Source organism: Alnus glutinosa, chromosome 3, assembly GCF_958979055.1.
Source record: "Alnus glutinosa chromosome 3, dhAlnGlut1.1, whole genome shotgun sequence".
Taxonomy (NCBI): Eukaryota; Viridiplantae; Streptophyta; class Magnoliopsida; order Fagales; family Betulaceae; genus Alnus; species Alnus glutinosa.
Genome location: NC_084888.1, coordinates 22465489 through 22537577, shown reverse-complemented (window position 1 = coordinate 22537577; position 72089 = coordinate 22465489). Strand labels below are relative to the sequence as shown.

General features: G+C 38.9%; 1 protein-coding gene and 1 non-coding gene across 2 annotated transcripts; one reads left to right on the top strand and one right to left on the bottom strand.

Annotated features, from left to right (window-relative positions):
- Window positions 1–12219: 12219 nt before the first annotated feature.
- LOC133862816 (protein transport protein SEC23 C) lies at window positions 12220–59662 on the bottom strand. The gene is made up of 12 exons (XM_062298694.1): window positions 58768–59662; window positions 58508–58681; window positions 56840–57001; window positions 46492–46634; window positions 45682–45757; window positions 45425–45600; window positions 45248–45329; window positions 26520–26597; window positions 21164–21325; window positions 20786–21049; window positions 13056–13160; window positions 12220–12517 (listed from the first exon to the last, which is right to left on the bottom strand). The coding sequence occupies exons 1-12, from the start codon at window positions 59494–59496 to the stop codon at window positions 12377–12379; spliced, it is 2292 nt and encodes a 763-aa protein (XP_062154678.1). The 5' UTR covers window positions 59497–59662; the 3' UTR covers window positions 12220–12376.
- On the top strand, window positions 57884–57983 carry LOC133865127 (small nucleolar RNA snoR99). Its single transcript, XR_009899652.1, has one exon. It is a non-coding gene; the product is annotated as a small nucleolar RNA snoR99 (small nucleolar RNA).
- Window positions 59663–72089: the final 12427 nt, after the last annotated feature.

Below are 72089 nucleotides of genomic sequence, written 5' to 3'. Positions count from 1 at the left end.
ACGACACATCCGGCTCCACTGCATCAGCAGCAGTTTGTTCCTGCCAATCAGAATGGCAAATCAAGACGCTACAAGAGAAAGCTGCAGAAGCCCATTAGCAAACATGGCTATGAAGGGTTGCTGAGCTTGATGCACGATATGCTAAGAAAAATGGCCAACATGGACATGACCCGTAAACTATCTCCACGGGTCAAGCAGGTATGGGTCAAGAATGATGAGACCATTTGGCGTGCTGTCGCGAGTACCCAAAAATAAAACCTTACTTCTAAAAATATAAATGTAGTAGTGCAAGTAAGGGTCGATCCCACGAAGAGTGATTAGTCGAGTTTTACGCTAAGTGATCAAGGATTGGGGGGGGTTTTGAGTATGACAATAAAAATAATAAGTAAAATAAAAATATAAAGGAAAAGAACAAACATTGGTCTTAGTCAACTTCCATCGTCGGAATCTGGCAACTGATCATCGATGCAAATATATATCAATTCATACTTGAATATTCACTGTTGGAACTGTTTTCCTATCTCTCCTTAGTCGTAGTTAATTAGAAAACAAGCACTCTAATTAACCCTAACTACTAAACAACCTAAGACAAGTGCTATAGGTTTAATCTAGTAGCAGCTTTATGTATTAGAAAGATCGATGAAGCGAAACAACACAAGCACAAGCGGTTGCATTTAATTTCGTCGAATGTTCTTCCTAAGATTTAATAATCACTGAGAAGCAGCAAATCATTAAATCTTAATTGCTTCATAGATTGGAGGGATCAAACAATTACGGATTTGATGTCCAACCCAGCAATAGATTGCAACGAATAACAAACTAGTAGACTTCCTAGGATTTAATGATCGCCAGCGCAGAAACTCAGTCAAACCATTAAATAAACTAGTTGGCTACTAGTGGGCTTCCTAGGATTTAATGATCGCCAGCGCAGAAACTCAGTCAAATCATTAAATAAACTAGTTGGCCTCCTAAGATTTAATGATCGCCAGCATAGAAACTCAGTCAAATCATTAAATCTTAGTTGTTAAACGAGACAATCATAAAAATAAGTACAGAAAAACATCTGATACTCAAAGCATAAATCGAACAATAAAAACAAATTAGATCTCACAGTTTTATTAATTCCGAGGCTTCCGTTTCCTTCAACCAAAGTTTAGAGAAGAGGGGAGAAGATGGAAGATGGAAGATGGAAGAAGATAGAAGATGTAAGGTAGAAGGTGTGTGGTGTGTGTCATGGTTCCCCCCTTTTATACATGTTTCATCCCATATGCTAGAAACCTAGGAAATCTCCTGAAGAAAGATATTGTAAATACTATCCTAAAATAACAATACACAAATCTACTAATTAAGGAAAATATTAAACATAAAATAAAGGCTAGGATAACTAGGAAGGTGATGATTTCAATGGAGACTTTTGTTGCCATATGCTTTATCGATTATTTCCTTGTTTAAGTCCCCACAAATCAGCCAAGTATGGAGAGAAAATCAATTTGCCTTGTCATGGAAAGAGATGCTCCTTTCATGTTGTTTTCTTCCACGTGGTCCCCACAAATCTCTTCTTTAATTCCATGGTTCTCCACGCATCTTTTCTCTCCTTTTCTTCCTTTTGCTTTAACTTTTCATTTATTTGCTTGCCTTGGCTGGAATTGATTGGATGATTATGAAAAGGCTCAAAGTAAAGAAATTTCCATATCTGAAAACTTCCATAAATAAATCGCATCAGATTCACATCAGAACGTCAACTTCAAGCCCGATTTCGACCTTGATTCATTCGGTATCTCTCAAAACCCAAAACATAAAAGTTGTATATCTTTTTCTTGGCATTCCACAGCATCTTGAATCATCTCAATCGGAGCTTTTATGAGAGAGTTATGCTCAGATTACAAACTGATGTCGAAACTGTCCAAAATCGCCCAATTAACTTTGTTTTGCATTTAATGCCTCAATTTGCATCCTAAATCAAAATATAAGAATAATGAGTACATTTAGGCATTAAATAAGTATAAGAGATTAAATATTAAGGGGAAAAATACGACATTTTACATTCTCATCACCATTCACCTCTTGAGGGGAAATGGACTCACCTAGTAAAGGTGAAGTCTCACCTAGTAAAGGTGAAGTCTCACCATGCTTAGGATTTTGGTTCTTAAATCCTAGTGCATGTCAGGTATGTTTGCATTGCATTGTTTATCATGTCATATCTTATTCATGCCTTGCATTCTATTTGAGGAACCATTTATTCTATCCCCTTATTTTCTCTTGTTATCTTTATAAACTTCTGCATATATTTTTTTTGGGGATGACAGTTAAAAGCATGTCAGGCAACTACTTTTTTGTCTTGGTATCTTTAAACATCTCTCCCTGAGGACAGGTTTGATTTTACCTTACATGCTATGACTAGATGTTATTTTCTTTTCCATAAGCATGTCCTTGTTATTTTTCTGTTTTATTGTTTTCAACATAAAAATAAAAAAAATAAAATAAAAATAAAAATTGAGGGAGAAGATGCAGAATTTTTTTTTTCTTCTTGGCATATCAGATATTGTATATATTTTTACCTCATATCTCAGTTCATTGCACATTAATTGACTGTGTTTTTATATTATTGAGAGTTTGTGCCCAAATATCTGCCAAGTTTTTCATGTGCATGTAAATTCTAGATAGTTACTATCCTCATGCGATGAAAATGTACACTATCCAAGGCTCCCCTAAAGTACTTTTTTTTTTTTTTTTTTTCTCTCTGACTTTTAGCTTATGAAAATTCTAATGAGAGTGATTTTTTTGCTAAGTTGGTCAAATTGACCAACTCACTAATTAAACCTAGAACCCAAAAATTTTGGTATTCTTTCTAGGTTGCACCAAGTGATAAAAAGAATTCAAAAGTAAGTAAATATGGATAAATAAAAAGATCCACTGTTTTTGTCCTATAAATCTGTTCTTGAACTTGTCCCTATAGAAACAGTCAGTGACCAAATCATTGCGAAAATAGACGATCACTAAAGGACTAAGTAAAAGAAAAGTGTTGTAACTTAGGGGGAGTGTATCAGATGAGGGTGTCTAAGCCCTAGTAAAATAAAGTTTGACTTTTGACTGATCTATCATTGATTTTCTTTCTTGTTTAGAAAATTCGGTTGCTTTAAGTCATATCAGTGAGCTTCATACCTTATTAAGAAAGCTTTCACACACACACGCATTGCATGAGTTGAGTAATATATTTAAAATTTCTATTTGCAGGAAAATTTGTGCTTATTGAATACTTAACTCTCATTTATATCTTTGCATATTTTTGCAATGCTATTTGACTACTTTATCAGTTGATTATATATGCATGTTTAGAAACTAACCTTAGGGAAAAATATTTTTCGACAAATTTTTCTCCAATTTCATATTTTTAGTATGAAGCGTCCAAACGGACCTAGTCTTACGTCCGGACAAGAGCAATCTTGCCGTACGCTGACTTAGCATTAGCCGTCTGGATGGTTAAGTGACACGTTCAAACGGGATCTCTACAGGTTTAAGACTTGCGTCTCTTTCTCTGCCGTACACACATCTCTACATTTTTATTGATTTATCATATCATGTTGTGTGTTTTTCTCGCGGATTTCTCCCGAGATTTTGGCAATCTCTGCACATCTCTCATCATTTCCAGGTATTTTCTTTGACTTTACTTATTCTTTTAAGCTTTGGTTCTTTTTAGAATACTGGAATATTTGTTGATTGGAATGATGTTTTGAGATATTTTGCAAAAATATACTTTTATGTCTGTATGCTGAGCTGATCTTGATATATTTATGCCATATGAATTGGTGCATTGCTTATATTTTTCTTTGGCATCAAATTGACAGCCGTCATATATACCACATTGTTTTTGGAACTAACAAGATCTGATTTTTTTTTATTTTTTTTATTTTTTTTTGTAGTAGTAGTATTTTGGAGATATTTCTGTTTAATTTTGTTTCAGGAATATTTCATCCAGTGGCTCCCAGCATAGTGTCCAACAGATTGATCCTTTGGAAAAATAATTTTTTTTAAGGTCATATGTTCAATATTTCCAAAGGTCTCAGGATTTAAGATGAGCTTTTTCCCCCAGCTCATGCAAAGCTTTCCGTAGCATCTCCCTCAAATCTGTATTAGTTAGAGGTTCAGTGGTGAATCTCCTCTTTTATCTCGCAGACCAATTGCTTAGAGGATGTCACTTTGCGCATAACTAGGTTCAGGCTTTGCAAAATCAAGCGACCAAAGGTTTTTCAGTCTATGGTTCCCAGCTTCTAGAGCTAGAAGCAGAAGTAGCACAAATCCAGCTTTTTGTACGGATTTCTCTCAGTTACTTGCTTTCAATGGATCAACAGGATTTCGTACTTAAAGGATTTTTGCTCCTCTCTTTTGGGCCACTTGCAGACTCTTCTCTATTTTTCCTATTGTTTTGGATTTTAGAACGTTTTTGTCTGTGAATTTTCTATACTCTGTTTACCCTTGTCCTGTTGAGACATCAAGGGTTAGTATTTTATGGCTGTGCTTTTTATACTATATTTTACCCTTTGTCCATTTAAGACAAAAAAGGGGGAGTATATGTTAGTTTTTGGACCGGGAATGTATTTTTAACCGGTCAAGTGATTTTTGTCCTACAATGGCCAAATGGGGAATTTGTTAGTTTTTGTATTGGCAGCATTCTGTTGACAAAAATCAAAACTATGTAATGTTGCTGTTTTCACGGGGATGCCGTATCATTTAAGAATCTTCAAGTTATTAGATTTTATTTCTCTAAAGATGGAAAGAGCCTTATTATAACAAGATCAGTGTCACAAGCTTCAAAAAGGCTACTTCAAGATGTCCAAGAAGATTCTGTGCAGATTCCAAGTCAAAGAAGTTAGATCCCAAGCACCCGTTCGGACAATCCAGTATAACGCCCGGACGCTAATAAGTTTTCAACAACATCCGTCCGGATGACGTGGTATTTCCATCCAGATGCACATTAGTGTCTAGAAGCTTCGAACTGATCAAGGTTGCATCCGTCCGGATGTAATGACAAATCGTCCGAACACTCATCAGAGTTCGAGAAGAATCCAGCGTTCAAGCGAATTCGTCCGGACGATGTGGCTAAACCGTCCGGACGCCTTTCAGTGTTCGACAAGTAAAAGGATTTCCTTCGCAGACACAGATATGGGAAGACATCTGCAACCGTCCGGACGATGTGGTATTCTGTCCGGACGCTATCCTTGATAAGGCAAGTCGTACAAAAGACATTCAACCGTTCGAACGTCAGTCTCTGTGGTCCGGATGCTCAAGCCTTAATTTAGAAATTACGTGCAGCAGAAGTGCAACCATCCGAACGCTAGGGCAACACCGTCTGGATGCAGCCCTATTCAGGAAAGAATATCAAGCGAATTTGGAAAGCCGGTAGCATAGTTGTCCGTCCTGACACCCTCAGCTTCCGTCTGGACACCGCCTAGCAAATTGCATCAGATGCGATTTAGGTTTCTATGGCCTATAAATAGAGACCCCTAGGCATGTAATTTGTAAGAATTTGGTATTGAATTCCGTAGAGCTTAGAGAGTTTATTTTAGAGTTATTGTGCTGAACCATTCTCTCTCAAGCCGTTGCCATTGTGTGCTATTGCAGTGCTGAAACTGAAGTCTATCTTAGGGGTTGGCCCTAAGGTAAAGGATTTCATTGAAGACCCCTTCAAGTAGGTGACTAGGTTGGGAGGTGTTTGTGTTGGGTTACACGTCAGAGTGCTAGATACGATCACTACATCGCGTATATGAGTATTACTGTCTATGTACTAGCTTTGTCTACTGAATTGTGGATCTCCTGGGTTTGGCTGCCTAGGAGTGGTTTTTCTCTTAATTGAGTTTCCACTTCGTTAACAAAATTCTTGTGTCTTTTAAATTCTTCAATGATATTATTTTGTTAACACATTGTACACACACACACGATTAATATAGGTCATCTATTTTTCAAATTAGAAGTCATCTTTAATTTTCAAAGGATTTCTGCCAAAATTGAAGTCGATCGATCGACCAATTCAATCGTTCAAGCAACTTATCGATCGATCGACCCAGACGTCGATCGAGTGACTGTGCGGCACCAAAATGCAGAACTACAGGCTGTAGTTCTGCAAAATGGAAAAGAATGGAATATCAGAAACAACAACCGATTCTTGACTTATGGGCGGCTTAGGAAACGACTGAAGTATACCTTTCCTCCTCTTGAAGTAATTTTTGGCCATTATCCAACGTTTGGGCCACTTTCTCTTACACTTTCTTGAGTTTTAGGTTTTAGAAAGAAAGGAAGAATGTAGGAGAGTGGAGAGTTTTTAGTTTTTCTTTACAGATTCGTGGAAGCAGCTTGTGGATGGATTGTGCTTCAACATCAATGGATTCAAAGACCTTCATGAGTGGCTAAGCTCTCCCTAGGGTTTTGATTAACCCTATCCAAGTATCAACGGGTTAATTGTGTTTTTCTTTGGGATTTTTCTATTTAGGCTTTATGATTGTGTAACTTTGAGGATTACAAACTTTGTAATTGATTTTAATGTTTAAATGCAATCTTGATGAAATGTTTATCTTGTCTTAGAAAGCTTTTATTCTTGATTGTACTCAAATTATATTTATTTTTCAAAATATGATAAGTATAATGGTTATGCAATGGTATTCCTTGAACATGCAACAAGAGGTTTTGATAGTTTATGCCTAGAGAAGACAAGTCATGCTACATTTTAGGTTAGAATAATTTAGATAGATGATTTGAGCCAACCAAAGATGAAGTACACTTAATCCTTGTTTGTTTATAACCAAGTTAATGAATTTGATAGTCCATGCTTAACAAAGATGGATTATTGATGATGATATTTTCTTGACAACTTTGATGCGTGCTTGACAAACACACACAAGTAATATCATGCCTAGAATGAATTTCCTTGTTAAATATAATAGCCATTGTTACAAGGATAATGGTGAAATCAACTCCCTATTTTCTATCTCATTTAGTTCAACACTAATTTATTTTCCAGCATTTAATTTAGTTTTTAGTTTATAAAACAAAAATCACAAAAATCATTTTTCTAAGGGATAAGTTAGAATTGATTTTATTAAGGCTTGATAATCATAACCAACGCAATCCTTGAGGTTCAACACCCTCAATATAGACCTATCCTACAGTGATTCGTGCTATTGCGAGTGGTATTATTATTGACGTTTGAAAACGACCACATCAATTTTTGGCGTCATTGCTGGGGATTGTTTAACGGTTGCATTATTAAGTTTTTCTAAGATCGAGTCAAATTTTACTCCTGTTTTGTTTTTTTGTTCTTTTTAGTATTTGTAGAGTTTCAATATTTTAGAGTTTCTAGTTTTCAAGTTCTATTTTGTTCAAAATTCTGGTTCAGTTTCGATTATGTTTCAGGTTTAGGTGCACTGACTGAGTCGATCGATCGACCATTGGATCGATCAACTCCGCGCGGGACAGAACAGTGAACCAACTCAGCAAGCAAATTCACTGCCAAATCCATTTAAGCTAAAAATTTTGGACTCTTTATGAGTTTTTCAATTTTTTTTTTTTTTTTTTATAATTTGTGGTAGTTGTATATATATTGTGATTTGTGTTTAGTTAGTTTATGTTAGGTCGACGTTCCTTATCACTTCCATTGAATTTGTGCGACCCTGAGCTTGAATGTACTTTTAGACAAAGTAGAACCGAAAGAAAATCTAGTGTGTCCAGAGAACGTTCTACTGAAATCATGGCTGGAGAAGATGAAAGTCCGATTCTATTAAGAGATCATTATCTCACATCCACTTACACTTCATTGTCATGCCTTCAGCTGCCAAATGTAATGGTGGCTAATTATGAAATTAAGTCCAGCATCATTCAAATGCTACCATCTTTCTATGGACATAATAATGAAGATCCTTACAAGCACATTGATGAATTTATAAAAATTTGCTCCACCATTAATTTGCATGGTTTTTCAAAAGATGTTTTGAGGATGCGTCTTTTCCCGTGTTCTCTGAAGGACAAAGGCAAGCATTAGCTAAAATCCTTAGAACCAAATGTTGTCACTTCATGGAATCAAATGCAGCAAGAGATCCTGAAGAAATATTTTTCCATTGGTAAGACCAATCAAATTAGGAAGTCCATCATTGGTTTTTCCCAATTTGAGGGAGAACAATTCCACGAGACATGGGAAAGACTAAAAGACCTTTTAAGGAAATGCCTGCACCACGCTGTTCCAAAATGGCAGCTAGTGCAATGCTTCTATGATGGCTTGACTGAGCCATATAGACAAATAGTTGATGCCCCTTATGGAGGTACGTTCATGATGAAGAGGGAGAACGAAGCATGGATTTTGTTTGACAATTTGAGTGAAAATTCTATGCAACACGCTTCAACTAGTCGTAGGACACCTGCTCCCAAAGCTCCCAAGATAGAAAATCTTTTTGAAGCAAGTACTCAATTTGATGTAACCACCAAGGTAGATGCATTATCCAAAAAAATAGACCAACTCATGGCAGCTGGTTTTGTTCTTACTTCCTCTTCACACATATCCACACAACATGAACCTTGCTCTTTTTGCTCTAGCACTGCACATCATGTGAGAGATTGTCCCACCTTTGTGCAATTCTCTGAACTCTCTACAAAGCAAGCTAATGCTACTTTCTCTAGACTAGGGAATGACCCATATTCCAACTCTTATAACTCGAGATGCAGAAATCACCCCAATTTTTGGTGGCGAGCTCAAGCGACTGGAAATTCTATGCCACAACATTCCAATTAGGCGTTCCGTCCATCATCAAACTATCGTCCTCCCTATCAACAATCTCAATCAGTTCCATATCCTCCCAGGAACTTTGCCTTTGAGGATAAAGTGATGGTTGCTCTCGACAATCTTGAGGCAAAGACTCAATTGCTAAATTCTCATTCTCAATCAATTTCCAAGCTAGAAACCCAAGTTGGTCAACGAGCTATTGCCCTCAATAGGAGAATGGAAGGGACACTCCCGAGTCAACCAGTGGTGAATCCCAAGGGACAGTGTATGATTAATGGGAATACTGCTAGTAGTTCTCATCATGACCAAGTCCAAGCCATCACCGTACTGAGGAGTGCAAAAATTGTGGACAAGAAGGTGGAGGAGAAGAAAGATGAAGAATCTGGACCATTAAAGAGGCCGACCCAAGCAAAAGACAAAGGAGTAATGCAAGACACTCCTACTTTTGAGGTGCCATATGCACCTAAAGCTCCATTTCCAGAGCGCCTTAAAGAATCCACCCAATTTGGGAAACAAGGGGAGAAGATCCAAGACATGCTAGAGATCTTCAAGCAAGTGAAAATTAATATCCCTCTCCTTAATGATATCAAGCAAATTCCTTCATATTCCAAGTTCCTTAAAGACATGTCCACACAAAAGCGTAAAACAAAGAGTCATACCCTAAAGAAAGTTGTGCTCACTGAACAAGTCAATTCCCTCCTAAGGCATAGTATTCCACCAAAATTCAAAGATCCTAGTGCTCCCACTATTTCTTGTACAATTGGGGACCACAAGATAAGAAAAGCCCTCTTTGATTTGGGCGCCGGTGTGAATCTACTTCCTTACTCTATATACTTGCAGCTAGGCTTAGGAGAGTTAAAGCCCACCATAGTTATCTTGCAACTGGCAGACCGATCCGTCAAGAAACTACGAGGAATAATTGAAGATGTGATCATTCAATTGGAAAAATTCTATTTCCCCGTGGACTTCATTGTTTTAGATACAGAGCCAATTCTTCATGGGTAATTGAAAATAGTTAATGGGTAATAAAAAGGAAAACCCTAGAATCCTATAGAAGTTGTGAGTTGCAATTTATATTGTATTTGCAATGTGTAACTGCGGCTAGGAACTATAAAGCTCGAGTTGGGGATCCATCTCAAACTTCAAGCAGGTATTGTGAGTATATTACTTACTAAGCAAAAGCATAGATTTTATAGTTCATTTCAAAACATGATATATGAATTAAAATCAAGCTGATTCTATGTTGTGTTAACAAATGTATGATGATTGCTTTCAAGTATGTTAAAGATATGTTTAATGAATTATAAATGATGAAATGATGTTGAATGATGCATGATCACGAAAGCAAAAGTATGATATTTTTATGGCATGAATCATGATCATGAGCATGAACGAATAAATGTGCATAAGAGATTAATATATTGAGACAAGTCCATAACATTACACTAAGGGACAAGTCCCTGGGGACAAGCCCTTGATGTTGTTAACTTAATGATGCTATGGAGGACAAGTCCTCCAAAGAAGTGAGCAGCAAGCTCTCACTGCTTAGGGACAAATCCCTCATGATGATGTGTATGTTATTTACAAGGATATCCTAAAATCCGTCGAGAACAAGTTTCTAGAGTGATAAGTAAGAAAGAATGTAAAAGACTGAAAGGAACAAATGAAAGCATGCATTGGATAATTTATGATGGTAAATATGGTGCGACAGGGTTTTCTTGCTATATGTATTAGTATGTATAGGCGTATGAATGAGATAGAGTTTATGCATATCGTTACGACTAGTTGCATATGATGTTTTCATACGTTCCGTGCGTAGAGATGCTTAGATGTGGGTGTTTGGCTACTCAAGAGGGTTATGACATTTTATGCTTTCATGCTTAGATATGTTTGTATGCTTGTGTTATGCTACTCAAGAGGGCGTGACACATGTATGTGGATGTAGTTGAGTTGTGATGCCACATGTTTCCCTACTTAGATGTGCATATATGCTTGGGTTTCGCTACTCCTAAGGGTGAGACACATGTATATATGTGTAACTGAGCTATGCTATATATGTAGCACAAATGTGAAACGTGCCCATATACGCTCAGCTAAGATTTACATTTAAAGATTTTCATAACTACAGTGTTTACCCTATCAATTACAAATCGTTTCTAAAAGAATGTATAACCCAAAGGTAGCTGTGATTGTAAACTTACGTAGACAGTGAAAAGTCGACTCATTGTGCAAACTTAGTGATTTTTATACTCGCTGAGCTTATGGACACATATTTCTGCCTGATCGAACGTGATTAATCCACGATCGCTTAGATGATATTGTTGTTGCAGGTACTGAGAATTTAGATGATGATCTAACCACATACTTGGGCTATTATTGATTGAGGTCATGAAATGCCGAATATTTTGGGGTTTGACTCGTAGTTTAGTCAAGTTTTTGTATATCTTTTGTCATGGCCATAGAACTTGATGGTACATATATGGCTTGTGCCGCATGTGACACTTTGTATAGCCATTCCTTGTAAAGTAATGAATACAATGTTTAAGCTTTAATGAAATAGATATATTTGTTAACTCTGTGTTATGTAAGTTTTGTTAAGTTAATGTGTCTGCTGATTTGTGTCAATCTCTTGTATGATATGCTCATGCATGAGATGATGATGGGTATGTACAGATTATTGTGTTGGTTCGAAATCAAAAAAGAAAAGAAAAAAAGGCATTGAACCGGGTGGTTACATTGACCGCCTTGCTCTGCCAGTAGAATCCAAAGTTCACCCGGTGTTCCACGTTTCACTGTTAAAACGACAGATAGGTGATTTGGGCAACGTGTAGAACACCTTGCCACCATTTACGGGGAAACCGGTCCATTGATTGAGCCCTTGCATATTGTGGACTGTAGGCGGGTGAAAAGAGGTAAAAACAAATTGACTGAAGCACTGATCCAAGGGAAACATCGGATGCCACTTGGGAGGATATTGAGCAGCTTCAACAACAATTTCCCTCGATCAACCTTGTTCCTCTTCTAGGGGAGAGGGGTGAATGATAGCAATCCACGTAGGAGAAAGAGACCAAGATGGCTATTGAAGGATCTATGGAGGTAGCAAATAAGAAAAAAGTAAGCATGAAGGACAAGTTGGGTGGAAGACTAATAAAGGGATATGAGGCAAGCATCATTATCAGCATGTTCGTTTAGGAGACGAGAGGGGGGAATTAATTTGAGAATTGTATTCAAACTTGTCTTGCGATTGGAGTTCATTATCAGTAAAAACTACATTTTTTGGATCTTTAGAAACACGGCTGGTGTGGCCGCGGAAGAGGCCTATATAAAGAGAAGAAAATGGAATCATTTATTTTGAACTGGGAGATCAACTATGAGCAACGTCGCATATATATTGGAGGTGAAACACTTGTTATTTTCTTAATTAACTGTTGAGAGTTGAGAATTAATCCAAACACTACCCAAGAGAAACCCGAAAGTTAATTCATTTGTATAATTGTTATGTTTTAATATCATGAATCCCAGCCAACAACAAAAAATTAACATAACTCATATGAATTACTGTACAAGAAATCAGAAAAGGAAGAAAGAAAAAGCGGAAAGCCCTGTTAGGATTCATTGAACTGCTAATCTTTGGAGATGATCCAAGAAGACCTCAAAGCTAACATCGTCAGTGAAAATAACATCCCCTCCCGAAAGAGGAGCATCAGAGTTATATGTGGCTGAAGGATTCAATTTCGCTAAAAGAAAACGAGCCTGCAAAAACACCTTACATATATTAGTACCCACTAGCTCATTATTTGAAAATAAAGAATCGACCACATCAATAACACATTATTAATTAAACTTTAACCCTCAGCGAAGCATCAGGTACCAAACAAACTATAGACTTTAGTAGTGCATCTAGTGTCATAGTTGCAGGGTATGGCACTTGAAGAAGACACCACCTTTTTCCAGAAATATATAGGTCCATCAGCAGTTTTCTCTCCATTTTCCACATCATGATCTTCACTTAAAAAATTGCTCAGGCAAATAAAAACAAAAACAGGAACTCGTAACAAATTTTTTTTTTTTTACATCTTAAAGATGAATGAGTAGGTTCTTCCCTCAGGGCCAAGGTGCAATCCTGAATTAAGTACCATTTTTCATGAGGGTCAACCTAGCAAGGAAGGACATCTATAATGGAGAGGAAATGGGAGGGAAACAAATAAAAAAATAAAAAATAAAAGATTTTTCCCAAGAATTACAGTTTGAATCGTAGTTTAAGAGCTTCAAGCAACGGATGAAGAGTAACCTGAGAGCCATGCTGATCACAAATTACTAGGCGAGGTACTGGAAACCTTTCTTTCATTATGGCATTCGCCTCATCATGAGGAGTTTGCAGCAATTGGGCAAATGCCTGCAAGCACAGAGTTTTTTGAGTCTATGATTTTATCAAATTGCAAAATATTCAAAAAAGAAAAATGTGATATGGGATGAGCAAGCCATTCAAATCAGATTCAGGAGCAACAACTTCAATAAAACATAATTTGGAAACATGATATAGAATATCATAACAGGGATCTCATCAACATTTGACTGGGACAATGACAATATTTCATGACATTAATGCGGGTAAGCCAACTCAAACTATACATATCATTATATCATTCACCATAAAAATCAATTTACATTAAGGGTGTTCATGCTGCCGACAAAATCAACCTTGGTCAATTTTCGACAATCCAACAACATGGATGGTTTATGTTTTAGTGAAACTGATGTCATTGGCTACGTGCTCAGTTTTAGAAGTTAATTTTCCAACAATTACCGAGCCAACCAACGATCATTTAAATTTATCTATATTTAATTTTACATAATTAAACGAGACTCACCATGATCCCCAATTCCTTTGATTTTCTGAAGTCCTTACTCCTCCCTCCAAGTAGCAACATACGCTATTTTTTCAATTGCGCTGTGAACCAGATTACTTATGGAACGCCATTTTTTAATTTCTTCAATACATTTTGCGGAGGTGTTTCATGGAATGAAGAGGACTCTTCAGGCATCCAGACTTTAGCCAAAGCTCGAGATTTCACCTATGGAGCTGAAACTACTGGAGGGTGATCTCAAGGTCACTTTCTACGTCAACAACCCATTACATGAAATAAATTTTAGCTTCAACAGAGAAGCAATCCTGAAGCTGAAAACGAGAATGAATGATCAGATCTATATTTTAGCTTCAACAGAGAAGCAATCCTGAAGCTGAAAACGAGAATGAATGATTGGAGATAGATCAACAATGGCCAGGTTGAAGCTTGAGGTTTGCAGAAGGGAGCAATGACTTTATACTCTGCGACTACTTTGTTGACTTGCATTGCACAGACAGCAATAGCGTTGGGGTAGCTAGATAATGCAAACATTGTTTGGCTTGGATCAGTGGACAATTTCCCGAAACAAACAACCACAGTTCGAAAGCCATTACCACATACATGTGAATAAGTATGTGACCAAAGTGTCATGTAGTTCTATGCCCACCTGACAAATGTAGAGAGTAGATTATGGTATGCCCACCTTTCCGGCTCAAGGATGAAGCAACCTGTGAAGAAATTTTGGAGTCCAGATTATGGTACATCTCGAATAAGCCTCTGATTCTTCGAAAATGGAAACCAGGTATGCAAGTTCTCAAACTTGCCCTTTCCTCTGTTCCTATATGGGTCAAATTTCTACATTTGCCTATGGAATTTCGGACTCCCAATGGCCTTAGTTATGTGGCTAGTGGGGTAGGTGTTCCTCTTTATGCTGACAAAGTAACAGAGGAGCAGAAACGCCTAGGATTTGCCAGAGTCCTAGTTGAGATTGATGTACATTCTGCATGCCCTAAGGAGTTGATTATTTGTAGAGCTAATGGAGATACTGTTACTGTTGGTGTTGTCTATTCATGGTTGCCTCCCAAGTGCTCTACTTGTGGAACTTTTGGTCATGCAACCTATACTTGTAATAAGAAAGAACGGACAGTGTGGGTGCCTAAGAAGATCAGTAATAGTCCTTTCAAGAAGAATAGCCTTGGTGCTAAGCCAGCTTTTGATAGGACTATTAGCAAACCTTTGATAGGCTCTCAGCCTAAGAACAAAAAAGGAGAGATTCAGCTCTCAAATTCTTTTGCTAGACTAAGCCATGATGAGGGGTTTGAGGAGGAGGATAAGCCTAGAACCACGACTACATTCTTGCAAGTCTTTGAGAAAGCCATGTCAGACAAGGGGAAGGGAATCATGGAAGTTAGCCCTGCTGGAAAGGGTTTTTCTCTTCCTATATGTCTATGAAGATCCTTTCTTGGAATATTAGGGGTCTCAATATGCCCCTTAAGCAGAAGGTGATTAAGAAGTTGCTCATTCAACATAGAATTTCTATTGTGTGTGTGAAACTAGGGTGAAACTGGAGAATTTTTCTAAGGTTGCTAACTGTACGATTCCAGGCTGGGAAGTTATCAACAATTATTCTAAACATTGTTTAGGGAAGATATGGATATGCTGGGATCCAGGTGGAGTTTGGATAGATGTTGTAGATGTTCATGCTCAAGTTATAACTTGTAGGATGACATCTCCAGATTCTGGTGTCTCTTGGATGCTCAGCTGTATATGGAGCCACTCATGGGCCTGAAAGAAGAAGTTTTTTTAAGGAATTGAATGAGGTAAAGGTTGCTATGGGCAGGAAACCTTGGTTGATCACTGGAGATTTCAATGTTATTAGATTTCCAGATGAGAAATGGGGTAAGGAGGGACTTTCCTGCTATGAAAAAGAATTTGTTGATTGTATTCAGAATTTAGAGGTTGATGATATTGCTTACACCGGATGTTTTCATACTTGGACAAACAAGCAGATTGGGGCTGATTTTCTTTCCAAGAAATTGGATAGGGTGTTGGCTAATGGTGACTGGTTGGCCTCTTTTAGTAACACGGCTGTGGAGTTTCTTGAAAGGGGGGTTTCTGACCACTCCTCTGCTCTTGTGACTGTTGCTAAGTTGATGAGCTATGGTCCTAAGCCTTTGAAATACTTCAATTTTTGGTCTGACCATAAGAACTTTCTGCAATGGGTTGAAGATGGATGGAGGACTGAGGTGGATGGTTTTTCCATGTTTCGGTTTTACTCTAAAGTGAAGTCTACCAAAACTGTCTTGAAAGCAAAAAATAGAGAGTTTTTTGGAGGATTGGGGCAAAAGGTGATGCAGGCTAGGGCTAACTTAGAGTCTGCTCAAGCAGAATTTATTGCTTCCCGGGGTAGTGCAGATTGTCAGGTGAAGGAGAGGGAATGCCTTCATCTTTTGACTTCTCTTTTGACTGCTGAAGAAAATTTCCTCAAACAAAATTCTAGAGTGAAATGGCTTAATCTTGGGGATGGCAACACCTCATTCTTTCATAATTCTGTAACGGTTCGGAATTCTTCCAACCTAATCAAGATGGCCAAAGATGAGCATGGCCATAGTTTCATGAGTTCAGTGAGATTAAAAGGCTGGCTGTTTCTTTCTATAAGAACTTGTTGGGCCATTCTTCCCATGATTTCTCTTCGAGAAGGGTGAGAGGGTTGCTAAACTTTTCAAAAAGAAATTTTCCACTGGCTGTGTTGCGAAGATGGAAGCTCCTATCACTAGAACTGAGATTAAGAATGTTGTTTTTTCTATGAATCCTAGCAAGGCTTCAGGGCCAGATGGTTTTCTTAAGGGTTTTTTCAGAAGGCTTGGACTGTAGTTGGAGATGATCTCTGTGATGCTATTCTGGAATTTTTCACCTTTGGGAAGCTGTTAAAGGAAACTAATGCTCCTATTCTCACTCTTATCCCTAAAAAGAAGAATGCTTCTTATATGAGTGAATACAGGCCCATTGCTTGCTGCAATGTAGTGTATAAATGTATCACCAAAATCCTAGCAAATAGAATGATTCAAAGGTTGGATGAAGTGATTAGTTCCAGTCAAGGAGCCTTTATTCCTAAAAGGGGAATTGCAGAAAATATCCTCTTAGCCCAAGAGGTTGTGTGATTATCACAAGACTAAAGGTGCTCCTAGGTGTATCCTCAAAGTTGACTTGATGAAGGCATGTGACTCTCTGGATTGGGAGTACGTTTTGCACTGCCTTCAGTGTTTTGGGGCCCCCGGTAAATTCATTTCTTGGATTAGTGCTTGTATAACTAGTCCAAGTTTAATGGCACTTTGGTGGGGGTTTTTTTCAAGGGAAGAAGGGGCTGAGACAAGGGGATCCCATGTCCCCTTATCTTTTTGTTATAGCCATGAAAGATCTGACTCTGTTGATGGAGGAAGCTGCTGCTTCTCCTCATTTCAGTTACCATCCGAAATGTGCTGCTGTCAATTTAACTAATCAGTGTTTTGCAGATGACTTGTCGGTTTTCTCAGTAGCCACTGTTTCCTCAGTGACCACCATAATTGGAGCCCTTGCTGAATTTGAGCATCTTTCGGGTTTAAAGGCTAATCCTTCCAAAAGTTCCATTTTTCTTGCTGGAGTAGCTGAGGATGTGAAGTAGAATATCTTAGACATTCTGCACATGCCGAAGGGGACTCTTCCAGTTAGATTTCTTAGTGTTCCCCTCATCACCAAAAGGCTTACGTCTATTAATTGTGATTCAGTGGTGAATAAGATAACTGCCAGGTAGATTGTCAAAAAACTTTCTTTTGCTGGCCGACTTCAATTGATTTCTTCTGTCCTCCTAAGCATGCAGGTTTTTTGGGCTAAAGTCTTTATCTTGCCTAAGAAAGTGATCCAATTGATTGAGCAGAAACTCAATCGATTTCTTTGGAGTGGAAGGGACACTAAGGCGCATGCTAAGGAGGCTTGGAGTAAACTTTGTGTTCCAAAACAGGAAGGAGGGCTTGGGCTTAAAAGAATTGAAGTATGGAACAAAGCCTCTATGCTCAATCATATCTGGAACTTATTCACTAAGGCTGGATCATTATGGGTTGCTTGGATTAATGCCAATAGGCTTAAGGGTAGATGTTTGTGGGAAATCTCTATCCCGAACTCTTGTTCATGGAGTTTGAAAAAACTCCTTAAGCTTCGAGATATAGCCAAGAGATTTATCAGATTTAAAGTTGGCAATGGCTCTAGGGTGTTTTTATGGTTTGATCACTGGCACCCTGCAGGGTATCTTTTGGAAAAGTTTGGATAGCGTATTGTACATGATTCTGGCTTCCCTTTACAGTCTAAACTTGAAGTTGCTATCAATAACGGAGAGTGGATTTGCCTCCTGCTCATTCTGAAGCTTTGATAGAAGTTCAAAGTAAACTCTTTGAGGTTGAGCTTGGTGATACTGATTTAACTGTTTGGAATGCTAAGAATGGGCAGTATAAATGTGTTGATGCTTGGGACAAATTAAGAGAGGTGTGCCCGGCTGTAGGATGGTGGAAATTGGTATGGTTTCCAACTTCTATCCCTAAGCATTCCTTTTTTATATGGCTTATCTTCCGGAATGCATAGGTCACTAAGGAAAAAATGTGTGGGTGGGGTTACACTCGATGCACTTTGTGCTTATTCTGCCGTGGTGCCCAAGAGAACCAAGAACACCTCCTCTTTAGGTGTAGTTTCAGTAGTCGAATTTGGTCTAATATCACGACCGAGTGTTCCATTTCTAATGCTCCTTTGGATTGGGATGCTATTGAAGATTGGGGCTTGAAGGAATTAAATGGCAGAGGTATTAGAGCACGATTGGGGAGGTTGTGTTTGGGATCTACTATTTATAATCTTTGGAAACAGAGGAATGCTTTTCTTCATAATTCCTCATCTATTATGGATTGTATTAGATGGGAAGTTCATTCAAGGCTGGTGGCTAATGGGCAATTCAAGCATCTCAATCATAGCTTAGTGTTTCGTTGGAACCTGCACACATCCGTTGGTTCAGCTTGAGGATGCAGGAAGTGGTTTTTTTGGCAGTTGCTTTTTTGTTGTATGTTGTCTCTATGCCAGTTTGGTGTTGCTCTGTTTTGTGCTTTTTGGGGCTGCTTTTGCTGTTGATCTTGTGGCTTTGGTCTTGTTGACCTCTGCTACTTGAGGTTGCAACTTGTGGTTTTCGTTTTTTCAGGCATGTATTTCTGGCCTCTGAGTTGGCTTTCTCTGTTTTGAGATTGTGTTCCAGTTTGTTTTCTTTCTGGAGTGTATGTTGAGTGTTGATCAATGAAAGATTTTATTCATCGAAAAAGAAAAAGAGTATAGTCAATGTGCCTTTTCCTCTCCTTTCCTTATCCTATTTCTGAAAAAGCTCTTGTTTTTAGTAAAGAGGGTGGGTTGGGAGCTGTCTTTTTCTGGGGTAGAGAGAAGAGTCAATGTGCCTTCATTCTTCTGGGGTAGGATGAAAGTTCAGACAAGTACACGAAGAATTTGAGAATGTAACGTAAATTTATTTGTTTGATGTTAATTCCTTCATTCTTCTGATATCTCCTTGAATTGAACCTGGAAATTAACCTCAATACATATCAATGGGTTAGACTGATGCTAGTAGATTTTGGGCAAATTAAAAGCTATTTTATATAAATAAACTTTGATGGGGTCAATTTAATAATTACCACGTAACACCTATTGCAAATGACACTATTCTGCTGTAACATGAAATCAAACTGGGAGAATTATGAAGGCAATAGAACTCACCCCATTGCCCAATCTTTTCCAACTTTAAAAACTCGAATACTAGGCAAATATTTAATCATTTGTGATCCTAGTTTTGAAAGTGATTCTAACTGTCTCTCTTTTCTGTGTTTCTTTGTGTTTCTACGAAAATAAGTTAAGAGTTCTAACTTTAATTAACTTTGTGTCACACGTTAAACATAGTGTATAGCATTTCATATTCTGACTGAGAACAAAGAGAAGTTGTCGTAATCAAAAAAACAAACATGTGTTGCCAAGAAAAAGACAACTCCCGACCCACCCTCTTTACTAAAAACAAGAGCTTTTTCAGAAATAGGAACAAAAAAAAAAAAGGGAGAGGAAAAAGCACATTGATTCTATGGAAGAAGACACATTGACTCTAATCTCTTCTCTTTTTGGGGTAATTACATTTTTTCCCTATGAATTACCGGTCATTGTCAATCTGCCACTACGAACTGACACCCTCACAAAAAGAAAGCATTGAACTACCATTTACATACCAAAACCCCCTTCCGTCAGTCAAATTCATGAAAAGACTCAAATACCCTAACTTAAAATCAAAAATTTTACAGAAAATACCCTAAAAAAAAAAAGAGAGAGAGAGAGGGGGAAGGGGGTCGGCTTGCGAGCCACCCCCTTTGGTGCTCAAAACTCTCCGAACGTTTTATCTTCTTCTTCCTCACACACATGAAAATGGGTCTTTGAATCTTTTCCAGATCAGTTTACCAATATCACAGTTTTCTCTCTCACCCTTTGCCGCTCACCTTAATCCACTGTTTTTCTTCCTAGGACCGTAAATTTCCAGGACTTTCATGTTTTTCAAAGCCTTGGATATCCATCGTTTTCTAGAATTCAAAGTTGTTTAAGGCGTGCTTTTTTGACTGCTGAGACTTTCAATTTGTTGGCTTTGTTAGGTTTGAATCTTTATTGTTTCTTTGTTGCAGATAAAACGTCAAACTTGTCAGTAATATTTTTTATAACATTGAGATTAACATATTATCAGAATTACCCTAAAACAAATTAGAAATAGAAAAAGAAACATCAATTCTACACAGACGTTGAACAGAAAAAGAAACATCAATTCTACACAAATTTTGAGCATCTACACATCAATCAAAATATTCAGCACATTAAGATTCTAGAGGGGTGAAGTCACCATATTAGGTCAGCCCAGTAAATTAAATTTACTGAAGTTTCCACTTGACTTCAATGGTTCAACATTAACCAATTTCTAAGCAAGTTATGATCTTCACCATTGAACTTACCAAAAATATATTGATCCTCCCTTTAGATCAAGACCTGTCTTACCCCAATTTACCAGTCTACATAAGCCTTAGAGCAACAGTATATGTATGCTGTTTACATCAGTTTAACCTCTATAATCCACATCCCAAAAAATTACCTGATGTTCAGGCTGATTGTGGTATCCCGCTTTTCGCCACTGAGCTATTGTCACACCATGAAAAATAACAATAGTGAAATATGAGTCCAAAAGCAGGATCTTGTCAGCTGCAATGGAGGCCACGTCAAGAAGGGCAGGTTCTGGGCCTGAATGAAATGAGTAAGAAATCAATGAAGGCTGAATCATCACAACTGAATTGGCAACATTTTCTCGGTTCAGTATCATTCTGAAGTATGCAGTCTCATCAGGGCTGTTGTTAAAAACCTGCAACAAACAGAATTTAATTAAGAGTTATATGACAAGATCTAAAAGACAAATATGTTAGAACTACAACTTAAGGATGCCACAAAAACATTAGACAAACAGACTACCATATACCTGAACAAACTGAGAACGTCGTAAATGAAACATAAACTGAGGGAATATTGAAAGTCGTGGAGACAAGCTGAAAGAAGATGGACTGTCCTTCTGGTAATCTCCAAACCGAGAACATAGATTTATCAATGCTTTATCCAACCATCTTATAGGGTCAAACTCAGCCTGAAAACCAATGCCATCATGTCACAAAATGGCCGACGGCAATCATGACCAAACAAGTCATAAGTCATCAGAATGAAAATAAAATGTGCTGAATAAACTAATTGAGTGAAATACAAGTTTACATCTAAAACACTAACTCGTGTATAATTTTATCTTTCCAATAAATTGTGCAAAGTTATGTAACTTGAGTATGATTTACGAAGTCTTACTACATGTCCAACAAACTGACATTCACAGTTTGTGTCATTGTATCAGGCAGCAATAACAGTGTGGTTGGTTATTCTTATCAGTTTCCCTGGTATCTAACTATTCAGTAAAAGTGAAGAATGGTTTCCAACTTTCACGCTAGGATGGATGGATAGCCAAAATAATAAAATCGAACACCTAATCCAACCTACATAGAAAATGTGGAAAGTACCAGATTATATACACCTGTTTTTTTTTTTTTTTGAGTAAGAAAATTTTATTAAAAAGCATAAGAGTCCCTTAAGTACACTGGAAATATACACAGAAACCACCAAAACGAGCCTACAAAAGAAACCAGATTATATACACTTGTTTAGCATTAGTTGAGTCAATTACATACCGCAATCAAAAAAGAAAAAGGGATTCATATTTACAAAATGAAGAACATGCTTTGAGTTGTGATTTAGTGTAGGTCATTGAATTCTAATTGAGAATTCACAAGAGCCCGTACCACTTCCCCTTTTAATTTCTCTAGCTGACTCTATTTTCGAAGGTTCCCACCGAAATCCACCACGCCATCACCTCATACAATCTTGTCTCCTTCTGCGGCACGAAAGCTGTGAGTGGACGTGCCTGCAATCCTACCTTGAGCAACCTCCTTTTGAGCTTGTGGTGCGAAGGCAACGGTCCTAGCTGTACGAGGAGCTCACACCACCATCGCACCGGGCACCTCTGCATCGCACTAAGTCCCACTGACAGTATCAACCCTTATTGAGGCCACAAAATCTGCATATAACCCCTCATCCAAATGCACTGCTCGACCTTCCCTAGCCTTCCTATAGTAATTCTGAAACGGCTTAGAAACCAACGCCTCTGGAATAGAGTGACGTTGCCTCTCTCCCAACTCAACTGCCCCTGAGTAAGATCCACCGGAAAAGACCTGAACCTGCTTAGGTGAAATAAGCTGACACCGAGGATCCTTGTTGTCACCCAAAGTAAACCCCCCCCACCCCCCCCCCCCCCCCCGCGAATGTCAACATACCCAAAACCATAGCATTCCGGAGCTGGAGAAGACCTTGCAGCCTTGAGGGAAGCTTCGAAAGACACTGAAGACAACATCTCCAAAGAAGCTGGATCTTGTGCAAGCAGCCCGTCAGAGCTGGACTAAGATACCGAAATAACAAGACCAAAGCTCCCCGGGTCAAACCCATCTCGAACAGTGGAGCGAAACACCTCTGACCCTAACTCTAGCAGCCCCAAAACCGAGCCTACCACAGGAGGAAAATCGCATGCAGCCACTGACCCAATTGAAAAAACTTCTCTAACCAATTCAAGCCCATATCCTTCCTCCATCAAGACCTTCGGTGAAGAGGTCTCAATGGAGGTTCCGTCGTCTCCTACCTGAACCGACAATCCACGCCCAGGTCCTTTGGCCTGCTAAGAAAATCTCAAAAAAAAAAAAAAAAAAAAGCTTAAAATCCTTACCCAACGTGTAGCAACCCACCCCGACGACACAATATTGTCCGCTTTTTCTCCCTCGAACCAGACTTCCTAGGAGGTCATCCATCTTAGTACTACTCTCGCAGAAGCACGCTTAACTACGGAGTTCTAATAGGTTCATCGTCATCACGACTTTAAAACGCGTTGTGTTAAGAAGGGTGTGTTTATACATATAAGCACATCCTCATTCCCAGGCAATGTGGAACGTCACACGATGACTTGTAAACCGGTTTGAGCAGGTGTATGGGTTTCTTGCTGCCAGCCTTGGCCCTGAGGCCTTTGGGCTTAAAATCCAATCCAACTAAACGACCCATAAATCCTCTAACCCGATCCGGCTCAAAACGACAAAACCCTAGAAGCATCTTCACCAAGCGAACGAAAAAACTGCCCTTTGTCTCTATCGTCTTCTTCGTTGTGCCGGTGGAAGTAGCATCCAGCGAACTAGGGAATCCTAGCCGTTCGCATCTCCTCACCACCGTTCACCAACACAATCGAAAACAGATCGATAGGAATCACGAACAGCGTCTCTATCTTCTTCTTTGTTGCTACGTTGTAAAAGGTCGCTGCCGACGAAGTCCTTCTTCACTAGATCTTTCAATGCCTCCTCAATTGTGACCATCAACCACGCAGAACATTGGAGACCCAAAAAGATAAACCCGCAAAAGCCCTTCCTCCTCTCCTTCAAGCAAAGCTTAGAAGCATCTACCTTCACCAAAAAGGAGAACCCTTTAGCTTCCACAGAGAAGCAACGTTCCATCTCAGCCTAATCCCTAATCATACCCCAATCATTAACCCTACCTATGTTGTTGATGAACTACAGACGAAAACCCGAGAGAGAGAACCCATTCTTTATTTGGGATGCCATTATTGAGAAGATAGAGCATACACTTTCTCCTTCATTGGCAGCAAATTGTATTGTTGATTCCCCTTGCAAAGAGTGTAAGTGTTCTTGCCATCATGAATGGTTTGACAATCATATTGCCAATATCTTCCAAGAAGAATATGGCAAACATCCATAGGCACCACATCACACCACACCTCATCAAAATACTTCCTCCGGATAGAAAATGAAACCAAACATCTCTTGGTAACCTTGACATCATTGCCCTTCTTAAACCAAGAAAGCCTATAAGGATGAGTATGTTCTTCAGTTTTGAGGTTCAGATTATTTACCACATCTTGAAATATCAAATTTTCAAAGCTACCCCCATCTATAATCATATTACACACCCTTCCACCAATACTACAAGTTGCGTAGAAAATATTGTTTCTCAACCAACCTTCCTTGATTTCATACTTTGGCACAAGGAGTCTTTCTCATCATAAATACTTGACCCTCTTCATCTTCAAAATCTCCTCCAATCTCTTCATTTAGGGGCTGATCATAAACAGGAAGTTCAATATCCTGCTCCGTCTCCTCAATTTCTTCCAACAAGAGTACTTTATTGCGATTCCCCATTATCTTTCTACAATCCGAAGATCGATGACCAGGTTCACCACACTTAAAACACTTGAAACCTCCTCCTTGGGACAGTATTCCAGAACCCACACAGCTGGAATTGGACTGGCTGAAAGAAGGCACACGAAATTGTTGGTTCCTGCTTGCTGTCCATCACCAACATTATGTTCTTCTCCCTTCGGCAAATAGGATCTCAGAACCTCAACATAAATCCTCCTCAACTTGGGTTTAGGCTTGGAATGTGTATTATCTGTCGAACAAGGTTGCTTCGAATAACTTGAAGGTCCAACGAGAAGACGGTTGAAAGTTAAACGAAGCTCCACCCCAAAGCGCTCCCAACCTTCACCAGTTCTCCCTTTCGGCACCAAGACAGAACCACTTCTTCTCCTACCCTCATATTCTTCTATGATAAGAAAAAACCCGTGCCTATTAGAGCATTGTTGGGCAAGAATCCGAGGGAAACCGGAAATGGATTGGTTCCAGAACACTCTACTGTCTTGAACTGTTACCAGATCCTTGAAAAACTTGAGCAGTCATGCAGCCTTGTCTTTTCCTAACAGAATGGACCTCGTCACTCCTTGATGTTTCTCATAAATCCTGATCCCAGTGAAGCCACCGACCACTGACAAAGCAAATTCCTTAGCTTCGACCGACCACCAGCACAAAGATCTCACCATTGAAAGACAATCTAAGGATTCGAAAGCTAACAGAAAGAGAGAGAGAGAGAGAGAGAGAGAGTCTAATCTACCCACTTCCCAGCAATAGTCAATAAGAGTTATAGAGCTAAATTTTATTGACAAAAACTTATTACAAAAGGCTGGTAATCTTTTATTTATAGTGTGTTACAGCTAATACTAGGTTATCCTATTCTTACATTGTGGTTACTTAAGAAAAATGACAGTCACAACAAACGGTTACAGAAAATTACAGAAATTGCCCTGCATCAAACCAGCTCAAGAAACCCATCATAGACAACCAAAACCAAAGGCTCCAACCACGCCAACATCAGAGAGCACACAGACGATAGAAGATGTCTACATGCGCCGACGAGAGGGAGAAAAGAGGGGAAGAGAGAACTTCAGGAGAAAGAACCCAAAAATTATAGTTGAGTTATTCTACAATTTGGCCTAAGAGTAATTGATTTCTTCCGTGATTCTTTTCAAATTTGCATTATTTTTCAATATCTCCTTGGTGATGATTGAAATTTTATAATCTTCATTTGTACGTAAAAATTTCTGCAGTCTGGAGTAGTCATGAAAGAGAAACGGGAGAAGATATAAATATAAAGCTGCATTTGATCAGATTCAGCTTAATTCTCTTGCTCCTTCTCAGAAAGAGGCCATCTTTGCACTCAGTGCTCTCCAAGACTCTTGACAAAATAACGTTAGATGAGTATCTCAAATGTTTAGGGGAAAGTCTTTCCAGAACTTAACTGGCAAACTAATATTCGTGGCAGCTGTGTATTCTATTTGGAGAGAAAGAAACACTAAATCCTACCACCAACAGCCCCAACATGTTTGTGATCTAATTCAAGATATTATTTGTTGTGGTAAGTAGGGGTTAATCTTTGTATAAATTTCCCCTCAACCTAGTTTCTTTTTGCCTTTTTCTGGACAGTTCTTTTCCTCTTGCATATAATACTTACCATTATCCAAAAAGACAAAACTGTTGATTCATCAACAATGATTCAGAGTGCTAATGCAGCTGAGGACAAAAATAACTATACTATCGTTGATGAACTAGCGAATCAATAAACCTAAGAAAAGTATACAAATTGACAATATGGATATCTGGCAACAAAGAAGTAGTGTGGATTGCTGATAATTTATGGGGACAGAGAATGATCTTGCAAGTAAGAATCAGTGCCCCAATCACAGAAAGATCTCATTGTTGATCTAAAATCAAGACATTAGTAGATGTTTCAAATAGGAAATTCACATATTATATGTTATTATTAAAATATAGACCAAATATGAATGAGGTACTCATATTACATTAATCATATCCCGAATACAAAGTACAAAAAGCCATGTAAAATATAATCATTACCTCAGTTTCCATTTTGAAAGAAACTTGTCGTGCCATGACTACAACAGCTGCTTCTTGGTCAAATCCAGCAATCAAGTCCTACAGCATATAAAGTAGAATTATATGCTTTATCTCCAAAAGAACCAATATAAGTCTGCGGAGGGTGAGTCAAGGCCTAAGATCAAGTTGAGAAGCATGCATATATGTAAATCTTAAAAAAATAAAAAAAAATAAATAAAAGAGGAAATTTATGGAAAAAAAGGTTTAAGGCCCAAATTTGATGGAATCCAGTAAGAATAACAACAAACGTCCAAATTTATAGAAAAAAAAATAATAATATTTTCATTCACAGCTATCAACTATCTAAAGCAAGTGAATTATTTTTGTTTTTATTTTTTTTTTTATAATAATGGCATATCATTAAAAAGCGCAGAGAGGCGCAACCCTAATACACAGGAAGTATACAAAAGTGCCCCTAAAACAAGTGAATCATGGAGCTCAAATCACCAACAACAATCAATTCTCACATCATTATCTTTAAAAAAGAATCCTTGGCCACAATTTTCAATCATGCACAACTGAAAAGAAACAATTGCCACTTCGGCAAATATAAAAACAATTACAAATTGGTGCATAAAATTAAGGAATATAATCTCTAAATTTTTTGGCTAATAAGAATCAACATTTCACACAATTTATTTATCAAAAAATCGTTTCCACACTGATATACGTAATCAATGCAAACATGAAGATTATGTCAACTCTGATTAAATCACGTCTTCATTCTCTTCAGGTGAAGTGATACACTATCGACATATAATGCACATGCATAAAAACGAGTCCAACATATGGAAAAAAAAATATAAATACATACATACATATATATATATATATATTAACAAGAGATCCAAAACATTTTTCAAAACCCAGCACTAATTGCAAAGAAGTCTAATAATTTTCTTTTTATATGTAATTGCAATATCAATAAATTACCATGTGCTGATATCCAAGTAAACAAGCAAAAGTTTGAAAAATCTGCAAAACTAGAAATAAGCAAACTATGATGTGCTGATATCTGAGTAAAGAAAGTGTTGAACATGTTCTACCGCAACTCTACCACCTAAGTCTTTATATCTTCCAAGCTCTAAGCATTCCGCTCTCTCCAAAGGCACCACATTAAAATGAATAGAGCCAACCTCCATACTTCCATAATTGTACCTAGCCCTACCTGTCCTCTCCAACTCACCAACAAATCGTGCACCCGTCTAGGCATAACCCAATCTACACCAAACAGATTAAGAATTGAACTTCACAATGAATCAATAAGTGATCAATGGACACTACTTCTTGCACGTGCAACACCACTCAACCACCACAACATTTCTCTTTCTCAAATTATCCAACATCAATATTTTTCTTAAGGTCGTTGTCCACACAAAAAACGCCACCCTCGACGGAGTCTTGACTCTCAAAATACTCTTCCAAGAAAAATGGGATCCATTCAGGCTAGTGAGTACTTGATAAAACGACTTACACTTCAAACTCCATCCTATTCTATCCTCATCTCCTAGTCTTAGTCTGAAAGAATACAACCTCTCAAAGAAAGATAATACCACCTCCAACTCCTAATCCTAAACTGGTCTAGTAAAAATTACATTCCAGTGAATATTCCCGCCTCGAAACTACAAATTATATGCTACCCAGGCAACCTTTCTCCGTACATTACTTTTTTTGATAAGTAATAAATTTTATTAAAAAAATCGACGGCACCCCTATGTACACAGGAAGTATGTGCAAAAACAGCCAAAATAGCCCATAAAAGACCGCCCTCAAGAAGAAACCCCAATAAACCCAAGAAAACCCTCAACCCTAAGACCCTCAAACACGTAGACAACACAAAACAGCCCACAAGAGGAAGCCCAAACAGACCAACAAAAAAAAAACCCTTTACACTAGGACCGTCAAACCCAGAAAACACAAGGAGCAAACATGCTACCAAGCTTTAGCCTTACCTTTCCCTCACCAAGAGGACTCGCTCGCATTGCCGTAGTTAATAAAGCTATTTAGATTCCACAACTCCCTCATAGCTTTGTTCTTTGGACGCCCAAGCTTAACAATCCAAAGAAGGTCATCTTCAATGGCATCCGTAAACTCCAAGGAGGGATCCTCAATCTCCACACCATTCGACACCCCATCTTTATCATCAGGAGGAATGTCTAAGGAGCTACAACCCAAATAGGAGGGAGAAGCAACCTTTGCTGCAGACAACTGAGGATCAACCACAAAACCCTCAAGATCACTGACTTGCGCCGAAGAAACTTCCAACGGCTGCTAGAGGTGAGGGACTGGAGGAGGAGAGCAACCCCGAGTCCTTGAGGGCCTTGAATTCAAAAAACCCCGCCAAAGAAAACCCCCATCTGCACTTGTCGTGTACTGGGTCTTCTTAACAGATTGAGAGTTGTGAGTCTCGTCCCGCATTGGTGCCAGATCATCGACAACTGGACTTGAAGGAGAGGACTGAAAAATCGGCAGTGCTTGGGTCACAGACTGCAGCCCATACTCCACTTCCAACGGAGGGAACACATCCATCAGAGAATCCTCGTTGCCACCCAAAGAAATCCCCTCTGTTTGAGAAACACCAAAAGAAACAGACCCAATCATAGTATAACCGTTGTCAAAGAAGACAACTTGGCTCAATCTGGCGCGAGCGACCCGACAATACTGGGCTGAGGATCGAGCCCATCTTGTTGAACCTCCGAAAAAACCTCAGACCCGACCTCCGACAACCCCATCATCGAGTCTACCACGGTAGAGAAGGTATTATTTTCTGAATCCAAAACCGGCCCCTCATGCTTGAGAGAAGTATCTAAAGACCCCAAAGCTGACTCATGCTCAAGCGGAGACACCGAAGGAGAGGGGCCGGAGCTCACAGGGACAAACAAATCCTTCGTCAAGAAATTCGGCGAGGAGGAATGAGTAGAAGCTCCAAGAGTTCCAGCCGGAGCCGAAGGACCATGCCCAGAGACTTTGGGTTGAAGGAAAGACCTGAAAAGAAGCTTAACACCCTAACCTGAAGCCTTCCAAAACGGTGCAAAGGAGATAATGGGCTTCTTGCTAACAGATTTAGACCTGAAGCCATTGGGCTTAGGACCCAACCCAACTACCCGACCCAAAACTCCTCTGACCCGGTCCAACACTACACGAGAAAACCCTAGAAACACCTTCAACCAGCGAAAGACGGAAATGCCCTTGGAACCTGTCGTCTTCTTCACTACAACGCCGAGACAAGTCGTTGACGCTCACACCTCCTCACCACCCTTGGCCAACACCAGTGGAGGCAGATCGAGAGGAGTCGCTGACATCGACTTCAACCTCATCGTCTTCTCATCCGCACTGACAACCGAGCGTAGCACGGCTGCATATGAACGACCGGAACCCCCCTTCTGTATCCCCTCCAAGGAAGGCACCTTAAAAACTTGAGGCCACTCTTTAGCTCCGAGGAGAGCCAACGTCTGCCGTAACTCACCCGCAAACCTACGCCAGCCCCATCCACCATGACCCTCGAGGAGTCAGATAATACCTTTCCGACCACCCTCTGCAGAAACATCTACCTCCATCTGGCCTCAAAACTACTATGATGTCCTATTTCATTTCCTCCCAACACTTATGGAAAAAGGCCATACTTAGACCATCTGGCCTCAGCGCCTTGTCACCATTCAAACCCCTCAACACCTCCTACACTTCTTGCTCCTCAAAATCTCTTTCCAACAACTTACTCTCTTTCGCAGCAATAGAAAGGAAAGACAAGCCATCCACCTTTGGTCGACAAGAAAATTGTTCGGAATACAATTGATTGTAGAATTACACTATATGTTCCTTTATTTCCGTAGAGTTAGAAGAAATGGAACCGTTGATGACTAAAGAATCCACTTGGTTATTTCTTCTATGAGAATTTGCCACCCTGTGAAAAAATTTCGTATTTTATCCCCCTCCCTCCACCACAAGACCCTAGATTTCTGTCTCCTACGTTCTGGCCTCTACCGTTTCCCTTTTATTTAAAATAAGCAAAGTTCAAAATAAAAAATACGTTTTTGTAAACAGTTTGAAAAAAAAAAAAAAAAAAAAAAAAAAAAAAAAAAAAAAAAAAAAAAAAAGAGAAAAAAAAGAGGAGGCACAAAACAAGGCCCAACCCTAACACATTGGAGGTATAGAAGAGAAACACCATTAAACAAAACATAATATCCAAAGCTGAGAACTTAAGAAGATCTAAAAACACAGAGAATTAGAAGTGAATTAATCAGTTGCAGCCAACCAATCAAAACGAAATCTTCAAACTAACAATTTCTCATCACCAAAATTTCAAGTTCTAACAAGCACTTCTCTCAATTCACACCACATATGTGACACCTCAAAAAATAGTAGGAAGATAAATTGCCCATATTGAGTGAGTTGATTACAAAGCCATTTATGGATGCTAAGTGCCACATTGGTTCCTTACTAGAGGAGACTAGGCTTTATAAATGATTCTAGAAAGCTCCAATTGTAACTTGACATGTCCTTCTGGAGTAATAGGGCAAATATGGATAGCGTTTTCCCAAGGGTTGTTACAACATAGGCACAACAGTAACACTTTTCAACCCATACTATCTCCATGCATATGAGATCTACCATTCCAACAAAAGGACGGCGTATATTATCATATTTAATTTTGTTTTTGGCAAGTGGTCATTCAAAACTAGGGTAGGGGCGACCACGGGAGAAGGATCAAAACAGACACACACACACACAAACACATGGTACATATATGTAAATAAACACCATGAGTTCAATATTATATGGAGCACATAAGAAATCAATCATTGAAGGGAAGCAGATATGTTATGCCCTAACTCTTACCAAATATCTTTCTCTCAACGTTTTGGGCTCATTATAGGAATTGCATTATCTTGACTTCCCAAGCATTAATTTGAGAGTCGGTGCATGCATGCTTATATGCATAAAAGGGAAGTGATGGTTAGCAATTAGAAATCTAGAGATCTCCCTTCACTATATACAAACTTTATGTAGCTTTTCCTAGGTAGAGATTTTGGCTCTTGAAAAAGGACAACAGAATTTTGCCTTGGGATTGAGTGACATTATGGTTAAGGAAGAACCTCTAATGTTACATCTAGAGCTAGTTAATGCCGGCTTTGGTATTTTGCCAAAAGCCATTTTGTCGCGGACATTTTCAGTTATCCATCTAACCTTCAAATGGAGGCTGCACGTGCACTTAAATCAATTCACTAAGAGACAACAAGGTATGTTTTTATATGCCAACTCATCTGCCCATAATGCACTTGTACTTTGTCGCGGACATTTTCAGTTATCCATCTAACCTTCAAATGGAGGCTGCACATGCACTTAAATCAATTCACTAAGAGACAACAAGGAATGTTTTTATATGCCAACTCATCTGCCCATAATGCACTTGTAGTTTGAAAGGAAAAGGTGATTAAATTTCCTAAGTGCACAGGTCCTCCATACTAAGACAGAGTGGTTTGCCACTATATACCACACGTCAAATGATTCCACCAAAAGTCTAACCAAACAACCCTACAGAGCCATAGTTCCCTACCAAAATCTTAGACGTAGCATGTCCTAAACCTAAAACAAATTGCTGTCTAGATTCTCCTATATCCGATTTGCCATCACATTTTGTTCTATATCCATTTTGGTATTAAAGCTTTTGTTCTACATCAGTTTGGTATTAAAGCAAGGAGCCACTTGATGTTTTCACATCGTGGAAGATAAGAGTAGGTTGACATGGCAAGAGGTTAAATCGCTTTTTAAAGAAGAGATTCTTGTACGAGATGATCTACAGGATGTTCTTCTTGATCAGCTCTATACTCTTCAACAAGGCAATTTATGTGGAAGTGATTATGCAAGAAAATACAAGGAATTAATTCTTAAGCGTGGAACAGTTGAAAGTGAACGTATAACTATTACTCGATTTAAAAGTGGGTTTATATATGAATTAAATAAGGGAAAACTTCACTTAAACTCTTGATTTTTCATTACTTTTTCAATCAAGTACTCAAACTTTAAAAAGTGTCAATTTAGGGTATCCATATTTCGATTTTTTTTCAATTTCAACCTTCCATAAGAATTTTTCGTTAAATCCTATCAAAATTTTCAAAATATTCCTGTATTTTTTAAATAAAAAATAAATAAATTACATAAGTTTTCAAAGATTCAGCCATGAGTATTTTTGCAAATTCCGTTAAATTCTGAATAACATTTAAATTATTGCTCAAAGATTCAGGCATGGGTATTTTTACATATTCCGTTAAATTCTGACTAACACCTAATCCTTGCAATTTTTTTCTTTTTTTTTTCCTAAAAGAAAATAGGGCTATTTTAAAAATTTTGACAGGATTTAATAGAAAATTCTAACGAATGATTGAAATTGAAAAAAATTAAAATATGAATACCTTAAATTGACACTTTTTAAAGCTTGAGTACTTAATTACAAACATGATAAAGATCAGAGGTTATAAGTGAATTTTCCCCTTAAAGATAAGATGCCTCATGTACTATGAAGATCTTGAAGAAGCTCTTGATACAGCTATCATGTGGGAAACATTCATAGAGGATTGGAGATCTAACGAAAAAGTAAGACTCAATTTGTAAGCTGAAACAGCAAATTGAAAAATTAAAGGCCGAAGCATTTGTTGTGAAGAAAGTTCTCAAATTACTTGACAAAGAGAAGTTTCAAAACAAAGACAACGAAGGGGAGGTAAAAATTCCTGTTGTAGTGATAGACCACAAAACCAGCCGCTAATCAACCTGCAAAAATGCCTAGAGTACTAATTAATTTGTCCAAGGACTGCACTGATGTTTCTTCTTTACAAAAGTTTTTACAATCTATGTATGAGTACTCAACTGATTTAGTTAAGGATAAAAGCTGTTCATTGAGCGACAAAAAAAACTTCCAAGTTGGAGATGCAAGAAGATGAGTTCTTATTAAAGGAATTCAAGGAAAACTTGGAGTTAGAATCAAAGGAAGATATGATATGGAAAAATGTGTTTATAAGGTGTCGTTAGGTCATGAATTAGAAGTGTGGAAACCAGCCTTGACTACCATTTCCCATGAAGTAAAAGTTGAAACAAAAAAAAAAAAAAGACCTGATGATGAAACAAAACTTTAGAGAGATAAAAACAATGTATGAAACAGAAAGTGAACAAATTGGGCGGAAATGATGCAAGATATAAGCAAAGAACAGAGGGGACAAGGTGTCTCATTTCTTGGTTTATGCTGCATATTAAAATGAGGCCATATCATCTACGACGACTTTTCAAAATATTGAATTTTTGGTCACACTGAAATTTTTAATGGTCCAATTGAAATGATGGATGTATTACTATCATTATTGCTGCATCAAACAAAAAAAGAAACAAAAAGTCATAGATTAACTAATGAAGCCAAGAATCATTGTACTTCAACATTTCAACACTCGAGGACGAGTTGATTATATTATTAATTTTAGGAGTTCCGATATTTAATAATTTTCAGATTTTTAGGTATAGGCAGAAATTTGAGTGCATTATATTTTATTTGGGTTTCATTATGTTATTGAGTTTTATTTGTGGAATTCAGTAGTTATTTTGGTAAGTCCATTAAGGTTAGGCATTAGACGCCAATAAATATTTTTTTTGATAAGTATAACAGTACATCATACTTATTAGACGCCAATAAATATAGATGTAATGATTTTTTTCTATGATGGTTAAATAAAGACTTTCCATTAATGAATGCTCTTGAAGATTGTGTGACAAAACCTTTTTCCAAGGTGTGATGCCAAGGAAACCCTAATGGCACGTTTGGTACGTGGATTAGAGTCAGGAATGGAATAGCTATTCCTGTGAAATAACTATTCCATTTGGTTGGTTATTTTTTTACTATCATTACAAGCGTAAGGCGCACACCTAACTAGGACCAAAAAGAATAGGGAAATTATGATAACTAATTGTCAAAGGAGAAACATAAGCCACAGTCCAAAGATACAAAGATACAAAGTTTTGAAGAAAAATGACTTAATCTTCTCCAATGTTCTCTCACGGTCCTTAAAACTTCTGTCATTCATTTTCCTCCATAAACACCCTAAAAGGCACGTACGCACCATCTTCCACACAACAGCACTTCGCGTACTCGATAGTCCACCAACAAGCAAACAAGTTGACTACACATCTAGGCATAACCCACGATAGTCCAAATTGAATGAAAAAAAAAAAAAGGCAGTCCAGATGGCGCAAGCCACGTCACAATAAAGAAGAAGATCCATAGACTTCCCATTCCTCTTACACATGCAACACTTGTCCGCCACAATGACATGTCGCTTCCTAATTTTATCCATGGTAAAGATCTTTCCTAATGCCGCCAACCAAGTGAAGAAGGATGCCCTAGCCTTACTCTGCCAAACACTCTTCCAAGAGAAGTGAGAGCCTTCACTATATACCAAGGCACTATATAAGGATCTAACCTTTAACAACTCTTTTTTGGAGGGACCCAACAGAGCTTATCTTCACTTTCTCGTCTCAGTCTAGCTGAATACAACACCCTGAAGAATGAGACAAAGACATCTACCTCCCAATCATGAGCCGCTCTAGCAAAGCTCATGTTCTACTAAATTTGATCCACCATAGCAAGACTCCTGGAAATACGTATTCCTCCCAAAAATGAGAGGAATAGCTATTCTTTCCGATGGGAATGTCAATATTGAGAGAAAAGCCCAACACATCTTTTTAGTCCCTCTTTCTCTCTTGTCACCCTCTCTCTCTACAATGGATGAGCACCAACCAAAGCCACCTGCTTCGCCTAGTGCTCTCGTATACGATGAGGTAGTTGTCGGAAGGGTGACTCGTGCAAGTTTGCTCATGGAGCCTTGCTGGCTCCACCCTGCTCGCTACCAGACCCATGCAAGGATGACCTGAGTTGTCGCCGCCGAGTCCTTTTTCGTTCACAAGTAGGCGCAACTCTAGGTCCTGCCTCAGTAGAGTCCAAGGGCTCATGGGTCGAGCGAGTACTTTGACAGGTCACCAATTTGCCATGCCTTTGATTCATATTTGACTAAGGGCTCGTTTGTTTCATCGCCCAATTCGATCCTAATGTCACCGTCAAATTTCTTCTCAGTTTGACTCGTCGCCTTTGGTTTGTCGCCCACTTTGATCATGAAGTGGGTATTACTTTTTTTCTCAGGATTTTTTTTTTATGGGTATAGTTTGAATGAAAATTGAGAGATAGAACCAATTTGTTGAAGTTTTATAGCATATACATAATATTTGAAATGAATTTCTAGGAGACGCAAAGGATAATCTATACAAGGTGGTTCTGGATGTTATTGACTTCTCAGAATTTGATTTGTTATGGGTGTAGTTTGAATGAAAAATTATACATAAAGAACCAATTTGTTGAAGTTTTATAGCAGATACAGAGTGTTAAAGGAATATGAATGCTCTATCATATTTGATAGTTGTCTTTGGTGGCGGTCACCGCCTCTCCTTCTCCGCTAGGTATTCATCCTTCGCCACCTTTGGAGTCCGTAGCAGTTAGGGAGCCTCCGGTCAACTTGTGTTGGCGAGGGTTCCTTATTCTGCCCAGCCATTCTACCCCGCCTCTTGAGGTGGGAGAATATTCGAGGGGAGGTATTTCTGAAGAGGCTGTAGGTTCTTCCAAGGTAGGTTTCGACGATACGTTGTGCCTCCAAGCTGTTGGGATCTCTTTTGAGGGGAACGTAAAGGGTTTTTTGGATGTCATGGCTCAAGTGGTTGAAGGGCAGAAGGGAATAGAGAACTACATAACCTTGAGTATGAAATCAATTATGATGCTAGGAGTCTTGGTTCTACTCGGGGCAAAAGCAAGAGGGCTCTTGATGTGATGTAATGTTGGGTTTTTGTGCGGATGGTTTGGGTTTTCTATTGTGGGTGTTTTTTTTCTTCATTCTCTTGTCTTTTTTGCCTTTTTCGTTTTTGCATCCTTTTGTATACTCCTTGTATGCTTAAGGGCGCCTACATCGTTTATAACATTTCACTACTTACTAATTAAAAAAAAAAAACATTTGGACTATGTTTTGGGATTACGTGATATATAATTAAGTTCTTTCCATCTATGAAAGTTGGAGGTTCTGCTGCTTCAATAATTTCTCCTCCGGATTTTGTCCTACATCACCTACAAAGAAATCATTTAAAGCAGGTGTCGGACCACTTGAACACCCTAAACTCATTGTGCTTGGTCCTTTGATATGGATTTCAGACACATGGTGAAATCCACTCCACAATGAAGCATGCTTGAATTTAATTGTGTTGGTTATTCTTGTGTGGCATGAATTGAAAAAAAAAAAATAAATAACAGCTAGAACTTGAAAACTAACTGTTTATATTTAATTAAAAAAAATTGAAAGGTCGTCCATAAAAATGTAAAATAGAATTGTACTAAGGTTTTTTAGAAAATTTTATTACAATATGATTCTATTCACCAGCGTATTACACTGAACCAAACAATGTAAAACATATTCAGGATTCCAATCCAGTGCTACAATCAAACTAATGAATATGAATAGGTATTCCATTTCTAATAATAGTTATTCCTTTTCTCAATGGAATAGTTATTCCACATACCAAACGTGCCCTAAGTGTGATGTTTAAGAAAACTAGATGTGATGCCTAGGTTTGTCTCTTTCTTTTCTTCTTTCAATTTTCTTTTGAGCTTCCAGCAATTGTGTTTTGAATTCGAACCAATATTAGAACCAATTTTTCATATACTATTTCTTTAGAGTTCAACTCCAAAGAACCTCAAATCACCCACCCATCAAATAGCTCATAAGTGACTCCAAAATACCAAAATACCCTTCTCGGATTACTGCACACAGCCCAGGATCAGCAACTTAGAACTTGAGTTTTCCCGTTTTGTTTGCCTTCAAACTAAATCCCACTCCTTACCTTAATTGAAACCCTCGTTCTCTAATATTTCCAGCCCTTTCCACTACAAAACCCTAATCAAACAACCTTACAATAGCCTACTTTCATACCAAAATCTTAGCCATAGCTTTGCCTAAACCCTAAAACAAGTTGCTGCCCAGATTATCTTACATCAGATTTGATATCACGTCTTTTGTTCTACATCAATTTTGGTATCAAAGCTTCTCTCCTACATCATAATGCTTTGGTCAAACACATTAGATTATCATTTAGTAGCAGCCTATCAATAACTCCATGTTTTACACACAGGCATTCACAGCCACATAGTATCTAACTTTTATATAACTAATGCCACATTTTTTTTTTTTGATAAGTAAGAAAACTTTATTAATAAAAGCGTAAGGCGCCCTAAGTACACAAGAAATATACACAAGAGCAGCCAAAGCTAACCCGCAAAGCTCAACAAAACCCGCAAAACCTAAACCCCAGAAGCCGAAAAAACACCCAAAAGCAAACTACAAAAGAGCCCAACTAAGATACAGGGCAACCCACCACCCGCCAAGGCACACCAACCTACACCATGTGTGCTTGCCTTTCCTACGCCTGAAGAGATCTTTCGCGTCACCATAATTGATGGAGCTATGCAAATTCAGAAGCTCTCTTTTTCCTATAAACTTTTGGCTTGCAATCATCTTATCCCGCTGGAAATCTTCTTCCATGGAATCCCAAATTGCCATGGCCTCCTCCCCAAAAGCCCCATCTGATGCCCAATCCAAGGGCAATCGATCCCAATAATCATCTTTCTCCTCCCAAACCACAATCTCCCCGTTATGATCAAAGCCAACAAGCTAATTCCGGGATTGGGAGAATCCATTTCCCTAAAGGAAGGAGGAATGATGCAACGCTTCGGAGGGGAGGAAGGTCCTACCACCGCAACATCGTTGACCTCCCAAGGCGAAGCGGGAGGGACTGAAACTATCGAGGGAAGGTTGAGAAACCCCTTCCTAAAAAGGCCCTGCTTTACTGGAAGCTTTGTCTTCTTCTTCGCTGGAGGCACAGCACCCGTAACCTTATTGAGAACAAGACCCACAGACAACTTTGAAGCTTCCAGAGAATCTGATAATAACCCATCATTCCATTTCACAGAATGACCTACCCCTAAGCTCCCTAGCCCTCCTGTAATAAGGCTGAAAAGGTTGGATATGCAGCAGGGGGGGGGCGGAAGAACGAATCTTCTCCCCCAACACAGAAGCCCCTAAGAGAAGATGAGGAACGAAGACAGAAGGCCCTGCACCACACGAGCTACTAGAAAATTCAGAACTCACTAACAGCCCAGCCGGAGCCGAAGGAGCAACCAGAATCGCTAGAGTTGACAGCTGTGGAGTCGGCAAAGAGGGGAAGATGAGAAGGGAAGCCGACTTGACTAGAGACGATGCTGGGTCAGTCTTCAAACAGCTAGACGACCCACCCCCTGGAGAAGAAAGACCCAAAAACACCCCAAAAGATATCTTTGGCGACATCTCCGGCAAAGTCTCAACGGCTGGGAGACTTTGGATTTAGGCAGGAAACGGCCCATTCGAAGACCAGTACGTTTACGAACAAGGCCAAACCTTGTAATCCAGCCTAGAAACTTCCTTGCAGCCCGGCCCAATACCATGTTAAAACCTATGACCAACTTACTCCACGTGCGCAAGTTTGAAATTTCAAATTTATCAGCCGTAGGAGACTCTAGTGTAGAACAGTCCACCACTAACCTCGGATTATCATCTACAAACCTCACCATCGAAATAAAATATAAGGATTTGTGTTTGTGCTGCCTTACCAAATGTTGGTAGAGGCTGTTTGTATATATAGATAAACTAGAACATAGTTACATGAGTTTATGAGACTACAATTCTGATAGGAATGAAACACTACAATCTAATCTGAGTATTTGAATTCAAAATATTATCTTATCACTAGTTCCTATAATCTAGGTTTTATCTTTATCTTCATCTTGAGCGCGCATAGAATTAGGAACTTTATCTCGAGAAGACATATCTAGCTGAGGGGTAGATATGTCTTTAACATGCCCCTGCAATCTTAACGGTATAGGGAGAACGTTGAGATTGGTACGAAGGAAAGCAAAACGTGCGGAGGAGAGAGGCTTGGTGAGAACATCCGCTAGTTGATCCTTGCTGGAGATGAATTGAATGCGGATGGTCTTCTTAGCAACCATGTCTCGAACAAAATGAAAGTCAATTTCGACATGTTTTGTTCGTGCATGGAAAACTGGATTTGAAGATAGGTAAGTAGCTCCGATGTTGTCACACCATAGTGTAGGAGGACGTGTAAAGCTGAGCCCAAGTTCAGAACATAGAGACATAATCCAGGAGAGTTCAGCTGCAGTGTTTGCTAGGGATTTGTATTCGGCCTCGGTGCTGGAGCGTGCAACAGTGTGTTGCTTTCGACAGCTCCATGAAATAAGATTTTTCCCAAGGAAAATACAATATCCACCCGTAGATCGACGATCATCTTGGTCTCCAGCCCAATCTGCGTCGGAATAGGCCTCAATGGAGGCTGTTGGGGCACGGTAGAAGTGAAGACCATACTGAACTGTTTCCTTGAGATACCTTAAGAGTCTCTTTACAGCCTGCCAGTGTAGATCCGTGGGATTATGCATGAATTGAGCAAGTTTGTTCACACAGAATGAGATGTCCGGTCTTGTGATGCAGAGGTATTGCAATGCACCCACTGTGCTGCGGAATAAAGTTGGATCAGAGAATAAATCACCTTCAAAAGCCGAGAGGTGAGTAGAAGATGCCATTGGACAGTTGATCGGTTTGGCCTCAATCATTTTGGTCCTTTTGAGAATGTCCAAAATGTACCGATGCTGAGACAGAATAAAACCAGTGGAGCTTGGAAGAACTTCAATTCCTAGGAAAAAATGGAGTTTCCCGAGGTCTTTGACAGCAAATTCCTGTTTCAATGTCTGTAAAAGTGTAGAAACTGCAGATGGTTTAGATGATGTGATTAGAATGTCATCTACATAAATGAGTACTAGAGTAGTGTAAGCAGCCGACTTATAGATGAAGAGAGATGTGTCTGATTTGGATCCATGAAAACCAAGCTCCAATAGTTTACCACTAAGTCTGGAGAACCAAGCTCTTGGGGCTTGTTTGAGGCCATATAAAGCCTTTGTGAGTTTACAAACATGATCTGGAAACTGAGGATGAGTGAAACCGGGAGGCTGAGACATGAATACCACTTCAGAAATATTCCCATGAAGGAATGCATTTTGTATGTCAATTTGATGAATCGGCCAGCCATTGGACAGAGCAATTGATAGAACAATGCGTACCGTAGTAGGTTTGATCACAGGGCTGTAGGTTTCACCATAGTCAATGCCCGGTTGTTGATGAAATCCCTTAGCAACTAGCCTTGCTTTGTACCTTTCAATCGATCCATCAGCCTTCCGCTTTATCCGAAAAACCCATTTGCAGCCAATTATATTAGAAGCTAATTCAGGAGGAACCAGGGTCCAAGTCTGGTTCTGTAGTAAAGCATCAAATTCAGTGTTCATGGCAGCTCTCCAATTTTTATCCTTCACAGCTGTAGAATGACAAGTAGGCTCAATCTCATCAGTAGAGGACTCGGCAAGCAGGGCTCTCGGGAGGGGGTACCGAACCCGACCATCTGTAAACTCTCTAGGTTTGGAGATGTTATTTCTAGCACGAGTAACCATGGGATGGGAAGAAGTAGGTGGAACTAAAGGAAGAGTTGAAGAAGCTGAAAAATCAGCTGGAAGTGGGGAATCAGCAGAGCTGGAAGATGCTGAAGAGAGGGACTGCAGTTATGGAGAGTGCAGAGAGGGAGAGGAAATTGGAGAGGAGGGCTCTAGGACAGGTTGTGGGAGCTGTGATGCTGACTGTGGTAGGAGAATGGGCAGGGAGAGCTGTTGTCGAGTATTGCAAGAATTTGACTCAAGGGAGGATGAGGGAGGAGTATATGGAAAAGTAGATTCATTGAAAATAACATCTCTTGAGATGTAGAGGCGATTTGTAGGCAAGTGTTGACATTTGTAGCCTTTGTGAAGAGGACTATAGCCGAGGAATAAACAAGGGACAGAACGTGGCTGAAACTTGTTTGAATTATATGGACGTAAGTTGGGCCAACATAGACAACCAAAGGTGCGTAAGAAGGGATAATCCGGAGAACATTTGAAAAGTGTTTCAAATGGAGAATGATTTTGGAGAACTGTGGTAGGCATGCGATTGATTAGATAGCATGCAGTGGAAAAAGCATCATCCCAAAATTTGAAGGGTAAATGAGCATGAGAGAGGAGTGCTAGACCGGTTTCGACAATATGGCGATGTTTTCGTTCGATAGCACCATTTTGTTGGTGAGTATGTGGGCAAGACACACGATGCTGAATGCCAAGTTGCTTGAGTAGGTTATTGACAGGACGGTATTCACCACCCCAATTGGATTGAATTGCTTTTATTTTGGTCATAAAGAACCGTTCAACATATAATTTAAAAGTGCAGAAAACTGAAAGAACATCACTCTTTAAGGATATTGGATAAAGCCAAGTATATTTGCTATAAGCATCAAGAAAGGAAACATAATACTTAGCACCAGACCTAGAGCTAACTGGGGCTGGTCCCCATACATCAGTATAGATTAAATCAAGAGGACAATTTGCAGAACCGGAAGCTGAAGAAAAAGGGAGTTGCTTGCTTTTTGCACCAAGGCAGGCAGTGCAAACAGTGGAGTCATTTGGAGAAGCAACTAGAAGCTGAAAACGAGAAAGGACATGGCGGACAACCTTCAAGGTGGGATGGCCCAGCCGTGAGTGCCATTGAAAAGCAGAAACACGTTCACCCACCATGGCATGACGGGGATGTTTATTTGTGGGAAAAAATTGATAGAGTCCATGTTTATTCGGCCCGTGGAGGAGGAGTTTCCCCGTGCGACGGTCCTTTAAGAAAAAATGGGAAGGATGGAATTCAAAGAAAGTATTAGTATCTGTGGTGAATTTCTGAACAGAGATGAGATTCTTGGAAATTTGAGGAACATGCAGAATATCAAGGAGATCAAAATGAGAACTAGGGGTAGAGAGTCGAGTTGTACCAATGTGTTTGATTGGGAGCCCCTTACCGTTGCCAATACGGATTTGATCGGAGCCCAAGTAGTCTTCAGCCTTGATATTTAAATTGGCGAGATCAGATGTCAGATGGTGTGTAGCGCCAGAATCTGGGTACCAGTTCTGATCAGTGCTGCTGGATGGGGCAGAAAGATAGGCCTGAGCCTGAGAAGGCTGTTCTCGAGTGTATGCCTCATTGAATCTATTGTAACAATCCAAGGCAATGTGACCATAGCGGTTGCATACCTGACATAAGGGTCGGTTGGAGGAGGATCCACGGCCAGATGAGGGTCCTCGGCCTCTGCCACGAAATGGCCTGGAAGTGCCAGAGAAGCCACGGCCAGAAGAATGATTACCGCGGGAACCACGCATGCCACGGTTTGAGTGTGGAGAAGAGTTGCCCCGGGAGGCAAAGTTTGCACCAGCAACAGAGAGATCAATAGAGGCTTGATGCTTCTCTAAGCGCATCTCATGAGAGAGGAGATGGCCGTAGATTTCATCCACAGAGAGTGGTTCGGCTCTGGTTGTAACAGAGGTTACAAACGGATCAAAGTCAGAGCCGAGTCCAGCTAGAAGAAAGGACACCTTCTCAAAGTCATTGAGAGGTTGACCTACGACAGCAAGAGCATCACACAACGTCTGAAATGTGTGGAAGTAGTCAGCGATGGAGGAAGATCCTTTCTTAAGAGTCGCCAATTGATAATGCACCTGCATGGTGCGTGCCTTTGTCTGAGACGTAAAGAGGGTCTCCAAGGTCGTCCATGCTTCGCGGGAGGTGGCACAGCGAGTAACATGGGTCAGCATTTTTTCCGAAAGAGCTGAGTTAATAGCTCCGAGCAGCAGTTGATCTTGCATGCTCCAATGGAGGAAGGCCGGATTGGGAGACGTGGTTGAGACACCGTCTTTGGTGGATGTCACAGTGGGAGGAGGGCAGGGTGTGGAACCATCAACATAACCAAATATGTTGCCGCCTTTGAGGTGTGGAACGATCTGAGGCAGCCAGACCGGATAGTTATCATTGGTGAGTTTGATAGGATTAAAATTGGTGAAGGTCACCAACGAAGATGGTTGTGGAGGTGGGCTAGAGGCAGACATGACCGAAACTTGGGAAGAGAAAAAAAAAGAGGACGTGAGTCACAGTTGTGGCTCTGATACCATATAAAATATAAGGATTTGTGTTTGTGCTGCCTTACCAAATGTTGGTAGAGGCTGTTTGTATATATAGATAAACTAGAACATAGTTACATGAGTTTAGGAGACTACAATTCTGATAGGAATGAAACACTACAATCTAATCTGAGTATTTGAATTCAAAATATTATTTTATCACTAGTTCCTATAATCTAGGTTTTATCTTTATCTTCATCTTGAGCGCGCATAGAATTAGGAACTTTATCTCGAGAAGACATATCTAGCTGAGGGGTAGATATGTCTTTAACAAAAGAAGATCAAGAGCAGACGGCTCCATCGGCAAAGCCCTCCTCCTCGAATGACAACCCCCCACAATGGGCAACAACTTCACGGCAGAGACCAAATCTGACCTCAACACCTCCACAAATGAAGGCCCCGTCCAAAAAGGAGCCAAACCCGACCTAGACCCTTCTTCCTTCCCATCTTTGCAGACGAGGAACCCAAACCGCAACCCACCGTGGCAGAGAGGAATTCTATGGCCATTCTTAGCTCGCAGGAGAATTTGCGCCAACCCCACCCTCCACGACCCTCAGGGATCAAAATGAACCCTTTCCGACCACCCATCCCGAAAGCGGCTGCCTCTAAGAATCGGCCAGCTTGGTTCCCACCTTTCCAAGCAATCAAGACTTTCGACCCTTCCCTGAATGATTTGATAAAATCTTGATCTTCCGGAAAATCCAAGAGAATTTCCAACATTGACGCAAGCCATTCAGAGCACTGAGAACTCAATATGAGCTCGCCAGAAAAACTTTTTCTCTTCTCCTCCACCCTCAACACCGACGCCCCATCCCGAACCGAGAAGACAAAAGTCTTCGACTCCACGACAAAACTCTTCCCCATCTCAAAACACACCCAAATCTCAAGCAGTCAACCCAAAAAAGGTTCACATTGTCGCAAGAGGAGAAAGACCCAAAAGTGGAATCGCCTACTGATGCCCCTACACGCGAAACAAGCAAGACCCAAAGAACAGGAAATTCGAAGCTCAAACCCCGACAGCAAACGAGAAGCTAGGAAGCGGAGAGGAAGGATCTCCTAGCTGGACGCGCTCTCAAGGGCCGATTAGGAGAGAGAGAGAGAGAGAGAGAGAAAGAGAATAGTCGTATTATAGGAGTAAATACGATGTTCTAGATTTAGGACCATAATCCTAATAGTGGTTAAGCAGCCAAAATATGGGACTGCATCTCAAGAAATTAATTCAGATTTCATGCCACATTTTTTCCAACATTTAAGGTCACAGCATGCTATACGCCCTACAAATAGAACACTATGCCTCCGCCTGTCCATTCGATGGATAGGAAACGGTAAACGACATCAAGGAAAAAGATGCCTCTTGTGTCATGCATCATTTCTAGCTATTACTTTCTAGGTCCACATCACTACTATGGAAACATGGAACCGATATGGCTTCTCTACTCATGAATGGAAACCAACAAAACAAGATTACAAAATGTATCATATACAAGCAGACAGCAAAGCTTGCCTGTATGCTTCCCGGTCCAGCAACGCATCTTCTTGAAAGGGTTGTAACACGAAGTCTCATTTGACCACTGTTATGCTGATAACTGGAGCAAAAAATCTGTAATGAGAAAAAACAGTACCCATCTATGCTAGGCACAATAAATAACTACTCAAGAAAGCATAAGCTTGGAGTTCATACTAAGTTAAGAATTGGAAGTAAAATTGATTGCTTGTGGATTGAATAGTAGCATCTGGGCTTTCCTTCTTTACAATTTCAAAAATAAGACACAGTGATGTGGCTTTGTCAAGGCCACACATCTTCCACGCAGTAGTATTCCCCTGGCCAACAACAGTGTCAGAGCACAAAGGACCTTTCTGCACAAAGTGGTCAACAAATTAAAATCTAAAATGCAACAGGCGGAAAGAGAAACCACCGAAGAGCTCTTTAAATTATACCTTTTCAAGAGATGCACAAGGACCAATAATGCCTTGAACTTTGATATCCTTAGAGCAGTTTATCTCAAATATACCACTGCATAGAATATAAAGAAACAAAATGACAGCTACAATGGTCCTCCAGACCAAATGATCATATTAAGGAAGACACAGAACATATGAACAGCTATATCAAGTAGACACAAATTAGTATAATAGTTATGCACCATTCTTCTAATGAACACTGCATTATACCTTACGGAATCAACATGATATAGCATGAGGACTCAAGGAAATATACCAATACCAATCAACCAATACACAATGGTAGCATGAAGGGATAATTCAAAACTACAGCCCACCACATGTTTAAAAGAAGACCAAAGTTATTGTGTCTCGTCAGAGTCTGGCAAAAATTATTGGTCACATGTTGGCAATACCAAAATAAATTGCAGATATCAGGCAATATATACCTTGAACAAAATGTATTCTCATAAAAAAGGTATGAATTCGACGTGCAAAATAATAGAAGGCCACATAGCACTTGCTGATATGAGAAACAAAGCAATCAAATATGATCAATCTTCATTGCAATAAAATAAAAGAAATACATAAAGTGACCAAAATATAATGTACAACAATTCTCATCATATAATGACAAATAATTATGTTGACAATACTGAATTAATTTTAAGATGAAAGATGGACAAGCAACCAAAAATGTATTTGACATTGAAGTTGACCCACTACGTAAATTTTAAGACTCCAGAAAATAAGTTGCAGTATCTAATTTGACCAAGCAATACTTAAATGAATTAAATGAACCCTTACTTTGATGATAGATCAAGATCACAGTCACCCGTCTGGAAAACACGTCTCAGTGATTCCTTGAATACTGAATGGCCAAAACTTTCTGCAAGCACAACAAGCCCTCCAGTTCTTTCAACTGCAATTTTAAGTTCAGCAACCCCCACCTGGAAGAAAGATTGTCACATGGAAAGAACACTAATATAATTGCAAAGCATAATAAATATGCACAAAAGTCAAGACCCAGCGAAGGTGTTGCATATGCGCATTACACCACAATTGAAGGAAAGAGTCATTGAAGCTAAGGGACCATTGAGATACCATATTCAATCCCAGATGGTAAGGCCGCAAGCCCTACACCCACTTCAATGTGGGGCGGGGCAGGGGGATGTTTAAGTAAGTCCCCAAGAAAAAGGATTACAATATGTTCAATACAGGAATTGGGGTTCCTTAGTTCTAATGTACCTTAAATCCTACACTAGAACATTAATTTTACCCGAACCTCTCACAATCCAAGAGGGTAAATGAACAGAACAGGATTCCAACAAATGAAGCTTGAACCTCATGTTGGGCCTATCTTATATGGAACACGTGGTCTAACAGACCTATCAACATAGTTTCTCAAAACTCAAGATACTGGATAAGACCTATCACATATTCTCCCTAGCCATCATCAATTGACGAAGCTTTGCACTCAGCTTTCTCTTGTTCCCCTTTCTCACCAACTAAACTTCCCTAGAAGCATTAGAATTTGGGGAACAGGTCTGGCCATTAATGACATGCTGAGATAAAAAAAAAGGTTCTCCTCATCACTACACTTCAACTTCCTCACACAAATTTGGAACACCAAACGGCCGAACACTATCTCCGTCTTTCCCAAGATCAATTCTTCCTCCTGAGCAGGAGATTCGCAATCAGTTCTTCCATATTATATTGGAAACTTGTTTCCAGCCGTGTATCACAGGATGCTCCTTTTCTACTTGTGTTGGTAGTTTGTGCCCCAAATCTAGAGCCAATGTCTTTGAAATTTTCTTGTCTCTATAAAATTCTAGCAAAAGTAGCAACCCTCATTGTGCTAGTCAGACCAGCCAAGTCCAAGATAATTAACACATAAACACCGTCTAACATTTCAATACAAAATAAATATTTTCAAAAATATACCTACAGGGGTGGACATGTGCACATCAATAGGTTTGAAATCCAGATAAAAATACGTATTTACATAACTATACAAAACAGATATACTTCACAATATATCTAAAACACATACATAAGTGGTCATTTACTCAAGCCTCCCAATATCCTCTCAATCCAAGTTGCCAATGCTTTAAAGAAAGCCCGCATACCAATTTGAAATAAGAGTGAGCATCAAAAATATAACGACAAGACAGACAAAAATAATTAGAGCCAATTATTAGTGATTATCAAGCAGCTAAGAGAGAATTTTGAGCATAAAAAGTATGAGGACAAGACAAACAAAAAAAAATTATAAGTAACCGAATTTCATTAAAATACAAAGGAGCGCAACCCAATTACACAGGAGGTATACAAGAGAAACACTAATCAATAAAAAGATAAAAGATCAAGAAAATCAAGAACACTGGAAATATGAAAACAACTATAGGCAATCTAGTGGTAAAGGGTTCGAAGAAAAATGTCTTTAATTCCGCTACCGTCCTCTCTCAATCTTCAAAACTCTAATTATTGTGTTCTCTCTAAATACACCACATTAAGAAATACTGAATTATCTTCAACATTTCTAAGCTATGATGTCTCCCAAACTGCCCTCTCCAACAAGCCAAGAGATCCACCAATGAGGCATGACCCACTCTATCCCAAAAAGACCGAAAATAGAGTTCCATAAGGCACTAGCTATCTCGCAGTGGAGCAAAAGATGATCCATAGTTTGCCCACTCTTCTTACATATGCAACACTAATCTAACATTACGATACTCCATTTCCATAAATTATCCACAGTCAGGATCTTCCCTAAAGCGGTCGTTCAAGCAAAAAATGTCACTCTCAAAGGAGCCTTATTCTGCCAAATACTCCTTCATGGGAAATGAGTGCTAAAGATGAAAGCGCCCATGAGGATACAGGGAGAATACAAAGCACGCAAACATAGAGAGAACAAAAAAGACGAGAAACAAGAAAAAAACACCCATAAAGATCCAACCACAGCAGAAAACCCAAAGCACCCCAACAAGAACCCAAAAACCCTCTACAGCAACTCTCTTGCTTTAGCCCTGAGAAGAACCAAGACTCCTCTTTTGAACATCGAAGACAAACAAGAGAAAGGAGCTACATGCAACTACAAAAGGAAAGAAGAGAGCTCACATCTAATACACATTCTTATCTAGACTAGCTTGTTCTAACCTTCAGGCAAAGACCTTGAGAGATCTCATCCTAACATCATAATTGATATCACACTCAAGGTTATGAAGTTCTCTATTCCCTTTAACCTTCGGAGTGGAGACTGGGACCTCAAGACGCTGCCCCTCAACCACTTGAGCCATGACATCCAAAAAACCTTTTACGTTCCCCTCGAAGGAAATCCCCACAGTTTGAAGGCACAGCGCAACATTGAACATTGCCTCTTTGGAAACACCTTCCCTTGAAGATTCACCCACCTCAACTAGAGGGGAAGAACGGTTGCGCGAAAGAAGGAACCCACGCCGACAAAACCTTCCCTTGAGGCCGTTTGAACAGGAAATTAATCAATTCGAACGGGGAAGGTTTGAGAACAGTATATAAGGGCTGAATCACGATTTTTCAGCCATTTTTCACCAAAGTCTCTCTCTCTCTCTCTCTCTTCACGTTTTTACCACCTCTCTCTAGGGTTTGAACCCAATGCTTGGTTATTGAATCCAAGAGTGTGCTAGACCCAAATCCAACCTCGGGAACGCAATTCTTGGTGCTAGAACGTCGTTTTCACCGATCATTTCGAGGTAAATCCATAAACCGTTAAACCCTAAGTTTAGTCAAGTTGAGCTACATTCAAAAGTGCGATGCTTAAACTTGATGATTTCTTTACGGCTTTTGCTTGTTGGGGACTCATTGTCTTAGCTAGGTTTCAGGTTGGAGTTTTGTGGCCCGATAAGAGCTAAAACTCTAGTTTCCTTAAGTTATGTAAATTTGAGGTTTTTGAGTATTAACCCCATATCTCATCACCCAATCTCAGAAATGGCCAGTAGGTTTTGGTCCGTCTGGGAAGGTGATTGTGTAGAAGCAAGGTGATGAGATCTAGGATGGGAAGGATGGAGATTCTCCTTACCCTTTGGGCGTTCTTCCTCCCAACATGGAATTGGATTGAGAATTGAAACGCGTTGAGGATGAGGATTTGTCCATGGCGATTATAGATGCCTTTGAAGAGGGCTTTCTTCGGAAAGTTAGGTTGCATGGCTGAAGACCAAAGGTAGGAGGGACATTTTGAATTTGGTAAGCACCATTAATTATGGGGATGCAACTGTGTCCTCTCAGCAGAGGAAAGGCAAGGCTCACGTGTTGTAGTAGGGTGTGCTTCTTGAGGGTTCAGGTTTGAGGGCTTTGGTTTTTGAGAGTTTGTTGGGTTTCTTTCTTTTTGTGGGCTATTTCGTTTTTCGCTTTCTGCTTAGGTGCTTTCTCTTGCATACTTCTGATGTACTTAGGGGCGCCTTTTTAGATTTTAATAAGACAAGTTCATTACTTATCAAAAAAAAGTCTCTATAGGTTAGCTTTGTAAAAGTCCATGGACCTTACTCACTCTCAAAAGACGTCTTTTGAAAAGAGGGATGCATGTCTATGGCTTATAAAGTCTATAAGACAAGGATCTCTTAGCAATGTGGAACACTTTAACACGCCCCCTCATGTGTGGCATCTTTGGCCAAACGCGTGTTCAACAACGGGAGGAAAAGGCCCATCATTGTCAAAGGAACCTACTCTGATACCAGGTAAAAGTCCATGGGCCTTACTCATTCTCAAAAGACGCCTTTAGAGAGGAGGGGTGTCCATGGCTTATAAAGTCTACAAGACAAGGATCTCTTAGCAATGTGGGACACTTTAACAAGCTTTGATAACTTATAGGTAATAAATGTAAACCCTAGAATTTCTACGGGCTACCATGGATAGATAATACTTGTAGAATCCAAGTATCATTGAGTTGTTTAGAGACAAAATAGGGTTGTGAGTTGTGAGTTGTGATTTATAGTGCATTTGCAATGTGTAAATGCAGCTAGGCATTCGAAAGCTCAAGTTGGGGATCCATCTCAAACATCAAGCGAATAGTGCGTATATTACTCACTGAGCAAAAGAATAGTTTTTAAGACAATTTCGAAAGCATGATATATGAATTGAAATCGAGTAGATTGTATGTTGTATTGATGAATGTATGATGGTTACTTTCGAAGTTTTCAAGTATGTTCAAGATATGTTTGATGAATTATGAATGATGAAATGTTGTTGAATGATGCATGAATACGAAAGCAAAAGTATGGTAGTTTTATGGCATGAAGCATGATCATGAACACAAACGAATAAATGTGCACAAGAGATTAATGTATTGGGACAAGTCCCCAGCTTTACACTAAGGAACAAGTCCTTCAATTTTGTTAACTTAATGATGTTATGAAGGACAAGTCCTTAAAGATGTGAGTAGCAAGCTCTCACAGTTAAAGGAACCAATCCCTCATGATGATATGTATATTACGCGTAAGGATATCCTAAAAGCCGTCAGGAACAAGTTCTTAGAGTGACAAGAAGGAAAGATATGAAAATGAATGATGTATAAGAAAGTAGGCATGGCATAGTTTTATGTGATGATGTTTTATGATATCATGCTTAGATATGTTATATTCTAGTGTTACGCTACTCAAGAGAATGGGATGATGCTATATGTTTACATGCTTAGATGTGCATATATACCTAGGTTTTGCTATTCTAGAGGGTGGGACACATGTATATATGTGTAACTGAGCTATATTGCATATATGTATGATGTTATGATTTAGATGGGTTCGTATGTGTATGTTTCCAAGTGTGAGTTTGGAACGTGCCACTATACGCTCAGCTAAGATATTACATTCAAAGGTTTTCATAACTACAGTGTTTACTCTATGAAATACAAACCGTTTCTAAAAGAATGTATAACCCAAGGGTAGTTGTTATTGTAACTCCCGTAGAAAGTGAAAAGCCAACTCATTTTGAAAACTTAGTGATTTTTATACTCGCTGAGCTTGTGGACTCATATTTCCACCTGGGTGAACGTGGTGATTCCACGATCACTTAGATGATATTGTTGCTACAGGTACCGAGGATTTGGATGAGGATCTGGTAGCCGCATACTTAGGTTATTATGACAGAGGTCATGGGATGCCAGACGTTTTGGGTTTGACTCATAGCTTAGTCAATCTTTTGTATATCTTTTGTCATGTCCATAGAGCTTTATGCTACATATATATGACTTGTGTCGCATGTGATACTTTTGTATTGTCATTCTTTGTAATGTAATGGATACAATCTTTAAGCTTTAATGATATAGATGTATTTGTCAGCTCTGTGTGTTATATGATATGCTCATGGATGAGATGTTGATTGATATGTACAGGTTATTGTGTCGGTTCGGTTTTAAAACGGTGTGCTGAACCAGGTCGTCACAGCTGTAAACAAGGCCATGAGCTCCTCTTCAAACCACTCACATGAAACCCAAAATGGTGTCACTGGTCCTAAGCATTTAGGTTCTTCACTACATTTTTTTTTTTATATAAGTAGTTAGCTCTACAGTCTGTGTTTTCTTAATAAGCAAGTATACACTACTTTTTTTTATAAGTAAGAAAATTTATTACAAAAGCGTAAAACGCCCCTAATTACACAGGTAGTATACACAAAAACAGCCCAACTAACCCCAAGAAAACCCACATAGCCCACATAAGAGAATCCAATAAAACCCACAAGAAACCTAAAATACACTAGAACCCCCATCAAAACCCAACTCCCAAAACCCATAATATACCCAAAATACAGTAGAACCCATCAAACACCCCAAATACAGTGGATACCCCCAATCAAACACCCAAACCTGCCCCGAAGCACCCCAACCCAAGAAACCCGAAGAGCCCTCCCAAAAAAACCCACAAACCAAAAACCCACGAGAAGCACCCAAAATACATTTTTGTTTTTTTTTTATAAGTAAGAAAATTTCATTAAAAAAGCGTAAGGCGCCCCTAGGTACACAGGAAGTATACACAAAAGCAACTCAGCTAGCCCACATGAAAAACCTATAAGAAACTACACACCCACAATACCCAAAACCCACATGAAATCCAAGATACAATAGAAACCCTCCAACAAACACCCAAGATACAAAGTAACCCCATAATAAAATAAAACCCAATAGAACCCCCCATCCAACCCTCAAGATACAAAGTAATCCCCCATAAAACAATAAAACCCAAGATTCAAAAGAAACTCCTCATCAAACACCCAAGATACAAAAGAACCCCCCATGATACAATAAAACCCAAAATACAAAGTAACCCCCCCTCGCCCCTCATACAAAAAAAACCCCAAAGAAGAAAACCCCCAAACCCAAGAAAACCCCCAAACAAAACCCCCAAAACCCACACAACAATACCCCAAATACAAGAAAGCAAACCCAAAATACAAAGAAAAGCCAGAGCTATAGGAGGGAAAAAAAAAAAAACAGTGGCGCGTGGAGCCACGCGCACCGGTGCGCCACCGTCGCGTGTAGACACGCTCAACCGGAGCGGCACGAAACCAGCCGGAAGGACCACCGGAAGAAGCGGAAATTGCCGGAGAAGCCATCGGAGAGGTGCGTGTGTGCAAGAGAGGTCCCATACGCCGCAGATCTAGCACCCAAAAAACAGAAACACCCACGGCCACTCGCGCCGGAACGGCGCGTGGCGGCCACCCGCAGCAATGCCTACGGCGAAGAAGAGTCGGACCATGACGGAGAGGCACGTGGACGGCAAGGAGGCCCCAAAACCCGCAGATCTACAACCCAAGAAGCGCATGAACAAAAACAACTACCCACAACGGCGCGGCGGCAACCATAGAGACGGCGACATCGGCAAGGACCGGAACAAGCCGGCGAGGTCACGAGCGGGGCGCGAGCGCGCCGGAAAACCCAACCACTGAGAACTACCCCCAACAAAAGAAAACCCCAAAACTAAAAGACCCAAGCGAAGAAGAAAAGCTAAGAGAACCTAGACCGGAGAGGAACCAGAAGAGGAGGAGGGAGGGAGGATGGGATCCATCTTCCCTCCCTCACAAGCAAAGCAGAGTAGGCTAAGGGTTTTTTGAAAAGAGCGGGACGAGAGAGGAAGCAAGTTTGTCTCTCTCTCAAAGAGTTCTTCTTGTCTCACCCAAAATACATAGAAAAGCCCAAATACAAAGCAAACCCAAAATACATAGGAAAACTCGAGCTACAGGGAAAAAAAAAAAAAAAAAAAAAAAGAAAAAAAAAAAGAAAGAAAGGAGGCTGCTGCGCGTGGCGCCACACACACTGGAGAAACGCCGAAGCTGCCGGAAAAGACACGGATACTGTCGGAGATGCCGCTGAAGAGGCGCGTGCGTGGAGAAAAGGACCCAAACACCGTAGATCTAGCTCTCTATCTTCAGAAAAATCCTCGGCCACGTGGCGGCCACTCGTCGCTGCTCCGACCGTGAGGGTAAGCCGGAACACAACGGATATTCCCACAGTGAGGCACGTGCACGAAAGGAGGACCCAAACACCATATATCTACAGCCCAAGAATGAAAAGAACCACATAGCCACACACACCGGCGAGGCGGCCATCCACAGAAACGGCGACGACAGGAAGGACCAAAGCAATCCGGCGAAGCCACGGGCGGGACGCGTGAGCGCAAAAGAAGACCCAACCACCGCAAATCTGCTCCCAAAAAGAAAAGAACCAAAAAGACGTAAAAAAGAAGAGAAAACACTAGACCTAAACAGGAAGAGAAAAGGAGGAGGAGGATGGGAGGAGAGGAGAGGCAAGCCTCACCTCCCTCCTCACTGGCGATATCAGAGGAGAGACCAAGAGTTTTTGGTAGAGAGAGAGGTGTACAAGTATACTCCACAAAAAAACATTTTCTCAAATGTGGATTCCCACCTAAAAGCACTTCTCACCCACCCAAAATTGCATCTCACCCTCATATCACATCAAAACACTTTATCAAACCAAAAAAAAATTATGAATAATAATTTGAGTTGGGTGAGAAGATTCGTTCTTCTCTCCCCGCTATACAGTCTACTAAACATTTCCAGAGATATTACCGAAAGGCTAGGGATCTCAGGGAAGGTCACTCAGTGACGTAGAATGAGGGGTTGTTAGCAGATTCCTTGGCTACTTCGAAGACGCCGATCTGTTCTGCTAAAAAGGAAGTAGCTACAGTGCCTCCGGTGAAGAATCCTACGAGTTCTACGAAGAAGGGTTTCCTTCGAAAGGGATTCCTCAAGCCTTGCCCGGCTGTGATAGCCCCTACCGCGTCTCAGGAGGCCAAGGATGTTGGGATGATATGGCTTCACTCCCCTCGGGTTATCGCATCATTCCTTCATCCGTAGAGGACAATGGTTTTTCTCAATCTCAAGAATGGCCTGTCGGGTTTAATCTTAATGGGGAGTTAGTTGTTTGGGAGAAGAATAATGATTTTTGGGATGGGTTGCCCTTAGACTAGACGTTGAAAGGGGTTCATGGCGAGGAGTCTTTGGCAATCCTTGATGCCATGGAAGATAAATTCCATCGGGACAAAATGATAGCATGCCAAAAGACCAAAGGAAAGAGGGAGCTTTTGAATTTGAAAAGTTCCATTAATTACGGCGATGCAAGTGCTCCCTCTAGGCGCGGGAAAGGCAAGGCTCTCATGTAATAGGATTTTGTGGCCCTCGTGGGTTTAGAGGTTTTCGAGTTTTACAGCTTACCTCCTTGGGGGTTTTGTTGGGTTCTTTTGTGGGCTGTTCTCGGGTGCTCCTTTTGGGCTTTAGGGTTTTGTTGGGTGCTTTTTGTGGGTTGGCTTTGGTTGTTCCTATGTATACTCCATGTGTACTTAGGGACGCCTTACTCTTTTTCTAATAAAACTTTTCTCACTTGTCAAAAAAAAAAAAAAAGCTCACGTACACAAAAAGTATACAAGAGAAGCAACCACCCTATTGGGGTCGAAAATCTAAAAAGTTAACAAGATCTTGATTAGAGGAAGGGAAATTAGAAACAAAAGTTATAGCACAATCTAAAAGGGAACTTAAGAAGGAGGATTTTAGTTGTAGCACATTAGATTCCATAGAAAAACACTTACCCAAAAACACGAACAAACTTGGCCTAAATTTCTCACATAATCCATCCCATAGAAAATCTCATTTCAACTTCTCCAATCTATTTAGTACATGTGCGGAAATAGTAAACAACCATAGGAATTAGTTTGTAGAATAGAAAATGACTTCTGATAAGAGCAAGTTTGTTCCCCTTTCAAGAAGTATAATTTCTTCCACCCCACTAGTCACTTCTCTATTCTTTCTATAGCTGAATTTCATACTACAGAGGCCTCAAAAGAAGAACCCAAAGGTAAACCAAGATAGTCGATAGCTAAAGAACCCACTTTACAATACAAGATGCATCAATTCCTCAAGATCTTCCCCGCCTAAAATCCAGATAGCATCCCACTCTCAACTAAACTCTCTCCCACATTCTACTGAACATCTCCATACAAAGGATGAACAACAAAGGTGAAAGCAGGCCCCTTCTTTCAGCCCTCTAGAACTATTGAAGAAACCAAATGGTTTGCAATTAATCAAAACAGAAAATTTAACAGTAAAATGCAGGGAAACAGTTCAACTATTTCAACTGTCTCCAAACCCAAATCTATCAAGCAGGTAAATAGAACCGTCTCAACCAACATAATTGTAGGCCTCTCAATATCAAACTTACAAGTTAAACCAGCAATTCTCCTTATCTTGCTATCTAAACATTTTTTGGCAATAAGAGTAGAATCTGGATTTGTCTCCCCCTCAACAGAAGCATAATATGAGTTTGACACTGGTTAGTCAACAGCGTCTTCAATCTATTAGCCAAAACTTTTGCTAGTAGCTTATACATGCTATCAAACAAGCTAATGGCACCGAAGTCCTTAATGTTTTCTGCAACTGTCTTCTTTGGCACCAAAGAGATGAAAGATTCATTCAGAGATTTTTAAAATCCACAAGTGTTTGGAATTCCATTAAAAATCCCTTCATATCATAGTCAGCAACAATGCTGGAAAAAAAACAATGGCAAAACCATCCAGGCCACTTATACAGACTATTGATCTAGTTAATCTATCAAAGAAACCACTTATATCGTACCATTTAGGCAAGCTATTCTAAGGGAGATGGAAATCAATATTACCTGGTCGAGTGCACAAGCAAAAAGATCTAGCACATGTCCTTGATGTACAAGCTGCTTTGAAAGTCCCTCGTAGAACTTCACAGCTTTATGATAAAGTGGAGCAGAATCTTTGTCTAGGTCCTTGTGAGAACGAATTGGTTCAGACAAATTCTTCGATACAATCTGCAAAATGTTTAATAATGCAAAGCTCAGCAGAACTTCCATAATTCCTGGAAAATAAGTAACCACAAAAGACTAGGAAAAAAAAAAAAACCCAAAACAAAAACCAAAAGTACATAGATCTAATCCAAGTATTTCATATACATGCATGTTTAAACAGCGAATAGCTAAAAGCAAGAAGAGATTCACAATTTTCTGAAAAGCACCAAATAAAAAGAAATTCCCATTCTAACTAATTGAAAACAAAAAAAAAAAAACTTAGAAGAAAAATAGAGTTACTAAGGACTCGGGAAGCACTCAAAACTTTTTTTGTAAACTAGAAATTATAATTGAGATATGCAACAAAAAGAAAGTTAGGTCTCTCTTTCTCCAAGAAGTACAATAAGTTCTGCATATTCATAATTCTAGTGACGTCAAAATCCGGGGATTGAATAAATCACTCTCAATAAGTGAAAATTTCACTTATTGAATATGGAAATAAAGGTTAAACATAATATGTTCGCCTGCGGCATTATTAATATCCCAACGCTCCAGTCAGTTACTTATAACACTTTGGTGGTGCAAAGCTTGGTGTTGAGCATTTGCCAATTTAATTAACCACAAAGGCCAGGAGAGCAGTAATTGGTTTAGTAAGCTTTTTCTTTTTTTCCAAACATCAAAATGAACTTATTTCCTCATGCACCCACACCTTCTCCCAACCACCATTAGATCTCTACAGCACTCAACTTTCAATGTCTTACATTTGAGAAAGCACAAGATACAGGAGATATCTGAGGCCTGGTCTTTTTCATTCAAATTAAAGGGATAAGAAACGCTATTTTTTACTTGAAAAACCATTTCGATGGTACTGGGGACTTTACATCTGCTCCTTTAGCTAAAATCTGAGTGATTTAGGGATGAACAGGTTGCTTATATTCATCCATCTGATTCACTTTGTCAGCTGCCTCATTTGTTTTCTTCCTGATTATTATTAGATGCTTTAGTAACTTCCCAAGAAAAAATCCGACCCATGGTACCAAGAAACAAGTTCCAAGTTAAATTTATCACCTGAACTTCATTAACTTCACTAGAAAACCCCTTAAAATCTATAATATTATAAGGGGGTACAAATGAATTCTTGTTTAAATGGAACCTCCTCCTTTTGGAAGAACAGGGTGGAAAATGAGGCCGTAGGTTCAAACTCCATCAAGTACATGTGTAAATCACCAACCAAAAAAAGAAAAAGAAATTAATAGGAGCATGCACCTTCTTATTTGGTGCCTTTTATCAAAGTCGCTACTACAAAACCATGGGACATCTCAAAGATGCACCATGTCCGTGGGTGGTGGACATTATTGCAATGAATATTTCATTTTCCATCAGAGCAGTTAATAGAAAGGAACATTATTGCAACGAATTCCTGTTAAACTGACTGAATTCACAGAACTGAGCATACAAGCATAGAAAATGAATATGGAACTGTATTATCATTAACGAGTTCATAGAAAATGTAAAACCAGCAGTCCTTACAGCACCGGGGCCTTCGGTTGATGGCCCACCAATAAACGCCAAAATTCTAGCCCCAGAACCAGGAACACACACTCCTAACAAACTGGCCGCGATACTCAACGCCGTGCCGGTGCACCTAGTAGCCCGCAGATCGGCAGGCACCGCCCAAGGATCCTTCTGTAACTCCTCCAAAACCTTTTCAACAGAAAGAAATGAAATGTTTGTGTATAGTGATGAACAAAGAAGAAGAAAGAGAAGACGATTGAAATTCTGGTTCGTACCGAGTTAAAGGCGAACTCGCAGTGGGACTTGGGCAACAGAAAGCGCGAAATGCTCTCAGTGGAAAGCCCATCCCTGGCACCAGCAATGACACCGGTGGCGGGCTTGGGCTTCTTGGCAAAAAAGCTCATTTGCTCAAGAAGCTGGTCCTTGGACACGTCCTTGGACCCCTTGAACGCGTACGTCTTGGGGATCTGCCCGAACCCTAATTCGTGGACGTGCACGAAACTCCCTAAGGTGAGCAGGCCCAGCAGGGAATTGTCGGGCAATAAATCAATGGCCTGGGACAGCGCGGACTTCAGGAAAAGCATCTCCTCCTCGATAACGCAGGTGTCGACGACAAACATGAAGACAGGTGGGGCGTGGGAGGAGGAGGAGGAGGGAGTTTGGTCGTACTCGATGGTGGTGTATTGGGGGAAGAGCTCGGCGGGGAGATTGTCGTCGGAGATGGAGGAGTAGGATGGGGGGAAGTGATTGCGCTGGAAGCAGAAGGGGCAGATCCAGATCTTGGCGGCGAAGTCGACGATGGAGAAGGGGTTTAGGACGGAGCGGCAGGTGCGGCAGCGGAGTGCGGAGTAAGGGAGGACGGGCATTTTTGGGAAGGGCTTGTTTGGGGTGTAGATGGCCGACACCGGGACCACGCAGTTGCTGGCCTCTTGCTTCGTGCCCGGGATCACGTTCCACGCCATTCGGACGCCGTCTTGCAATTCTAATTCTACGAACTCCGCCATTCGGATTGGGCGGGAGATTTTGGCCGGCTACTTTAGGCCAAGGGTTCTGTTAAATTCTGCAAAATTTCTTTCTTATTATCAACACGTAGGCCTAGTGTCGAAGGGACTGCAGTGGCTCCAATGTGGGAATTTTGCGTCATGTGCTGGCGGCTACTCTGTTCACATGCTGGTGATCAAAAAGTTTACCGCTTTGCATGGAAGTAATTAGGGCAACTCCCGCAATAATAATTAAAATAACTATTGAAAAAAATTATAATTTTTTATTTTATTTAATATATTTTTTTACAATAATAACTAAAATAGTTATCTAAGAAAAATATAGCTCTCTATTTTATTTATTATTTTTTTTTATACTATTTCCAACAAATTCTCTATTCAAATCTCTACTCATATTTAAATATTATTTTTCATTCCTTTTTTTATTATATTTTTTCCAACACTCAATAAAAGAGAAAATATCGAATTTCCACACATTCTTTGAACTATATTGTATGAGTATTGCAATATTCTAACAAAATTACACAACTTATAAAAGCAAAGCAATCCAAAACAAAGCAATTGACCATTAAAAAAAAAAAAAAAAACCAATGCAACTAAAAACAATAGTATATAGTTACACATAGTCCTTGCATTGAGAAGTGGGAGAGGGAGTGAGATACGGGTGAATATCTTATTGTTTTAGTTAATATTTTTCTCAATATTTTATTAGTTATAGAATGATCAGTGAATAGGCTCTACAAGCTATTCAGTATTCATTCTATAACAAAAATAGTCAATTTGCCTTGAAAAAAAAAAAAAAAACTTCGTAATAGTCAAATTTAGCTATTTTTTGGCGTTTGGCTAGCCTACTAAAGATGCTCTTATATGTTTTTTTTTTTTCAAAAAAACAGCAAAATCATCCTGAACTTCCACTCATTTTGAAATGACCCTCCTAAAGTTTAAAATTCTCAATTTTACCCCTCAAACTTCTAATTTGATGCAATGTCCTCATTCCGTTAAAGTTTGGCGTTAAATCCTAACGATACCCTTTTAAAATGATGAAAATACCCTCATAATTTTTGTTAAAAAAAATGACTATGGGTACCCATGGGTCAGCAGACCCACAGCCAGACCCACGACTGTGGTCTAGTAGTGACCCAACTGTGGGCCACCTTGCCATGGGTCTGGTGGTGACCCAGCGTGGGTCAACGGTCACCCATGTTGGGTCACAGCGTGAACCTTGCGTGGGTATTTTTTCAACTTTTTTTCTTATTTAAAATTTTTAAGTTTTTAAAAAAAAAAATTAATTAAATTTGAAATTAAGGGTAGATTTGAAATTTTATAAAAGTTTCAAGGGCATAAAGGTCATTTCACCCATTTTGCCGTTTGATTTAACGACAAATGCTAACAAAGGGAGGACATTTTATCAAATTAGAAGTTCAATTGGTAAAATTAAGAGTTGTTTAACTTTAAGGAAGTCATTTCAGAACGAATGAAAGTTCATGAGGGTTTTATAAAGTTTCCCCTAAACTAAAACAACAGGAAAAGTTGTAGGAAAATGATGGGTTTTTCCACTGACAATAGGAACAAAAGGGATAGGGGGAGAAGAAATGGGAATGCTGCTAGAAGACATTCTAACAGGGTTGGTGTTGTCTCAAATGACCTGTAATACAAAACCGTTTGCTCGGATATATACGCTATCGTCACATACTAGCAACTCGACTGAGTCCAATCTCAAGTGATACACGCTACTAGTATAGCCGTAACTGTGACCCCCATTCAAGCATGGTGTGTCAGTCACAAAAATAACCATTGGATCCAAGGCTAAACACAAAAATATACCTTTCACCATAGGGTTAACCTGTATAGTAAGCCCATAGCCATTATCCCGCACGTATCGGTATACTATGTTATACGATGCAATTTAATATTCACTGTATAACGCCCTGCCTTTTACAAAAAGCAGTAAGTGAAAATTTTCAAATTTCCACATGACATTATGACATCATTAGACTTAAAATTTGGCAGAGGAATGTAGCTTTTTCTTAAAAACTTAGGAATATAACACATCAGAGCTTATTGAAATATCTCTAAACATTTATTAAAAGTCATTTAACTTTACACCAAAATACTACAACAAGTGTCATTGATAACTTACAAAAACATACATACCACAAGAAATACAAACACAAGTACTTGTGAAGAAATACAACTAGCCGTAAAAACTTTAGCTTTAAAATCCTTAAGCTAGCATAATCCATTACTTCGTCTTTAGAACCTGAACCAATAAGTATGTGATTATGGATTCTTACACAATCTCATATTATGACCAAGTGAATCAACTGTTTTCAATAATATGATACATACTTATTTATTTATTTAAAGAAACACATTGTATAATATAACTTTATGTCTATATGTATATGCAATTCATGTTTATGGTCATGAGTCATAGTCATAGATTGAATATATATATATATATATAAAAAGCAATTATGACAGTTTTTTATGCAATGTCTTAATTATTTTCTGCTTTTACTTATCTGTTTCGGCTTAGGCTCGGTTAACGTATTACTTGAAGCCTAGGCTTCCTCACATATAATGTTTATATGTTTTTGAAGGCCTTGGCCTTTTCTAGGAGTCTAGACTCACCAGGTTTGTGTTTATTATATTCTTTTTGGGTATTTCTTCATTCACCGTGAACCTAGGAATGCCAATGAAGCCTCGTATACCCACTGTGAATCTAAATCTACTAGCTTGTTATTAATCAGATTAGTTAAAATAGTAAAATATGCAAATTTCACATACGCAAACAATTAAATAAATATGTATCCATAATATTATGAAAACTCAGTATTACTCGGTAAGTATTTTAAAAATATTTACAGTCCTTTGGTGAATTTCTTAGTTCATCATCTGCAATAAATACATATACAAGAGATGGTGTATTTATTAGCTTTCTGTTCTAAACATGAGAAATGTCACTATTACATCTATTTTCACTCAAATGGAGTCTCAGCATGTTTAATCTATACACCTGATTTTAATTAGAGAGTCAAACAACCACTTTAATCAAAGTGAACTTTACATAAATATGTTTAAACTTTAAACCTCTTTAATTCTTAATGACCCAAAACTCATCCAATAATATATCACTCATTTTTCTTAAAAGAATTACTTTAAAACATCAATATCCCTTAATCTACAATTAAAAAAATTAAAAAAAAAATTATTAAAATTCTTAATCCTTTGACCAATAGTAAAACACCAATATAAACATCACACAACCGAACAACAAAGCACTCAACATATATTCAAAATCCCAATAACCCCAAATATACCTATTCGACCAACCCAGCTTACATACCCGGTTAAGGACAAATCATAATACATCACAACCCAGAATCTCCATAATCCAAAATTTCTACAACACATAACAACAATCGACTATAACATCAAAACATCAACACGGCTATGTAACATATATCAAAATAGGTAGAACATCATACTACACACAGGTTCGGCTAACACTACACAGATTCGGTCCATCAAGGAAAAACACCCAACATCACAGCACACCCCAACACACAACCCAAAATACAGCTTAATACCCACAATCAGCCGGCCAAAGAATCATCTAAAACTAATTTACAACCAGCCAAACTCACCACACAAGGAACGTGGCCAAGAACAGGGGATATGGGCCGATAGGGGAAAAAACACCACAACACACAATCTGCCAAACACCATACCCAACTTCCATAATCGGCCGACTAGCATACACACCCGATTAAGGTCGACCCATAATACTTAACAACACAGCTTCAGGTCAAAACAAGGAACACTGCCGATTAACACACACACACACAAAATCAGAAACTAGGAGAACCAAATCGGGCTTCCATCATCACAGGAGTTCTACCCGAAAATCAACAACCTAAAAATATCAATTATTATTGTTAGTTTTGTGATTGGCTGCATTTTGTTGGACAAAATCACTTCTATGTAATGATGCTTATCATACAGGGATGCTGTTATTTTCAGAGTTTACATTTAAGTTATATGCTTCAAGAAGACTCTGTGCAGAATTCAAGCCAATGTTGTTCAGTTCCCTTGCATCATTCCGGACAACGTGGTATTCGATTCGGATGCTCATCTATCAAGCATCATCCATCCGGATGACGAGAACTTTCTGTCTGAACCTTTCATCTGTGTCTAGAAACTTCGAACTATTCTCAGTTGCATCCGTCCGGACGTCTCAGCAACACGTCTAAATGCCTTTCAGTGTTCGACAAGTAAATAGATTTTATTCCAAAACAACAGATATGGGAAGACAGCTGCAACCGTCCGGACGATGTAGTGTTCCCGTTCGGACGTCAAACACCATGGTCTGAATGCTCAGGCCTTAATATGAAAATTGCATGCAGCAGAAGTGCAACCGTCTGGACACGGCCCTATTCAGGAAGAATTTCAGCGAATTTGGAAAGCCAGTTGCAAAGTTGTCCGTCCGAACGCCCTCAGCTACTATCGGGACGCCTTGAGAAAACCGAATCAGTGTCAATTTAGGTCTTCTGTAGCCTATAAATAGAGGCTTCTAGGCATGTAAATTGCAAGGATTCAGTAGTGAATTCCATAGAGCTTAGAGAAAATATTTTAGGAATTATTGTGCTAATCCGTCTACTCTCTAGCCTTTGCCAAGTGCCGTTGCTGTGTTTGTATGAAGTCTATCTTAGGGGTTGACCTTAAGGTAGAGGATTCCATTGAATACCCCTTCAAGTAGGTGACTTGGTTGGGAGGCGTTCGTGTTGGGTTACACGTCAGAGTTCAAGGTATGACCACTGCATAAGGTTAAGTGAGTGTTACTGCTTTGTAACTAGCTTTGTCTTCTGAATGCTGGATATCCTAGGTTGGCTGCCCCGAAGTGGTTTTTCTTTTAATTGAATTTCCATCTCGTTAACAAAATATTTGTGTCTTTTAAATTCCGTTTTTATAGTATTTTGTTACACGATACACACACACGTTAATTTAGAAGTCTCTTTATTTTTCAATTGGTATCAGAGCTTGGTACACTCTGTTTAGATTTAATTCTTAAGTATTATCTTTCTTGTTGACTTCTATTTTTATTTCAATGTCTCAAAATCTTACATCTATTCCTGCCTTTGATGGCATGAACTATGGCTATTGGAAAGCTCGTATGCGTTTCTTTTTAAAATCCATTGATTGTTGGAAAACTATTGAAACTGGTTAGACTGAGCCAACGGATACGAATATTGAGCTTGCAAATGAAAGAAACGCAAAACTTTCCATGATAAAGCCTTTCATACACTATGTCAAGTACTTTCACCGTCTGAATTTACTAAAATTTCAAACTATGGAACTACTCAAGAAGTATGGCAAATCTTAGAAACAACATATGAATGCAAAAAACTTGTTAAATCTGCCAAACTTCAAATGTTGATTTCTAGATTTGAAGAGATTAAGATGATGGATGATGAGACATTCGAAGAGTTTTACTCCAAAATGAACGACCTAAGAAACTCAATAGTGAGTCTTGGAAAAATCGTCTTGGATGTAAAACTTATCCGTAAAATTCTAAGATCTTTGCCTGAGCATTTCAGAATCAAGGTAACTACCATTGAAGAAAGCAAAGACAGAAGAGATGAAGATTGAAGAGTTGGTGGGATCTCTTCAAACTTATAAGCTATCTCTGCCCCGGTCAAAAAGGTGAAGACCATTGCCCTCAAGGCTTTTAAGAAGAAAGTCAAAGTCTCATCTGAAGACGACTCTGAGAATGAAGAAGAAGCAGTGGCAATGCTGGCCAAAAATTTCGGAAGATTGATGAGGAACGATAAATTCAAAAGAAATTCTCCAAAAGATTGAAGAAGGCCCCCAGAGAGTCTGAACCTGAGGAAGCTGAGAAGAAATATCCAAGAGGTCCCAGATGTTTTGAATGCTCAGGCTTTGGGCATATACAGGCTGATTGTGGAAATCTCAAGCAGGGAAAAGGAAATGCTTATAATGCGACTCTCAGTGATGAGTCTGAAGAAGAAGAATCTCCTGATCAAGATAAATTTCTAGCAATTGTGGCTCCACATGTAGAAGAGGAGGATTCTTACTACTCAGAGCAGAGTGATGAAGACAAGGAAGAACTCAAGGAGGCATATAAAATCCTTTATGTGGAGTTTAAAAAGCTGAGGGAGACTCGCAAGCAGCATATCCATGAACTGAATAGCTTACAAACTGAGAAGAGTTCACTGCTGCTCAAGATACAAGACCTCGAGGAGAAGCTACTAGAAACACAGCTTCAGCTGGAGAGGGTCATCGATGACAAGCTAACTCATATGCTATCAATCCAAAATAGCCCAACAGATAAGACTGGACTCGGGTATGCAACTCCTTCCTTTGACATTCCCTCTACTTCTAGGACTGTCTTCGTCAAGCCCACAGTCCCCGAGTCTTCACCCACAGTCTTTAACAAAGGGAAAAACATAATCAATGGAGATATTTCGGTCATTCAGAAGCTCCCTACCATTAGACGATCTCCCGTATGCCATCACTGTGGCTTAAGTGGGCATGCCCGGCCTCAGTGTTCCCTTATCAAGGCTCAAAGAACTAAGGTCAAGAAAGAGGTGCCCTGACATGAAAATTCAGCACAAGACCTCTGGCTTAGCATAAAGCTCCAAAGCATCAGGCTTCTCTGTATCAAGATCCATGGTATCAAGCTCCATGGCATCAAGCTCCAAGGCATCAGGCCCCACGGAGCTAGGCTCCCCTGCATCAGTGACCTCAGCAAAGATTTATTCCTGCCAATCAGAATGGCAAACCCAAAGCTAACAAATCAAGGCACTTCATGAAGAAGCCGTAGAAGATGGAGGATGATCAATTCTATAGGGAGCTGCCTATTTGGATGTAGAGCATGATACAGTGGATGGACCATAAGATGAAATCTTGCCAACAACCACAAAAAGGAAGGCAGGTATGGGTCAAGAAGGAGGAAGACATTCACCCCTTGAGGGGGAATGGACTCACCTAGTTGGTGAGGATACACATGCCTAGGACTTGGTTCCTAATCCTAGAGCATTAGGTTTGATTGTATTGCATTATTCTCAACATGTCATATTTTTTGCTTTGTAATTTAGGAACCACTGTTATTTGCCCCTATTTCTCTTGTTGCTCTTGAGAGAAATCTGTAGGTACTATTTGGAGAAGATAGAAAAAGCATGTTAGACGACTGTTTTTCTGTATTGGTAATATTGATCATTCACAGATTTGATCTTGCCTTACATGCTCCTTATAGCATGTTTTTATTGTTTTTCATATATATATATATATATATATATATATATATATATATATATATAGAGGAGTTGCAGGAATTTTATTTTTTCTTTTCTTGGTATGTCAAATATTGCATGTATTTTTGCTTGATATCTCAGTTCATTGTACATTAATTGACTACACTTATATATGATTGAGAGTTTATGGCTAATATCTGCTAACTTTTTCCTGTGCATATAAATGCTAGATAGTTACTCTTTTCATGCGATGATTTTGTGCACTATCCAAGGCTCCTCTAAGGTACTTTTTTTTTTTCTTTAACTTTTTTTTTCTGAAAATTCTTATAAGAAAGATTTTTTTTGTAATATGGTCAAATTGACCAACTCGTACAGGTCCCATGGGACAGCATCAACCTAAGCAGAAAGGGGTTAAGTCTCGAGTAGACCATATGGAGCTAAATTATGGCATGTTTATCTTATCATGTACTATATCTATATTGCATCACAATGTCATATGATATTTAAAACTAAGAAGATTACTTTATTTTTGCTAATGATTTATAGTCTTTTGTTAACAACTAAATTCACTGCATAAAATAACGTTTAATTCATGTGTATTTTTACTCACAAAGTTGTGGACTTACACTTGTATCTTTCGTGTAAAATATGCATTGTTTTGTAGTTGAACCTTTTGAGGATGATGAAAAACGGTAGTGGAGGAGCACTTTATAATGCCCGGAAAATAATAATAATAACACACACACACACACACACACACACACACACACACACACACACACACACACACACACACACACACACACACACACACACACATATATATATATATATATAGGGTAATTTAATTATTAATGATTTTGAGCAAATCATTATCTCCATGGATGATTCTAATTTATGTAGAGATACAATTAGCTCCTAAATATTACAAAGGCTTAAAAAAAAAGGGGGAGAACTAGTTTTTATAAATATATATAATAGCATACGTGGGTTATTAAAACTCATATTCACTTCCCTTTTTAATTACAGCCCACACCTAAAGCAAAGAAAATTACAGCCCACTTAAAAAGAAAATTACAGCCCAACGTTTGAAACAAAAATCACTGTCCATCTCCATCTTAACAAGAACCGGCGTAGCTCTTATGAATGAGGAAAAGGATGAAGTTAGATGTTCTGAATAACACTTAGTTGCAGACTGAATGTTTTACCGCAGCCGCCGGTAGTCCGTACAAGCCTGATATTTTCAACCCTCGATCTAAAACACCTGGTTTTGATCAGACCGTTCATGATTCTATAAATAGTGAATTTCACGCCGTTGTTTTGCACCATTAGAAATAAAAACTTCCCCAAATTTGTCTCTCAGTTATCTTCCTAGTCTAGTGTAGAAGCTTTCTGCAAATCATCCCTCATAGTGCAAGAAAAACCAGTAAAATAATCTCCATTTCCCACCAATCAGAACCAAGGAAACACAACCCAAAATGATCTCCTTTTTGCCATACCCATTCTCCATAATTGTAGATGCAAGCATTTCCTTTTTCTCCGTTGTAGCTTTCAACTGGTGTATAGATTAGAGGAAGGAGTCCCAGGAGAAAACCTCCAAGACACCTTCTTTCTCTCTCACACCCTTTCTCTGTAAGTCCTCTGTCTCTTCCCTTGTTATTAAACTTTTCCTTTAAAACAAAGGGGCTTAACTGGAAGACAAATATATATATATATATATATATATATATATATATATATATTATACTCGGGTAAACACAAAAAGGAAGAAGAAGGGCCAACTTTCTAGAAACTTAAGTGAAAAGGACAAGCAAAACTTTTAAACTCTCTCTCTTTTTGGACAAAGAATCGGACATTCCAAAATCATAAAGTGACTATCCGTACAGGTTTATCATAGCATTAATGATTACACACACACACACACACACACATATATATTACTACATGTACACATAAAATTGTTTAGTATTTTGATATAAAACTATTTATAATTTTATATTATTGTCTATATATATATATATATATACACACACACACACTATATATATATATATATATATATATATATATATATATATGAAGTATATATTTATAAATAACTGATATTCGGTAATTCAATAAGAAATAAAAATATTCCCAAAGCATTGTTATGGCAATCAACTATGTTAAAATAATATTAGGCATTCAAAATATTAATGCAATTATTCTACCCGATTTAAAATATGTAATATTAATATCTATGCCATAGTGACATCCATTTATATTTAATTATATAATCAACGTAAATGGAATTATTCTACTTATGTTCGTTTGTAAACAAGTAATGCATTTATAATACCCAGTGATTAATGGTATCCTTAATAAATAAAATTAAGAACAATAATAAAGAATTAATAGTAACAATAATAATAATATTAGCACCTCATGCTAATTTATTATGTGCAGTTTGTATTTCTTGTGGATATCTTTTGAAGCAGAAACAGTAAGTATCTCAATACGAAGACGAAGCTGGTAGATTTTTCTATAATATTGTGTTTACTGCTTTATTTAATTTGTTTGTGCATGTGAAATTTACATGTTTTATATTTTAATTAAACTGATTAATAACAAAGCTGTTGAATGCAGAGGGGGGCGAAGGTATTGCCAGTGGGATCGTAGGTTCTCATAAAAATAATAATTAAATGCTATAACCATAGGTTTACAGGCCAGCTAAAACCTTAGGTTCCTAGCCCAAATAACTAAGCTTTAAGTGAGGAGCAGGGCTGGCTCAATAAATTTTGGGGCCTAAGGCGAAAATTTTGAATGGGTCTTTTTTAATATTTAAATATTAAATAATAATATTTTTTATTTTTATTTTTTAATTATACTTTTATATTAAAATTATTTTTCTCACTTTTAAAATTTAATGTTATATAACTAGTAGCAAGTCTATATACATTTTACGGGGACAAAAACACAATTTTATTTTTTTTGCTAAACATTTTACAATTCACCAAAAACAAAGGGCACAACACAATACAATTGATCTACTTAACTCTTCAGTTTTTTTTTGTTTTTTTTTTATTTACACAATATGGTACAGTTTTGTTTGACAAAAACGATAAAGTGATAAAAGAGGGAAAAACAATTAAAAAAAAATTGATAACTTGAAAGTTTTTGTTGGCAAGAAGATGTGGCTGTGGATGAGCGATAAAAACAAGAAAAAGCTGTGGTCGTGAGTCGTGACAGGTCATCTTATCTTCTTCTCATTTTCGTCTGAAGACCAACAACACAATGAAAGAAAGAAGAGCTATTCTCTTAAAAAGAACAACCATAATTTCAAACTTTTAGCACATCAGAAAAAGAAAAAGAAAAAGAAAAATCATAATCATAGTAGATGAAGATCCTATCACCCCATTAGTGCCATCACGGTGGTTAGCATCTCATTAGTGTTTGTGTCTTTACCTGGGTTTAATGGGTGCGAAAGTTTGCTGGAAGGAGAGACTGATCGAATGGCTAGAGGCGAGAGGTGGGGTGGTGGTCAAGCAGACGAGTTCAACGGTCTTGGCCCTCCTACCACTTGGCTGCTAGAAAAATTTGTAGAGCTTTTCAAGAAGTGATTTTGGTAATTTGCTGGAGTTAAAGAGAATAATATTTGTGAGTTTTTTATTTTTTGCTTTTTTCTTTTAAATCCGTGTTCCTAGATTTATGATTGGTTTTTCTTTGTGGGCGATATGGAGTCTCCCAAAGGGTAAAATAATGTAGTGCTTCTTTTTTTCCTTGTGCAAAATTATTGTGTTCTTGGGGCTTGGGCCTCTAATAGTAGATTTTTTTGTGAGTTAGAGTAAGGGAGAGATAATGCACATTTTTGTTTTGGTAATTGTTGTTTTCTTAGGCCTTGACGATTGATTTTTCAATGGGAGTTTAACGTCTTCAAGACCTTTTTATTTTTATTTTTTCAAAACTTGTCTCACTCTCATGGGGGCCTTCTTCCACCTTTTACAGGGCATTCTTTCACTGTTTTGCAAACTTGTCTCGATCTCATGGGGGCCTTCTTCCATCTTTTATGGGGCCTTCTTCCACTGGGGGCCTTAGGCGATTGCCTAAGTCGCCTAGTGGAAGAGCCGACCCTAGTGAGGAGACCGTAAGTTCCCACAACACGCTAATGCGGACCGTAGGTTCCATTATGAGAGAAGTGCAAAAGGAAATAATTAAGACATTGCATATAAAACTGTCATATTACTATTTTATAATTGTGTATATATTCAATCTATGTCTATGATTCGCGACCATGGACTATATATTGCATATACATGTGATTATGAAGCCATACTTGCATTATGTTACATTTATAAAATAAATCAACATTCATTATATTATTGGAAACAATGGACTCACTTAGGTATTTTGTATTACTGTTTTCCTATTTATATTATATATTATTACAGGATATGAGGAGGAGGAGTACCAGGATTACTCAGATCTTTAGGTGGATCCTGTTGACATTACTTGAGGCTAGCTTGCCTCCATTTTGTGGACTGTTGTGTCCAATCTTTTATTATATTATCTTGAGAACGATATCTATATTTCTGTTGGTGTGTATTAGCTATACTCTAGATATTTTGGTCTGTAAATTATATGTGTCTTGTGGGGCACAAATACTATCTTATGTGTAATTATTTAGTTACACTTTATATATCTATTTTGAGGTATTTCAGTTAGAAGCTCTGATGTGTTATTTAATTCCAAGTCTGTTGGATAAATATACATTCCGCTACCAATTATAACTCTGATGATATCGTAACGTCACGTGGAAATTAAAAAAAAAAAAATCACTTACGCTTTCATTAAAAGCGGGGCGTTACACCTTTTTTCCCAGTAGTTATGGAGAATTTGGCCCGACTAATTTTTTAGGAGTTGGACCCTGAATTGTCAAAGATTGTAATGGATGAGGTTGTTGTTTATTCAAGACTACGATATGACTTATGAAAACCTTGATGAGCTTAAATTTTGGTCTAGCTAAACTTGTTTAATGCTTTAGAACTTTTAGACTTGGTTTGTATTATTTCCTTTCGACTTGATCATCGATCTTAGATCATAACAATAGATGTATATCTATGTTAAGTTTAATGTTTTAGTTTAACTTTGGTGATTATTTGTGGTGGTTTAATAAGTCGTTATCTTGATTCCTTTATTAAGTGAAGTCTTCTACTTAAGGAACTATCTTTTGAGGGAGAGAGTTTAATGTTTGATGATAGCTTAAATGTAGGTCTTTCCTCTATTAAAGTAAAAATTATTATACCTTATTTTGTTCTAATTCTTTCATTTTATATTTAATTA

Excerpts from the sequence above, each read along its gene's own strand:
- LOC133862816 (XM_062298694.1), bottom strand. The coding sequence starts at position 59,496 with ATGGCGGAGTTCGTAGAATTAGAATTGCAAGACGGCGTCCGAATGGCG. Across the intron at positions 57,002-58,507 it reads CAACCGAAGGCCCCGGTGCT|ATTGTATCGAAGAATTTGTC; the intron begins GTAAGGACTGCT and ends AACATTTTGCAG. Across the intron at positions 45,758-46,491 it reads GATCTTGATCTATCATCAAA|TGGTATATTTGAGATAAACT; the intron begins GTAAGGGTTCAT and ends TATTCTATGCAG.